At 38.9% G+C, this 72,089-nt stretch overlaps 1 long non-coding RNA gene across 2 annotated transcripts; it reads left to right on the forward strand.

The window, feature by feature from the left end:
• The first annotated feature begins 42,350 nt into the window (after positions 1 to 42,350).
• LOC132773589 (uncharacterized) lies at positions 42,351 to 56,260 on the forward strand. Of its 2 annotated transcripts, none has more exons than XR_009631321.2 (3): positions 42,351 to 42,660; positions 46,218 to 46,313; positions 47,809 to 56,260. It is a non-coding gene; the product is annotated as an uncharacterized lncRNA (long non-coding RNA). The 2 variants fall into 2 exon arrangements; XR_010909897.1 differs by lacking the exon at positions 42,351 to 42,660 and adding an exon at positions 45,610 to 45,626.
• Positions 56,261 to 72,089: the final 15,829 nt, after the last annotated feature.

Here is a 72,089-nt window from a genome sequence, read left to right on the forward strand (position 1 = left end):
GTCCAGGAAAATGGACTGAGTTTGTATGATGCCCTCTGTTTTACCAGTAGAACTCAAAATGAACAGGTATGATAAAATATATTTGAAGGAAAGTTCCCATAAGAAAACTGACTTTTTTAAAAGATGCTCTGGAACTTCCTGTTACCCCAAAAAGCATGTCTGTGTGTTTTGTGTGTTTCTCTGTGCCCTGAATTTGCTTGTTTTGTAGTGACCTCGTGAATTTCATAGGTTTTTCTAGGACAAGGAATATCCAGAGGGGTTGCCAATTTCTTCCTTTGAAATATAGCCTACAACATCTGGTGTTTGTTGGTGGTTTCCTATCTAAGTACTAGCCATTGCTTACCCTGCTTAGCTTCTGAGATCAAATAGGATCTAGTGCTCTCAGGATAGCAGGCTCTCAAAGTGTACTCTATGGAGCCCATGGGGCTCCAACAAAGCATACTGAGGGACTCTATCGTTCCCTCCTCCTCCTCTTCCCCCTCCAAGCCCTCCCTCCTCTTTGCTGCTCCTTCCCCTCACCCCACCTCCTTTGTTGCCAAAAGCATTTTTCCTTGATTCCCTGCCCTTAAAAGCCTTTTCCCCCTGCTTCCCTCACCCCGAAAGCCTTTTTCCTTGCCTCCCTTGCCGCCAAAAGCTTTCTACCCACTTCCCTTGCCACGAAAAGTCCTTTTTCCTCACCTTTCTCACCATCTAGATCCTTTCCTCCTTGCCTTGTTTGCTTCCAAAACACATTTCCCTCCCAATTCTTAGGAGGTGCTTTGATTGTACTTCAGTGACCTTCCACTGAAATATAATTAAGTTTATGTTGGTCAAAAAGTTTTCCAATGCCTGAAATATATACATTATATACAATATAATATATAAACATTTTGGGGGCTCCTAGAAAACTTTTGCTTCAAAAAGGCTCTGTGGCTGAAAAAGAACCTATGCTTTAGAAAATTCAGGCACTTAAATGTAGTATACAAATAATTTAATTTTGCCTCTTTCTATCTTAGAAAATTACCCAATTGGAGGGGATATAATTTTTTTATCACTTGTCATGTGGGGGTTGCAAGAACCTGCCAAAAATTAAAAATAAACATTTACATTATAGTTGGTCATCTATAGTGGGTTGTAACAGTAAGCTTGTAGATCTGAATTATGTACTTAAAATTATTCAGTGCTGCTATTGAGGATGATGAATATTTTGGTTCACTTTGTAAACAGCTGCCAAAAGAAACTTCATTCACTCCAGGGCAGAAGGAAACATCCAAGGATTTAATTTTAAAGTAAGTTATTTGGAAATGGAGATCATCTATTATTGAAGGTGAAGTGCCAGGAGGAAAGATGGTGACAGAGATTTTAATTCTTTGCAAATCCTTCAATTTCATTACTTTACTCCTTGAATATTTATGTAGCAATGCAGCATTAGCTGCTGCATCCCCAGACCTCCTGACTATTATTGCTAAATAACTTACACATCAGTTGACAAAATGGTGAAGTCAGGGCATTTGGAAACTGAGCCACTTTAATCTTACAGGAATTCTCATTGAACTGGTTTCTAAAGCTGATATTTATTTACTATTTACTATATTTGTATTCCGCTCTTCTCAGCCCTCAGGGCGACTCAGAGCGATTAACAAAGCAAATACAATATTTAAACATGATAAAAACAGTTAAAAACAAGTTAAAAGAATAACATTATAACAATCAATAAACATCATAATATCTCATCTCGTCTCACAGATAAAATCAAGATCCAGTCTCATCATCCAAATGTACCATCATTCTACATTAGTTACAGTGCATATTCAAATGCCTGCTCAAACAACCAGGTCTTCACTTTCCTCCAAAATGTGAACAGGGAGGGGGCTGATCTAATTTCCTGAGAAGGCCCTGTCTCTCATCCCCGCCAACCGTACTTGTGATGCAGGCGGGACCAAGAGCAGGGCCTCCCCAGATGACCTTAACGTCCTAGCTGGTTCATAGGAGGAGATATTTAGTAGTTTTTGTGGAAAACTGATTCCTAAAATAATTATGGCAGGGTGGCACCTTTTAATCACATTAGCTGATATATTATTATATGAAGGTGGAGAGATATTCTGCATTTCATTTTATTTCATGAATTAGTTTTGTTCAATGTCCCATTCTTGTTATCAGTTTACTATTTGATGGGAAATGTCTACAATGAATGTCATCACAGAAGCATTCATGGTCTGCTTGGAACCTAACAGCATGGGAGGTAGGTATCTGACAATCCAAAATCATGTTTGTGGATTTGCGTCCTCCTTGTCTGTCCATTTAATACCCAGTTAGCACATTTTGCAGCTGTTTTGAATCTGATGCTGATTGCATTTTTCACTATTTTTATATCTGTATAGATTTTAAAATATAACAACAACAACAGCAACCACAACTTTATTTTTATACCCCGCCACCATCGCCCCAAAGGGACTCGGGGCGGCTTACAAGGGACAAGCCCAAAAATACAGATTAAAAACACACACAATAAAATAAGTCAACAACCAGCATCAGAAAAACATTATTTCTCATAAATTTCTCATAAAGTGATACTGGGAGTTTGAATATTTACATACACACACACACACACACACACAGAGAGAGAGAGAGAGAGAGAGAATACATAAATGCATGTGGTTTTTTTTCCATTTCTATGTATATGTGGGAGTGTTTCTCTGCTCCTTTTCCCCCTTTTTTTCTGTCTTCTGGTTATTCATGCTTACAAGCCAGAATCATTAGCACATTTTTTCCTAAATATGTAATAGATATGCACACATTCACATCAATCAATAACACAGCAGCAGATGGGGATGTACATTTCCACATGGGTCAAAACAGCATATATTAGGCTTCCTAGTGTAGCAAAACATGTCCTTGCTTCTTGCATTCATTTATGGATATGTAAAGGGGAGGTGAAAATGTGCAGGCTACCTTCAGTCTCTTAGTAATTGTAGGGGTGTAAATCTTCACATTGTTCATTGTGGGTTTTCATAGGCAGGGATTGTTCAGAGTTGGCTTTGTCTCTTCCTTTCTTGAAATATAGCTTATAGCACTTGGTGTTTGTTGGCAGTTTCCCATCCAAGTATTAACCCAAGCTGACCTTGCCAGGTTTTGAATATTTAGGTGTCCTCCCAATATTCATGCATTGAGAACACTTTCAAGGAATTATTCCACACATAAAGATATTAGGTACTGCTCTGCTCATATTTTGTGCAGGAAACAGTATTTTTGTGCAAATTACACTGTCTCCTGTAGAATAAAACTTTTTCAGGCACCAAATTTTGCACAAAAACATTTTTGTGCACAAAAAAACCCACACATTTTTCCATAGATAAATATCCTGGGCTACATCTCAACATTTGAAGATACTTCACCACTGTACACATTTGCTTGCATGGGATTCTCAACTATAAGGGGAACCCATTGCCCTGCATGAAATAAATAGTACTATCTAATATTCTTTCCACCTCTGATCTTAATATTCTTTGTCTGGGTCTGATCAGATGCAATCTAATGAGTGTGAATGAAAAAAGAAAAGAAAAATAGTTTAAATATCATGTTTCTCAAGTTTCAGAAAACCCTGATGAGAAAAATCCTGGTCTGACTATCATTTTGACTATTTGCATAGAAATATTATTTTCTATGCACTAAATGCTGGTGCCTATGCTGAAAATATTGTCTCAGTCTGCTAAATTTGCACAGAATAAGTCCAAAGAGTCTTTAAATATTTTGCAGATTTTGTGAACATTTTCATAGCAGAGAGAAAATTGCTCAAATCACTAATTGCTTTCTTTGAGAACAAAATTAGAAAAGAATTATATCCCTAGTGTACTACAGGTATGAATGCAGCAAACTTCCAGGGCTCCAAATTATGTGTTTTTATACCACAATGGATTGTCATCCTTTGGCCTTTGGTTCTGTAAAAACTAGGCCAAAGCAAGAGTGATTGTATCAACAGTCAAATTCTGGATTGTAAACATGATGGAGACCCTGTTTGTAAGTGCTGAGAGATGCTAGGTTAGTCTTCTAGAGGTGTTACCAAGATATAAAACTATGTTTTAGTTTATACTTTGACACTGCATTCACATTGATACCAATAATGGCTCTGTGAGAAAATACTTTGCATGCAACTTTGCTTTATACATGTGTTCAAGTAAGCTCTTCCAGTAAAGTAGTGTACAACAATGCATATTTCACTTACTGCCTAAATGCAAAGTTCTCTTCCTTTCCCTCTGTGATGAATCTCTGAACCACCCCCATAACCAAACACATGTTGTAACCATTGAACCTTATTTCAATTTTGTAACCATCTTATTTTGCTTTCTGTCATTCATATGCACTAGTAGCAATGACAATGACAATGACGACAGCGCTATGGAAAATGGACTATGGACAAGTTTCTGATCGAGTCACTGGTCACAGAATTTGGTTTAGATAAAGCCAACCAGCCAGTAATATTTTAAAACAGATTTTAATTTGAATTGGTTTAATGTTTTACCTGTATGTAATTACTGTATTTTATTTTGTTGTATGTGGGGGCATCAAATTATTGCTGGCTGTAAGCCACCCTGAGTCCTCTTCTGGGGGTTGAGAAGGGCGGGTACAAATAGTTGAAATAATGAAATAATAATAATAGCAATAAGGTGCAATTTCTTCAATGTGAAAAGGTACACAGGTACGTTCATGTAGCAGTAGTGGAATTCATGGAGTCAACAGAAAACTTGAAGACACATACACGTATAAGCAACATGGGGGATATGATTATAGGGGAAAAAATATGAAACACAACTAATCCGGAGATGTTAATGAGAGTGGGGAGAAGTTACCCAAGGGGGAGAATACCACTTAATGACAATTTGCCAGGGGGAAGGTATGTGTATGATGTTATCACTCTGACTCGTTATTACTTACTGTACTGTGGTTTTTCTTCCTGGGTTGAAAAGGAGGAAACAGAGGACTGTCTGTTGAGTTCATTGGATAGTATGGAGATAAGACTTCAAAAACTTTCCTACTGGTAATAATAAAAGAAATTTAAATTTCACTGCCTAGATTTTACAGTGCTGTGACACGAGTGTGCTAGTTTGCAGGATTTTCCCCATGATGAAAATAATCTTCTTTCAACATTTCAGAAATGGAGACAAAACAAATATTAGAGTTTCTCTGCAAACAGGACAAAGAAATTGCTATATATAAAGTTCTACAGAGGGAAAAGAGGAAAGCATTTTATTGTAACTGTCCCAGTGCAATACTGGGACACCAAGTATGCTTGTCATAACCATCGTAATCCTCCCTAAGATCTCTTATTTTAACTGACATGAAAACATATAATAGAATTCTGGGATATGTACTTTAAAGAGAAAGATTCCATAGAATACATCCATGTTAGTTAAAGTGGAAGTACTGTAGTTGTACTACACCAGGAAATTCCTTGTAACTACATAAAACCACTGCCTACTCAGTAATGATGCCTAGGAAAAAAGCATAGGAAAGCTTGCAAGCCATTTTGGTCCCTTTAGTGCAGTGATTCTCAACCTCTGGGTCCCCTGATGTTTTTGCCTTCAACTCCCAGAAATCCTAACAGCTGGTAAACTGGCTGGGAATTCAGGAAGTTGTAGGCCAAAACACCTGGGGACCCACAGGTTGAGAACCACTGCTTTAGTGGGTATGTAAGTATCTTGTTCTTCATAATTATTTTTACTAGTTTAAATGGTTTCTTACAATGTCACATCTGACAATCTCATCAAATGGGGTAAAAATAGTCAGCATATGCCAGTTGCTCTTCAGTTTTGCAATGGAGGCTGCCGACTCCCATCCCACAACATACATCTAATTTTGGCAGGGCTCCATTGCAAAAGGGAAGAGGAACCAGCATATGCTGCCACTGTGGCACCCCAGAAGGTTTCCCTTGTTGCACTGGGATGAACGAAGGGAAGCCGGGCAGTGGACACTTCTCCCTGTGGGATTGGGCCATGGGTAAGTTGGATGATGTGGTGTGGGGGACATCAGGTTCCCCTCACCCCCCTCCAGGCACCACCAGATTTGACATAATCCATGGCGATTCTGGCAACACATATGATGAGGTCCTGAGACAGAACACAGACCCTGCCTTCAAAACTCTTTAAATGTCATGAGGGACTCTAGTTCCCAAATTATGCTTGTTATATTCATGGAGTAGCATGGAGTTGTGTTGTAAGAATACTACATTAGACATATTGTTAAATTCTGTACTATTGAGGCGGTGTCGTATTATTCATCAGAAATAAGTGGTAAGATGAGATGGCAGCTGCTCCAACTGTTCCAGTCTTGGAGAAATTGGTTTTTTTGTTTTTGTTTTTTTTTTTGGACTCTACAATGGTGGTTGAGAGTTTGGGGAGCTGTTGTCTAGCAAAGTAACTTTCCAGACTTTATGCTGATAATGAAATGTTCTGAACCATGAATGTGAAACATACAAAAGAGTAGAGCATTTGTAGGTTATATAAGGGGAAATACTTGCCATAAGAAGCCAGTTTCTCTGACTTGTATTTACTTAATATCTAGTAATATCTACAGTTGATTCTGTAGGGAGTTGCCCTCTGACAAAGCTTCCTTTCATTCAGTGCCATGCATATTTATGTTAAATTGCTCATTTTTGTTTAATTACAGCCTGTAATATAGCTCTAAATGCCATCAAATTTTAACAAAGTCCTTAGGAGCAAAATAGTTCTTTGATTAAAAATAAATTAGACACTTTTAAAATTAATTAAACAGGGCACATTTATAGTAACTGCAGACAATCTGGGAGAAAAGAGATTAAAGCCTCTTTTTAAAATCTTTCCTCTAGTTCAGTTTTATCATTCAGATGGGTATCCTTGCATGATTTTACAAGTTGTTATTGTTGAACTTATTAACACTCTCAGCAATATTCTTCTTAGACAGGTTTGGGAGGCAAGGATTAAACCAGAAGTCTCAGGCAAATTACTTATTGAAATTAACTGCCTTATGGGAGAGGGAAAAAAACATTCAGTCCTCTAGTGATATGTTATGACTTTCACAGAAGGTAGTCACTTGCATGCTGCTTAATTTTTATAACCCAAAAGAGAGCGCAGTTGCTGGGAGGTTGCATGACAAGATGAAACTGAAATTTAGGAGTGCTACAACAACATTTTACTGGCTGGTTTGATTTTTATCATTGCAGCTCTTGTGGGGTTTCTTCTTTTTTGCCCTAACAATCAGATATTGTTTTAGCTTTCTGTTTCACTGGGACAAATCCAAATACATTGGGTATTTTATATCTTTGCTGTCAAAGAGGGAAGCCTACCTAGTACCATAGTTATGGAAATGTTATTATACTGTCAGTATTACTGTGAAAGAAAACCTGAACAATCATTTTCACTGCTGAAGATTCACAGGTTTTAAATCCAAAAGGAATACGTCTGATCACTCACTTCAACATCATCCATACCACAGAGAAATTTGCTATCAACAAACCACTGAGAGCTCAGAATTGCATAGTTGAATTTCAATCAGTCTGTACATATTTGTGTACTTGTCCCATTTGCACAGTCCCACAGTATGACCCAGATTGCAAACTATCCTGTAAACGATTACTATAGAACATCTGAAAATATGCAAAGGGCTCTTGTAACACCCATGGGACTTAGCTCAGTGGTTCCCAACCTGTGGTCTGTGGACCACCAGTGGTCCACAAGAACTAAAATATGGTTCATGGTCTCACTGTTACTACACCATTGCAATAAGAGCGACTGGTCTCGTGAAACCCTCTTATAGTGCCGAGGCTCATGAAATATGGTTTTCTGTGAGTGAGAAGATGGCGACTACTGGGTGGCATATGTTCTGTATCAGAAATTAGAGCTAATGTAGTCTATTCAATGCAATTTTCTGAATCAGCACCCCAAATAACCAAATCAAATCTAAAGTTGACCAAAAACCAATCTGTAACTTTTTTGGTACTAATGTTGTAGAGTGATCCCTGGTCAAAAAAAGGTTGGGAACCACTGACTTGGAGTACAATGCTAGTAGCACAAGGTTTCATAGACAAGTCTATTTCATTAGATACATATGATGAAATAAACTTTGGTTTTATATCAGTCCCACTGCTTTCTGATAGCCTCCAAGCTTAATTCCATGTGGTGGTGCTCAAATGGCTTTAGAACAGGATATCTCAATCAAACCAACATCTAAAATAAGTTGGCTTAAAAAAACTTGCGCTGGATGTCTCTCTACACCCAATTGTTTATTGAAGCTCTGTTTGATATTATAATGTTTAAATTTAAGAGTTTCAGAGAGTTCTAATTACCCTCCATTTGTGCTTCCTTTAAAGCAGCTGTGTGTCCGCTTCATAGCCCAATCAGGCGATTAGCTGTTTTGGGCTTTTAAAAAGTGGACATGTGTTGGAGCAATAACCACAGGGGGGAGGGATGGAAACTATGTGTTCTCCTTGAGTGCAGGGATATACAGTGATGCGAATATGCACATTTTCCAGCCAGAATCCTGATTTAAAGGGAGCTTTTCAACTCATGTTTTTTGTCAGTTGCAGTGAATCACTGCAATTTTACTGCTAGTGTCTTGTAACCACACCCCCCACACCCCCCTTTAACTCAGTAACTTTTTTAGGAGCTGTGTAGATGGACCCTCTTTGAATGTAAATAATTTTTAAAAATTAAGAAAAGAAGTAACATTTTATATTAAAATAATAAACAAAACCAAATGTTTCCTTTCTCAGATACTGGTAAAGTGAACAGACATGCCGGCTTTCCCTTCCCATCCAGTGAATTAGACCTGTATCTACTGTCCTCAAATATTTACATAGAAATGGTAACTCTGAATTTAGACTACACATCTCTATAGTAGGATGCAGTCTAAGTTCCCCAGAAGTAAAATAGATGAATGAGTTTGCATGTTGGATTTTACATGTTTACACATTTGGGTGTGTGAGCACCATGTGAATGGCTAAGGTCAGTGCATGCAGGGACTGAGAAAAAAATACCTTTTGGTTTGACCCTGACATAATAACATGCAAAAGCATTTAAGGCCTGCAAGGTGTTTAAAACATGCAAAAAAACCCATAAGTTTCATCATGTTCTTTGTACTAGCTAACATTTTATAGCATCAGAAATAAAGCCCAAAACCAACTAACTCATACCTTTCCTTTAAATCTAATTACTGTATAATGACAACTTCAGCTTTTCCTGGTAGAAAGATGAATGAACAGTACTAAACTAACTCGAGAAATCTTCAAGCTACAATAATCCATTATGCTACCCAAAGTGCTGCTAAGTGACACATAAAGTTTAATGCTTCGTCAACTCTTAATGACAAAGGGGTTTAGGAAGCTAGGCCTAGTCCCAGACTACCAATGTGCAATTTGTTTCACTGTTAGGTAAGGTTTCTCTGCCCTACCATGAAAAGGATGCTTGTGCAACACACACACACAGCAATATCCTCCTCACAGTGTTTGATTTGCTTTTGCTTAGATAATGTTAATGCAACTTTTCAGAGCATGCTTTCAGGTTATATTTCTCTTCAATCAGATCTCTTAGAAATTACTGGGTGAGAAATCAAATCTCTGCTTCCTTTTATTCATTTGGCTTTCTTTAAATTCCTCTCCACTGTTTGCTCTGTCTAGGCAAGTCCTTCATGTCTGGAATGCACCTTTAGACAAAATTATCAGGGGAAGTGATCATTAGACAGCAGGTGGTACAGCATTTTTGTCTTTTTCATTTCTCCTACCTTTGGCATTCCTTCCACCCTACCTGACATAGGCTGTTCCTTTGCAAAAACAGGCAACAACACTATTATACAAATAAATGTCACATAATGTGCTCTGCATCAAGAATCTTGGAAACAACTTTGCAACCTTAGAAACAAATATGAAAACAAGATCAACAAGAGCCAAGAGTATTTGGCATTGCATGTCAACCAAGGTGGCCTTACTATTAAGGTGTTGATGCAAGAATTAAATTTGCACAGATTACAAAATATTCTAGCTCAGCCCTGTTACTCATAGTTATAACTTTTTGTTCACTCTTCATATCCTGAATCCCCTTTCTCTTCCTCCTTTGGAACCACTCAATTTTCCACATTCTTTCTGGGAAACGTTCTATCTTATTCTGCCTATAGCTTGTGTCCTCTCTTATTGCTCCTCGCTTATGAGTAATTACTCGCTGTGTAATTTCCCTTCTTCTGACCTGTCTATTGAACTGATTCAGATGTCAATTCTTAGGTCTGGAGAGAGTCATACAGCCCCGCCACACAAAACAACTATGGCAATCGAAGAAACTGACATCCCTGAGTATGAAACTTTCACTCTAGTCACTGAGCAAATCCATAATGAAATAGCTTCAGAAATGGCTTCAATTTGGTTATCCCTAGAAGAATCTCTATTTGTTAATATTTTGGAAACAAAGGCAGTTTAATACAGCAAACTATACATAATTCAAAAATATCTTCATCTACCATTTCCATAATTGAAAGCCAGCATAGTATATTGATTTTAATGTTGAACTTGGACTCCAGGAAACCAGAGGCTGAATCCCCTCTCAGTCATGGAAACCTACTGGGTGATCTTGAGTAAGGGCAGTTCCAGACAGTACTTTAAGCCAAGCGCAATTGAGTTCTTAAATGTGATTGTACCTGAGCTGAAGTCTAGGCACCCCCCCCCCCAACATGTGCGTATTCCTGGCACAAAAGAAAACCTCCCAGAAAAGCCCTTTAAAAAGAAAATAACTTACCCGGCTGCCATTAGGCCTTGAAGCACACTTCCTGGAATGTACCAATTATGTGTGAGACAACCAGGGGAGGCAAGAGCTACCCCCCCCCCATGTGCATAATTGTCACATTCCAGGAAGTGTGTTTTGAGGCCTAATGGCAGCTGGGTAAGTTATTTTCTTTTTTAAAGGCTTTTGGGGGTTTTGAGGAGGGATGGGGGCCATCTTGCATCTCTGGTCTCCAGAAGATGCAAGATGGGTGTATGGACAGGCCCCAAGGAAGTCTCAGGAATCCCCATAGGCGTGTCCATACAGGGCCATAGCCCATCAGACCTGGACCTTTCACAAAGACATGTGTCTAATGGGTTATCTAATTAATTCAGGATAAAGCAGGGTTTTTCTGCTTTGTCTCAAATTAGTCCTCTTTTACTGGAGGGGGTCATTTGGTGATCCTGCATTTTAAACTAGGATCTCCTGGGATAAAGGAAATGTCTGGATGGGCTTTAAGTCACACTCCCTCAGCCTTAAAGGAAAGCAATGGTATTGACTACCCTTCCCTAATAGAACATCATGATAGATTTACCTCAGGGTCATCACAAGGTAGAAATTACTTGAAGGTACACAAGAAGAAGAAGAGGAAGAAGAAGAAGAAGAAGAAGTTGAAAAACTTGGAGTACATAGACTGTGTGTGGGGTTTTTTTTTTTTACCAGCACTATAGTAGACTGCAAAATATAGCACAAGGACCTGTGATTTAGATTCCAAACAGTTTGCCTGTATTCTAAGGTTAATTCATTATTTATTTAACACATTTATACCACACCCTTCTCACCCCAAAGGGGACTCCGGGAGACTTACAGGTTGGCAACAATTTAAATAAACAATATGAAATAAACAATCAATAAAAAGACAATTATATTAAAAGCAAAAGAATTAAATAAATATATCTTAGCAGCAACCCTTAAAAACCACACAGTCCAAAATCGTATTCCAGAGCCATTCCAATTGTTGTATTGCACAAATTCCATATCCATTTCTAGTACTGATCAAAGGCCTGGTCCCAAAGTCATGTATTCCCTTTTTTCTGAAGGCCAAGAGGGGGGTCACTTATCTGAATTTCCGGGAGGGGGGTCCATGGCCCCACTGAGAAGGCCCTGTCTCTCGTCCCTACCAACCTCACCTGCAAAGGAGGAAGGACCAAGAGCAGGGCCTTTGGAAGATCTCAACCTCCATGATGATTCATAGGGGAGATGCATTCCAACAGGTAAGCTGGGCCAGAACCATTTAGGAGTTTATAGGCTAAAGCCAGCACTTTGAATTGTGCTCGGTAGCAGACTGGCAGCTAGTGGAGCTGATGCAATGGGGCTTTGTAATGAATGTGTTGATGAATTGGTTACTCCATTAATATATGTGGCATCTATGTTTGTGGTGTATATGATTGCTAGTGCCCCAGAGCTCAAACGACAAGCCCCTCACTCAATCACTACAAGCTTTCCCTGCTTGCACCATGGACCATCAGTGGATATCATAATGAAACAGAAATATTCAGTTACATTGAAATGATCCTGAAACCAAAAATATATATTCAGCAAAACACAGTGAGGAATGATTTTGTCCTCAAGTAGAATATCATAGACAAAATTGTTTCATTGCAAACTAAAACAGGGCCAATATATTTTATTCCTTTGTTGGAAATATAATTTAATTTTATCAATGTATATAAAATTGCAATACAACAGAATAACAAAAACAAAGTTGGGCAAAAAAGCATTTAACAAATGTCCATGCATCATAGTCCAAAACACTTATAAAGTAGGTTGCAACATACTTCTTACTGTCTTAATTCAGATTTGGGCATCTTCTGAAATAAAAAATATATAAGTTCTATAAAAATATATTTTTTGTTACAGAGTTCTGTTGTCAGTTGATTATTCTAGAATATTTTTACAAAGCCCTGGTCTCCATCTCAGGTTACCATATGGTGAGACCTGCAAAATGGATATGTGAAATATGTCCAGAAATGGGGAGAAAAGCAATTCTGTCCTAGAAGATCTTCTCAGCTAAAAAGTAACTGTGCAAAGGATTTAGTTTTCTCAACACAAAAGCAGCAGATATGGACCCCCATAGAATTATGTGCACTGAAATATGTCTAGTGTTTAATTAAAGGAGAGTTCTCCCCCTTAAATCTTCCCCATGGGATTTCAGGGGTAGAAACAAAACTGAATCCTTATCTGAAAATGTTTAAGCAGTTCCTGAACCAAAGCCTTGAAGAGCAAAGGAGCAGCTTTCATCAGTTAAAGACCAAAGATGTGAAAGGTTTCTTATGGAAGAATCCTTTAGCTGTGAGTAGGAAGGTCAAATGAATGTCAGCAGAAGTACTGCAGTTAAGAGGCTTCAGAGCTTAATGCCAATTTGAATACTCCGATGTGAGTTTTATCTCATATTTTTATTTAGGTTGGATAACAGTTTATGCAGTAGGAAACACAAAGACCAACACATGAATTCTGTTTACAAAAGCTTTTCAAAGGAATTAGTAAAATAAGGCTATCCTAAGAGCAAAAACTATCTGCTTCAGATTTTATTCTGGATAGAAAAAGGAACCACAGACAGATGATTGATTGATAGATAGATAGATAGATAGATAGATAGACAAACAATAGATATAGATAGATAGTTGAATAATTAAAAATTAGAGATACATTTCAAGATGTGTCCAAGTGCCTTTACAGACAGGGAGGAAGTCTGTGCTGACCCGGGATTAAAAAACTGGGGTCAAGGCAGTCTTCTGTCCCCATAGTGCCCCAAAAATCTGCACTTTTGGCACTGGATATTGAGATGCACTCCCGGAACCTTCTAGAACACCCAAACACCCTAACCCCTTCCCCAAAACCCCTTATAATCCATTTTAAAAAGAAAATAACTTATGAGGCCAGCATTTCCCTGCTGCTGGCCCTCTCCTGGCACTTAGGAATGATGTGCCATAAGAAAGGGGCAGGGGGCAGGAGCGAATTATTATTATTATTATTATTATTATTATTATTATTATTATTATTATTTCCTATATTTAAACCCCGCCCTTCTCACCCCCAAGGGGGGACTCAGGGCAGCCTCACAAAAGCACCATACGGTGTCATCATCATAAACAATCAACAGTACATTAAAAATATTAAAAATATTTAAAACAGTAGTTAAAACAATTGATTAACACACACCTATTAAAAATTGGAATCCAAAATCCAGTCCGGGATTCCTCCTTTCCCTTTCTCCTGGCATGTCATTCCTAAGCTCTAGGAGAGGGCTGGTGATAGGGAATTCCCAATCATGTATGTTATTTTTTAAGGGCTATGGGGGGGGGGGGCTGGGGGGGTAATGCCCTCACCGTTTTCCAGACTGATTTCATGCACAAAAAACATGAGACTGCTGCCTGGACTGTCCAGTCCAGACAGTGGCCATAGTGGATTAAACCCAAGCTTTGCAACAAAAGTATTCGTAATTTTATGTGGTGTCATTTGGACAGCCCCCCCCCCCCCATGAATATCCAGGAGGGTGCACATTTTGCTCCCTGTCTGGATGAGTCACTAATTTTATATATTTATTTCATTTTATTTTTATTTACTTCATTTTTATCTTGCCTTTATAGGGGCATACTTATGTATTAAAATGATCTAAGAGTTCCTGATCCAGAAATTCTTTGAAACTTTGATTCTGAAACTCAAGGTGATTTACTAAATTAAAACAGTACAGAGGCATAGGTTCATGTACTGAAACATAGCAAAATATAAAACCTTATTAAAATCACAGGGCGCTTCCACACAGCCCATTATCCCAGGAGCATTCACATTTTAGAAACATGAATGTTCTTGGGCCCCTATCTGCACACAGCCCAGAAAACACATGATTTCTGGAGTGAGTATCCAGATGTTCTCCCAGAACTTTCTGGGAGAACACCTGGAAACTCTGACTCCCTCCCCCAAAGACCCCAAAAGAAGTGTAAAATGCAAAAAACAAAAAAACTAGCCTTCATTAAAGGGCTGCCAGAGCTCTCCTACCATGTACAAATGATGTGGCAATAGAAAGGGGGAGCAGGAGAGATTTCCCCCCCCCCCCTTTTCTTTTGGTGCATCATTTTTACACACCAGGAGAGCTCTGGCAGCCCTCTAATGGAGGCTGGGTAAGTTCCTTTCTTTTTTAACACTGCTTTTGGGTTTTCTTGGGAAGGGGTTGGTAGTCTGGAAACCTGTGGGAATACAGTCTGCACTACAGTACAGATACCGGAAGTAGTGGTTTTATCCCGTGCCTTCCAAGGTGCGGAATAAACCCACTAACAAATTAATTCGCCACAAACCAGGATTTGTCTAGATGCACCCTCAGTAGAACTTACAGCCTCATCAAAGTAGAGTATGGATCCGCTTTAAATCCAGTTTCTGCCTCCTGCAAAATTCTGAGGTTTCTGGTTTAATGAAGTCCAGGACCTGTCGGCCTTGGCTGTTTAAAGGCCCCTCCCTAAACTACAAGCCCCAGAATTCTGCAGGAGATCCATGCTCTAGTGTGATGAGGTCCTTAATGGAGACATCTGTTGTCTTTCTGTTGGCAAACACTCTTTGTCTAGAAAGCTCATTGGAATCGAAATTATAGTGAAGAAGATGGTTGTTTAATTTGTATTTAATAGTTTTAAAAGACACAACAATGGTAAAGCATTTTAGTTTTCCACAGTCATATACATCCCCAAAAAACTCGGTGGCATGCCCCAATTTAGAACCAGTCACCCACCGAGCCGGTCAGCTCCCATCAGATGATGCTGCTGCAGCTCCATGGGTGCCAGAGGATAGAGCCTGCACATGACACCAGAAGGGCAACACAGGAGGGCTCCCATGTTGTCAGTGGAAAACATGGAGGAAGCAGCGTGCACCACACGCGCTCATGCTTCCCCCATCTGATTATCTTTGGCTGGAACCAGGTGATGCAGGGTGTGGGGCACTGGGTTCTCCACACCCCTCTATGAAGAAGAGCACCTCTGGCAGCTGACTAATGAGGTCATTAGGCCCCTTCTACACTGCCATATAAAATCCAGATTATCTGATGGAACTGGATTATATGGCAGTGTAGACTCATATAATCCACTTCAAAGCAAATAATGTGGATTATCTGCTTTGATAATCTGGATTATATAGCAGTGTAGAAAGGGCCTTAGTCATAGTTATACAGAACCTAACAGCCTTTAGCTATCTGTGATATTGTCATTTCCAAACTATGGCAAACCTAATACAAACTTATTATCTGAGTGTGAGAGGATGTGACTTGTCTCATGTGATCTTTGGGTTTAAAAATTCAAACCCTGGTCTGTAGAGCTGTAGTACAATGCTCTAACTGCTATATCATGCAAGAAATAGAGAGGCTAAACTATATTAATGGTCAAAAGTTTTTTAAAGGAGTGATATAAACATTTGTGACATGGTCCTTCTTCCCACACCAACACCACAGTCTGTCATCCCAGATATATAATTCTAACAGCAAGACAATTTTTGCTATAATTGGCTCTCTTTGTTCCAGTATTTATAAAGTACAGGTGTCCCAGTTGCTTTTTTCAGCTGTCATCTTAGCAACAATGTCTTCCACCTTAACCTAACTGGTGCTATATGTGTGACCTTTAAGATATGGATCATTATGGTTACTACAGAAAATGTGTAACCTTTCAACATCTTATGCCAGTTTGGGTCAAAGTGCTGGGGCAGAGGGAGGAGTACATGGAACTGAGCAGAGAACTCAAGAAGACAGCATGCAATTTCCCAAGATTGGATCAACTTTCCAAAATGGCAGTTTTCATCTTAGTTGTACACCTCGCCTGAAAAAGTGCTGCTGAAGGGTCCAGACATCTGAAAAACAGACAGTAATGAGTTCATGAAAGAAGATAATGCATGCTGGAGTGTGGAGCTCAGGTTACTCTGCTTGTCAAGTCTCCTTATTATTAGAAATCCATTGCTCAGGCTCCACTGAATAGGTGAGCTAGCAAAGGATTCCAAGACTCCCCAGTGCGCGGGCAGATTGTATCTTGCCTGAGGCCAGACTAGCTTAACATTGGAATGCATGGTAAATCCAATAAGTGCAGGCATTAGTTTTGTAAGTAATTTAAGGAGATACTACTCTTTCCCTTTCTCCTTGCGCTACCTGTCAGATTCAGATAGAAAAGAACAAAAGAGCTGCCCTCAGTGAACTACTCTCCTTCATAGGGAGAACACAAAATGAAATGTCTGGGAAGTGATCTGAATCCAAGTGTGCATTTTATCAGGTTGCCTAGCTCAGCTTCTGTCTGGATTCCACTGTAGTCAATACTGACTGCAAATGTTCTCCATGGTGATTTGGGCCCTTGGCTTGGATTCAAATGTTATCTGAGGCATTGGAAAATCTCTACTATCTGTGTAAGGTGTGTTTCATAGTAGAAAAGAATGTATGAGCAAAGTGAACTGTAATCCAGAGATGATCTTGCATTTGTGCATGTCTGTTTAGCATATTGTCTCCAGATTCAGTATTTTAACATGGCCTAGTGATGGGGTGTAAGAGGTTTGTTATTTCCATGTCCTTTCCAATGGATGGAGCATGTACATGAGCCACCCATAGCAGCTAATTGCAAGTATGAATCCTTCATATTCCCAAGCACAAAGCCCTGCTCTCTAATGGGAAACTGCTTGTTCTCCGCCAGTTAAGAGTACACTGGAAACAGCATACCTCATGGATTGCTGTATAGTTCCATATCCTCAATTGAACCTCTCTCCTTTCACTTTTTCCGTTTCTTTTTTTAACAAAATCTAGTTTCTCTTACCTCTTCCCATTTCTGACATTTTTCAGCTTATTATTGCTCCTAATTAGTTCAAAGTGCAGAAGATGGTTGCCCTCAGTTGACTCAGAAAGGTAAAGAGAAGAGGGACCTGTAGAATTGCCCTTCCCAACAGGTTAAGACAAAGGTAAACTGCCACAATCTCTCCAAGTTTGCAAGTTCTTCCTCATTAATTTGTAATTTTTGTTGTTGTTTTATATCTTGATGGAACTTTCATCTTATGGTGACCCTAAGATGAAACTATCATAGGGGTTTCTTAGAAATATTTTTTCAAAGGGGGATTGCTTTTGCTTCCCTTTGCAAAGTTGGAGCAAAGTTGGAGTATAGCTAAAAATAATGACAGGATCCTCACTGGAAGCCTCTGTCTGGCATGAAGATTACAAGCAGTAAGTAGAGATTTTGGGTTAAGGTAGACAAGCCCTTACTTGAAAATGAAACTACAGAAGTTTGGAGAGGGGAAGAGGGAATTCCCCCTCCAAAGCTCTTTAGTTTAATTTTCTATCCCCAAGAAGGTAAGGAGTCTCCTGGCTACTACAGAAACTTTTCTGTTGTTTTTAGAGGATAAATGGGGGCAGGGAGGGGAGTCTGTCATTGCAATCACTCTTCCTCAGGCTGCCTGGGACTCGGAGAAAGGATGGCTGTGGGAACTCCCTGCTTGGATTCTGAATGAAGTTCCCAGGAGACAATCCCCACTGCCTCCATACCTGGAAAGGTCTGGAATTTCAATAAGATCCAGACCTTTGAGGGTATTTTTAAAACCTGGAATAAACCTGCATAATCAGGTTTGTTCCAGCTTTGATTAACCTGAAACATCATCTGGACACCTCAGCTAATCTGTTTCCTATCCCACATTATGTGGCTGTGTAGATGGGGACCAAAGTCTTGCCTTTTGCCACTCTACACAGAGTATGGAGTGATTCCTTTTTCAGGTACAATACTCACATTCAGCTGTGGATAGGTTTTTTTGACTAGCATTTTTAGACTTAAACATAGCATATGGGGCGCAGGCAAGATGCAGTGCACTAAGTACTTCCCTGGGGGTGAGCTCAGACCCCCCCCCCCCCAGCCTCCTGCCATCTCCCTGGTAATGACACAAGGCTGTGATGGGGCAGGGCTTTCCACTTGGCTCTTGCACCTTCTCAGCTTTACACTATTCCCATGGGAACAGCACAAAGGCAGGGAAGGTGCAAGGCTTCCCCTTTGGCAGGATGAGGGAGGAGATGTTGCTCACCAATATATATATTTTTTGGGGGGGGGGTATATTGGCCCTTTACGAGGGCCTGGTATATAGTGTATTTAAGATCAGTGTAATGTGGTTCACTGCTATCATGTGCAAATCTAGATAGTTGTCAAGCACACTTGAAGGGAAATCAACATCAATTGTGTTTTAATTATCTAAACCTATGAAAAATTGTGAAAGGTAGGCAGATTGTGTCCTGCACTGAATGTTGTGTTCTCTATACCCTACTTATGTGTGTAATACAAGCTTTGGTTGAAAATCAACCATGACTAAGTATTCTACTTTATTGCCTTCATATTTTAATGACAAAACTTCTCCATATTTATTGACTATACCTCCATGTCCACAGTAGCCTTAAGCAAGTTTATGCAGACAAGATATAAAAACCATTCTAATAACAATAGGCTATTCGTTTTAAATAGCCCATCCATTATTAAGTACAGTTTAAAAGCATGAATGGTGTAACTATTCAGCCGCAGGGCTAGCTCTGTCTCTCTAGAAACCAACCAACTACACTGTAAACATACATAAATATGGACACATACACACATATACTGGAGGAGCAGGAGAGGTTTGCTCAGAATTTTGGAGATGAGATGAAAGATAAATGATAACACTCCCTTTTCTTCTTTTCATTCCTCCTTGTTCACACAAAATGTATTGGACAACAGCAGTAAACATCAGCAGCCAGATCTCAACAGTACTGTTGGCATTGCCCTAACAATTTCCTGCAGAGGTACATACAGTACTTGCCACAAACTACTGCTACCTATTATTTCGCAATGAAATGCTCTTCCACCTTCTTTCAGTTTCTTTGCTCCTTGGCAGGTGATATAGCCTTTGCACAGTAGATTACAAGGAGGTTCTAATACCCCTTTAAAGGGACTATATGCACATGATTTAATTCAATTGAAATTTTGCTAGAATAGTTTAGTAGTTTTAAACCACAGAAGATTTAATGTAATTTTCAAAAAGATGCAACATTTAATACCCCCTCCACATAACCCTCACCATCTAATGATGAAATGGATGGACCTTCTAATGGGAAATGTTCTTGTTTCTAGTCTCCAGCCCTTCTGGCAGGTTTCCATTCCAAGATCTTACCAAGATGTTTCAGTCGTTATCCTAGGGCACTTCCACAGAGCTAAAACCATAGTGCTAACAGATTAAAATAACCCACTTCTGCGCGGATTCTAGTCTCCACTCCCAACCCAAACCCTGGATTTTCCTTTGTCATGATGAGTCAAATTGGAATGGCATGAAGTCACAATGAAGCCCCTGATCTGGCCTCTAAAACTTAATCAAAAAAAGCTAACAACCATGGAGAGTCCTCCTGAGTTAAAAAAATGTCACCTTGGGAGATTAGAGGAGTGAGGAGGAAAATCCCCCTTCCCCCACTCCTGATACACCATTTCCTCAACTCAGAAGAACTCTCTGGAGAGGCTCCATGACTGCCAAGCCTTCTTTGGAAAATTTTGGGGCCCAAATGGGGGGCTACATGGGAGAGGGACACTCTCTTGCAAGTTTAGACTCCAGGAGCCCAAAAGTCCAAGATGGCTGTGTAAGATTGACCCCTGAGATCATGTGACACAGTCCTGAGAGTCAGTCCACATAGGGTCAGCAGCTGGTAAAATTTGGACCTTATCTTAAGGTCCGAATCTTACCAGATGTTTAATTAATGCAGAATAAACAGGTAAAACCCAGTTAACTCCATATTGATTTGCTTTTACTGGAGGCATTGTTTGGATGCCTCTGGTAAAAGCAAGACAGGTCTGCCATTAAAGGTATGTCTGGAAGGGCTCCTATGCTCTCACCACATCACAACATAGCCTAATCCAAGAACAAACTTTTAAAAACTCATTCAGGAAGTGAAATGAAATGAATGCAAGTGTTTCATGGATCTTATCAACACATCATCTGTGCAAGAGCAGGGCCTTTCATTAAATAGAGTATGGTCGGGGGACACAAGGGATTTTTAATTTGAATCAGGAAGACTGAAGCATTATTGGAGACAGCCACTGGCTAGAAGTGATACACAAGTAAAGGGTAATGAAGCATTCATTTGAATATGAAGCTTAGTCCCCTTTCCCCAGCCACTCACTCTTCTGGACAAAAAAAGCTGCTTTTCCCAGGCACACATTTCAGAAGTGCAAACTACAGAAAACATAAAACACTTGCTTCCATTGTCCTTATAAAAGGTTATACAGTTCTATTGTTGAGGGGATCCTGATGGCTTGCAGTTCTAGAAAATGTACTATGCTTTCATACATCAAGGCAAACGTTTAGATTGTGTTTTGGTATTGTGCTAGTATAAAAACTACGGAGCAAGCATATCTGCTTTCTCTGATGTTGCATACATGTGGTTCACAATGCAACAAACATTTTGCAAGCAAATACATGGCTTTCCCTTTCACATTTGCCCTGAGTAAGTGGGAAGTGAATCAACTATCACAGAATGAGTTACCTACAGGTTATGATGTGTGTTGCACAACCTTGTGAAAAGTATTGTAACTATATTGACATTTATTTATGCTAAACTAAAAACATATAGCAGAGGTCTTCAGCCTATAGCCCATGGTCTGGATACAACTTGCCCAGATCATTTACCTGGCCGCCGCCACTGCCATTTAAGCGTCGTCACTGTCATTTGAGCCCCGCCACTACTGCCACTCTCTTCTTGCTCCTTAACTTTTCTTTCTTCTCTTTATCTCCCTCCAAAATGGCAGGATCCTCCCCACCCCTTCTTGCTTCATAAATCTTCTTTCTTTTCCTCTTTTCTCTCTATTTTCCACCCCATTCTTGTTCCCTCCAAAACTGAGGGCAAGAGGAAGGGAGAGAAAAAAGAAAAAGAAAGTAAGAAAGAAAAAGAAGTAGGAAAAAGACACTTTCATACCCAGAAAAATCCCATAAGAGGGTCACCATGAGTTGGAAATGATTTGAAGACACACAACAACAGATGTGTTCGATACGTTTCTATGGGTCTGACTTCAAGGATGATTTATGGAATTCTCTACAACTTCTATTGAAGTAGTCTCCAAATTACTTTATCTCATTAAGCCATAAAGGAGGTTCTTGTCTTACCTCTTTCAACATAGGGGGTTCATATAAGGCATAGCCTTCTCAGTGGTTGTTTTTAGACTCTGTAATTATCTGCAGGAGAGCCTAGGTTTGTCTCAATCTCCGTTGTCTTTCTGCTGTCAGGCAAATATATTTTATATGGACAATACTTTGGCATATAGCATGCTCTGCTACTGAAGGGCATGCAACCTTTCAGTGCCTACTGTTCTTCTCTGTATATGCGTGCATGCTTATTCATGTGCATGGTGGGGGCTTCTTTTTCCCCAGATCATAGATATGGGAGAAGGCACTTTGAAGCCTTATAAAAATTGTTTGCTTTCCCTTAGAATCTTTAACCCTAGAAGGCAATTCTGAATTTTGCTGTATGGAAGCTTGCCTTCCAGTACTAATAGATACCTCAGTGGATTTTCTCCAGAAAGAGACCAGAGCAACACCTTGATTGTTCTTCAGGTGTCATGGTGAAATATGATATATGGTTTGAATGGAACTGAATGAAAGGTGAATGAATGAGACCTAATCATTTTGAAGACACCATTCAAAAATATTAAGGCCTGCAGTAGCTAACTACCTGCTTGCTAAACTGTAATTAAAAGTTGAACTGTTGGCATTCATAAGAACTGTGACAAATGCTTAACTTGATGAACTTTTGGGGGAAAACAACATGTTTACATTAATCAGAGACAATGGCTCTTTTAAGTTAAGGAAATGTTTACAAGGGCCTTAAGTTAAGAAGGAAGTCAATGCAAGCCTTGTGTTTATCAACCCCAATTAAGAAGAATCAACAACTCTCTAGGAACTGAGGGAATTAAAATGTTTCAGGCTGGCCAAACAACCTGTCAGTAATTTACAACTTTGGGACAACATCAGTGAAATATTGCTTTATAAGAGACCTTCTGACATTTCAAAAATTGTGGCAGACCAGAAGAGGCTGACTCACATGCTAAGCTTTGCTTCATTGGGAAGGAGAGAGATAGCGTACCATGGGAGTGGCAGATTTGCAAAAACAAAAAACAAAAAAAAAACCAGTCTGGTCACTTGCCTCCTTTGTCTCAAAGGAACAGGAAGGAGTGTGTTTTGGAGTCATGTTCTTAGGGAAAGGATGCGCTTTGGCATTTTGATGTTTTAGAAGCATATTGGAAGTTTTGGAACTATGTGTTGACAGGCTATAAGGAAAGCAGGGCCTGGCTCAAGCAGGTGCTTCTCCAAGGAAGGAGAAAAGGATATGGTAATATTTATATGCATGAGGATGACTGAATGGGTGTGTGAATGCTGAGTAAAAATGTAATTCCCCATTGTTTGTTTGTTAGCCAATGTAACTGTAGGCTTCTGAATGTATTTTAGTTACATAGAATCTGTATGTCTGTATGTCTAAATGTTGTTCTGTAAAAATTTCTGATACCCTTTCACTTACTGGAAAATTGCAATAAAAAGAACCTATGCTATAAAGTCATTGAAAAGTTATTCGTAACACAGGTGATATCCAGTTTTTCCGTAGTTAAAATCTGACTGAAAACATTACTTCCTTGCAGCAAAGGGGGAAAGAGACTGTGATAACAAAAGGGGAAAGTGGCATGCAGTTATAGCCTAGGCTATGACCCAGCTCAACCTCACCTCCCCAAGCCATCCATTTCTTTGGTCCTACTCCCTGAAAGGCCATAAAAACAAACACAATTCCATACCCTTTCTTACATCAAGGCTCAGAAGTGAAATAAAAAGGGAGATTCTTATACTTTCCAGCAACTTGAAGCAAACAAAAGGATTTTGCTGGCACTACTTTCTTGTCTCAATATGTAGTGAATTTATTTGGCAATTGAAGATGATGAGGACGTGGGAGGAAAAAAAGCTGGAAGGAAGCAACCAAACAACATATTCTAAATATATATTTCTGTATAAGTCAGGGATGGTTATATTTTCATTTGACCTTCTTGCAAATCTCACTGTGACATCTCTGCACTACAGCTTCTTTGCAATGCATACTCACTTTGTTCGGTAACTCAAAGAAATATTTATAACACACACAGCATTTGGATCAAGGCTGCTACAGGAGGCTTTAGATCTGCTGTAGGAGGGAATGCAAGCTTTGCAAATCCTGTGACCCCATCAAGGCAGTGCAAGTCCAGACACAGGAGGGTTTGCGTGAGATGGTGAAATGAAATACAACTTTGAGACTATGAGTGATGTCAACTACCTCAGGCTCTACTTGATGCCTTCTCTACAGCAAAGCATGCCATTTCTTGTTTGCTACTTAAACAAAGAAGGGAATTTAAATCCAGAGGTGATTTTCTTTCCCTTTTTTTTCCTTTGTGGAGGTTTAGGGATGGGCTGATGTTGCTCCAGAGCATGAATACTTTTAAGCTGTGTAGTTTCAGAACACTTTTTGTTGAGAAAGAAACCAAGCTGAATGAGAAACCCAACTTTGAAGAGAGAATTAGCACATGGATTTCCATCCATTAAGATAGATATGAGAAATGTGTCTTCTTCCCTAATCCAGATTTATTCCATGAATGTTTACTCTGAAGTTAATCTTACAGAATGCTAAGGGGCTTACTCAAAAGTAAGTTCACATAAGATTTGACCCTAGAACTTTTGCCTAGAAATTTGAACCAACTAGCTAATAATTATATTTCTTTTTTTATATCACTCTCCCTAAAAATCATTCAAACATTAATTACTTTTCAGGGACATGAAAGACATGATAATTCTATCATAAACATAGTCCCTGATTCTGCATCATTAATCAAGCATCAGTAAGGGGGATTTCCAAACAAGAACATTAGGTTGGAAAGTGGAATGGATTTGTCAACAGATAGAATGTAAAATAAGATTGCATACAGCAGCAAACTGTGCAATGTGTCATTTTTTAAAGACATGGAATGCACTTCCAGTCATCTTTTCTCATTAAATTTTCTAAAAATGTCATCCATGGATTGTGGGCAGCAAACAACAGATGCACTGTTATGTTTAGCTCAAAAAATAATTTTTATTTGCCACTGTTTTGTTCCCTGTTGCAAAAAAACTATATCTTCCATTTCCTATCTTTCTAACATAGTTCAGATGTCTCCTAATTACAAAGAAATTTGTTTTGAATCATGTTACAGTAGCTTAGAAAGGAGCGCTATGCTGGGCTAAACTAGTCTAACCATGTCAGTATAGTGACTGACATTGGCTTCCCAGGATTAGAAGGATATTCTCCATCCCTAGTGCTCAAACTAGCAAGATCAGGTCACATGATGTTTACTCGTTTTAATGTTTATATGTTTTATGTTTTATATGCTTAACTTTCACATAGTTTTATATTGATTATGACATTCTTGAGTTATAGTCCATCTTATATATTTTGACTTCTTTTATTTTTGGTGAGTTAAATTGTTTGGCTTGTTATATGTTTTATTATTATTTATGTTATTGTTTTAAGCCCCTCTGAGTCCTTTGGGAGATGAGGAAGCTTCATTTCATTCATTTATATCTGGGGATACTGGTATCTGAAATTGTGGGGGGGGGGGGTTCCTGTAAAAGCTGTACTCTGTTACTGAGTTGTGACCCTTCATTTTTCTTTCTTTTGTGTATGCTATAATCATAAGCATGCCTATTCAGAGCTCCAGCAAAAGTTCCAGAGTTCAAAAAAGTTCATTCCATGTTAAATGTTTTGCACTCTCCAACTGAACCAATTTAGCAAAAGCAGTCCCAATTCATACTTTTTGCCTCACTTTGTTCTTTTTTAAATGTCCCATTTCCCCTCTCAGCCTCTCATTTTTTGACTTTGTCTTCAGCTTATTTCAATTGCTTTAAAATGAATTCAACGTGCAAAAGTAATTTGCAATTAATTCACTCAGCAGGGAGGAGACAAGAGGAGATAGAGAAGTGGTTCTCAACCTTCCTAATGCCCCGACCCCTTAATACAGTTCCTCATGTTGTGGTGAACCATAACCATAAAATTATTTTTGTTGCTACTTCATAACTGTAATTCTGCTATTGTTATGAATCATAATGTAAATATCTGATATGCAGGATGTATTTTCATTCACTAGACCAAATTAGGCATAAATACCTGACACAACCAAATTTAAATACTGGTGGGGTTGAGGGTTTTGATTTTGTCATTTGGGAGTTGTAGTTGCTGGGATTTATAGTTAACCTACAATCAGAGAGTATTCTGAACTCCACCAACGATGGAATTGAACCAGACTTGACACACAGAGCTCCCGTGACCAATGGAAATGCTGGAAAGGTTTGGTGGGCATTGACCTTGAGTATTGGAGTTGTAGTTCACCTACATCCAGAGAGCACTGAGAAACAATAATTGATCTGGACCAAACTTGGCACAAATACTCAATATGCCCAAATGTGAACACTGGTGGAGTTTGGGGAGAATAGACCTTATCATTTTGGAGTTGTAGTTGCTGAGATTTATAGTTCACCTACAATCAAAGAGTATTCTGAACTCCTCCAATGATAGAATTCGGCCAAACTTCCCACACAAAACCCCCATGACCAATAAAAATACTGTGTTTTCTGATGGTCTTTGACAGCCCTTCTGACACCTCCCTTGTGAACCCCCAAGGGTCCCGACCCCCAGGTTGAGAAACACTGAGATAGAGGGAACCTTATCCTTCTCAGTAAGCTTAGAGAAAAGTAAACTGCTGGCTCTCTTTTATTAATAATATTTGCCATTTTGATCACACTACAGTGTTGCTAGGCCATCTATGTTCTCGTTTTCATCAGTGAAATCTTGGAGGATATGTCACTTTTGTCTTGGGAGGAGCATTATTGGTAATCCATGCAAGCCTGGGACAAACACACACAAACAATAATATGCTGCTGGTCTCAAGCAACCCTCCCTTTCCAGATCTAGAAGACAGGTGAATAAGGACTTTGTGGCATATTATACTCTTTGCATACTAACATCACACTCACTGGTGTGACCAAACAGAGCTGAAAAACCTCTTGTCTGGATCCCTGATGCTGACACTCAGTGCTGATAGCAAATGGACCAAATTGTGTAATACACTTTTAACTTCCTTTGTTATCTATGAAAATTACAGATCTTCACTTGAAAGGAATGCTACCACTTTAGATTCATAGTTTTAGAACTATCAGTAAGGAATTCTGAGTGTGAGTACATTTTTAAAGATTATATTATGGTTGATATAAAATCAAAGGGGCTGAAATTCTAATTATTGTGAATGATTTGAATGCTGGAGCATCAACTAGTGGATACATGTTAAAAAATGAAATTACTAGTAGAAACAGAAGAAGTTGAATATACTAGTAGAAACAGAAGAATGCATGGATAGTGTGTATATGTTTTAGCAAATAAAAAAAATCTGAGTTATATTTTGCCACAAAATAAGACACTGTAAAAAAAAAAACCCTTCTACTTATTGCCCCAGAGGTGGTAATGGAAGTGCAGCATCAGCCATTGCAAAGAATTTAGAAACCACGAGAAGATGAATGTTTTGCTAAAATGTGTGACATTAAAGAGAGGGAAAAAACATCAAAATAAAGATAGTGTTTATATTGGCATAACACAATGAGATGTCTACGTTGTTACGCTCCAGTAATTCTTCTGTAAGATGAATGATGTGGGCGTCTTCTCATATGATTCACACACAACTCATCACAAAAGTGTGAATTTTAGAAATGACATGGGCAGAACTAAGTGAAAAAATTGGAAGGCTTATAAAACATTGAAGCTCAAACTACAACAATATTCATATAGCATGTGAAGTGTAATGTAACATGCTTCCTTATAAAATTCAGTCTTTAGTAAATGTAATCCAAATTGCAAGCATAATGATAATACAGTTATCTGCAGTTGCAGCTATCCAAATTCTGTGTTAGGACTATGCCCATTATTCTGCATCAACCACTTTATTGCACCTATATATATAGGTAAAGTTAAAACTGTACCTATATATATATATATATATATATATATATATATATATATATATGAGTACAGTTTTAACTGAATATAGGGAAGGATATATATATATATATATATCTCCTTTCCTATATTCAGCCATTTTCTGAATGGCTAGGCAGGAAAATGACAGTGGTGGTGGCCAGGAGTGGTTAGCATTCAAAGAGCATCCATGGCAGTTTCCAATCTTAATGGAATTACCTTTGACTACTCCATGGGTCATAACAAAATAATTTTGACCCAAAACCTGTTGTCAACTTATTTATGAGGACAAGTTATACATAAGTCTGTGTAGTGTGCCTAGGAAACTGTTGAGTCCAAGAGAAGAGCTTTCCCTGAATATTTTAGGAACTGGGCACTCTATATAAGAAGACCATCAAGGTCATTTAAAATATAATTATACTTACAACAATTACTAGTTTGTGAATACATCTAAGTAATTGCATATTACTGGAAAGTGGAAATAGGGGATTAGTGGAGTGAGAGCAAGTTCACACTGCACAGGCAGAGCTCAGTTAATGAAACCTAAGAATGCAACTTCTTTGTAGAAAGTCTTTGGAGCACATAGGGTGATTGACCAGACTAGAGACTTAACATTTTAGGTTGCTTATAACAGTCTTACAGGAACTAAAAGAGAATCACATTGACAGCACAGAACAGATAAACTTTTCCAGTGGAAAAAGTGAGTGAGACAATAATAAAGCAGGAAGTGGCTGTAAGGAATTTCCAACATAATTTCTTTCAATACAAGCCTCAGACATCAGGCCAGGTAAATTTTGCATAACTTGAGATGCTATATGTTAAAAGGGGGGGGGGAGGAGAGAAGAAAGATAACAAAACAGATATTATCATAGTTTTAAATGAAACATTTGATGAAACATAGAATCTTTAGAGCTGGAAGAGCCCACAAGAGCCTCCCTCTTCTTTTGTTAACTGAAATATAACCCTAGTTTGTATGAGTTGTTTTTTGTACATTCATCTGAATCATGTTGCTGTTTCCAACAGGAAAAATACATGCAAATTCATTTTCCTTTATCTGAGGACACTAGCCCAATCAGGTTCACCTATATGTTCAAAGATTTGTAGAAATGAATGTATGTTTTCTATAGAATAAATCCAAGTATTTACTTTTTGCTCAGAAATATGTTATTGCTCATGAGGGCTCCAACAAACAAGTTGGAACAATCTATCACTGACTGAAGATCAAGGACAGAGCATTCCCAAAGGAGTGTCTTCAGCTGGCACTGGAACCTTGCTTGGAAAAACCAGCATGTGTCTTCATGCCCTCAGAAAAGAAAGGGTTTGGTATATTCACAGTTGCATTCCAAATTACAGGGAGACAGTAAAAGGTAAAGCTGCAGCAAAGTTGTGGCACAGTGTGCTAAAACACATAGGATGGGGGAATTTCCAGAAGAAGCGGGCACTTTTAGAAGTCTGGGAAATGGACCAAAACAGTGTTGGTCTTTGTCCAGGTATCATTCAGATTAGGAGCATATTCCATGTTATAACCCTCCCCAGGAGTGGGGAGGGTTATAACAGAAAACATCACTTAGAATCCTAGTGAAAAAGAGGTAATTCTGCTTCCTTATATTCCCCACTTTTAGTCAAAATAGTGCTATGATTAGCATTATTAACTTGAGATAAGATACTCTGATTTACATTTCTGCATGATTAATCTAAGCTAAGCAAGTTTCTATTGTAGTTGTATAAGTCAATCTACTTCTTTACATTCCTGGAATACCATGTATCCAAATTAAATATCAAAGACCAGGACATTTTTGATTCTGTTTTTTCTTTTTCATATGCTGTGAAAGCTCATTTCACTAAGCTTACTCTCTAGGTAGGCTAAAATCTGTTTTATCATATGAATGTGAAGGAATGCTAGGGAGAGCCAAATTAGGATGTTCATTTGCTATGGGGCAAACTCTTGTGGTTTATAGTGCATGCAAACTTTGCAATTTCTTGAGTGCCTGAGGTATTGTGGAGGTGTCTTCTCTTGCTTTATGATTCAGTTACTAGGTGTGTTAGGATACACGTTGAGATGGGTTCTACATTCTGATTCTGCTGGCAGCAAATCAAAGGCACTGAAAGGCAAACCAAACAGATCTGGGCAATGTGATCCGGTGAAACCAACTCTTTCAAAATTAGTTGTTATCTGTGATTTCTCATGTGTGAAAGCAAGTGTTTAACAATCTACCTGATGTGATTAGGCTTAGCAGACTAATATCTTTGCCACCATGAAATGCCACACAAGAGCTATTGATGTTTTTTAATACTTTGAAAAAAATGCAAAAGTTTTTGGGGGTTTGGGATGAGAGATGGCACTATTGCTGAGCAAAACACGCCAATATTGCCCCACCCTCATCAAGTTTCATGAGATATGAAGTAGCGTGGAAAAGGATCAACTTTCAAATCCAAATAGCACTTTTCATACAGAAAGTCCTTCCATTGCTCCCGTCTGGTCAGGAGTGAAATTGCCATGCAGAGCTGACCAAGATTTAACAACTTGTGCAATGAAATTAACAAGGGGACTGGTCCCTGATGTTTTCCTACCTTTGATGCAATACAGGATAGCTTAGCCTTTCTGTTTCACATACAGAAGCTGGCTGGAATGGTAGATTAATCTTAGCAGTCATATTGGTTTAGTAAAAAGAACTCGGGACAGGTTATGTAACAGAAACAGTTGGAGAGCTCATGAATGAGTACAGTGGCCAACCCCACTGTTTTTATCTCTGTTTGCTGAAAGTTACAACCAGCCCTGAAGTTACCATCAAGAGTCAGCAAATTAGAAACATTTCTTCAGTTACCAGACCAGTTAGGACATTTTTTACTTCTCCTTTTCAGAGTGGTGAGACTTTAAAAAGGTAAAGATTTCCCCTGACAATAAGTCTAGTCATGTCTGACTCTGGGGGGCGGTGCTCAACTCCATTTCTAAGCTGAAGAACCAGCATTGTCCATAGATATCTCCAAGGACATTTGGCCAGCATGATTGCATGGAGCGCCGTTACCTTCCCACAGAAGCAGTACCTATTGATCTACTCACATTTGCATGTTTTCAAACTGTTAGGATGGCAGAAGCTGGGCCAAACAGCTCATCCCATTCCTGGGATCTGAACTACCAACCAGTTTAAAAGTGTTTCTAAGAAAAACTAATCTATTGTCCTCTTCTAGGCTATCTTTATTTGTTAATATCTCATACTTGCAAAATGATCTTCTCATATGATATCACAATACAGATTACTGAGCCATGAGACTTTATATGCCCACAATTAAAATATATATTAAGCTGCATACTAGTTCTTATTACTTCCTGGAGATTGGTTCCAGGACTTTCTGTGGATATTCAAATCCGTGCAAATCCCATTATATACAGCGGTGTTCTAAAATGGTGCCCCTATCAAAGATTTGCATTTTGGAACCAAGATTTGCATTTTGGATTTTTTTTAAAAAAAGAATATTTTCAAGCTAGGAATGGTTGAATCTATGGACATGGAGGACTGACTGTATGTTCAAGTATTTGACATCATACTTTCATTGTTCTAATTCCTATTTAATGGCAATAGAAAAAAATTGCAGCAAACAAGTGACAAAATGTAAAAATAAGTAGGGAGAGGTTTCACAAACCATGCCCATTTCGCAGGAATGGCAACATCTACATAGTAGTTGAAGTTCACAGAAATTCTACATAGCATTTGTTAATGCGGTTAAATGCTGATAACATTTAATTATTCCTACAATGTGTTTCTTTCTCTCCTAATCATGATTTCATCACTCATGACAGATGGATTCCCATGAACTGTGGCAATGCTGTGAATAAGGGAACTACATATGTCATAGGAGTGTCTGTTGCTTTGATTTGCAATACTGTGCCTGTATTTGATAGTTTTAAAAATTCTCTTTCTGCATACTGTAATGAAAAGCTAACAGAAAAAACACCGAATGTTAAAAAATAGTTTATTTTGCTCTCACTAAACTATCTATGTTCTCATTAAAGGTACTCCTTGCTACTTCCTACACCCTTGAGATACTGTCATCTAGCACATGTTTTTGCAGAAGGTGCAAAATCCTTCACATCCAGCAGTACAGTGGGAAATACATAACTTTTGGAAAATGTTAGTTGTTCAGCAGTGGAGAAAATAAAATCCTGTACATTTTGTCATGGGAATCAATCAGTCTCAAGAAAGCACTAGATGCAATTCAGTTAAATTTTGCTTTAAATCACCTAGTATCATCATTAGAAATCACCGCATTCATCACCATGCCAGAAGGGCAGGGCAAGGCCTACAAATGGGAGTATAATACACACACACATACATGCAGAAGAGCTATGCTAGACAACACCAAAAATCTATCTAGTTTAGCATCCTACTTCCCACAGTTACCAAGCTATAATGTGACATTGTTGCATCAACCAGTTTCCTGTCCTTTCCCACATTAAAACATTATTATGAGGATAGTAGCAAGAATATGAACAGCACATAATGACCTAGATTTGGAAGGGAGTAAAAGGGCCATTTAATTCTACCCCTTCCATTCAGAAATATACAGAGCACTCCCAAAAGATGACCATATAACCTCTGTTCAAAGTCCTCCAAAAAGATGGCCTACCATCCAAGGCTATCTATTCCATTCCAAACAGCTCTTATCATGAGGATGTTTCTCCCAACATTTAGGTAGAATATCTTTTCACGTTATTTTAATCCACTGGTTTAAGTCCTGCTCTGTGGACCAATGGAGGTCATTACATCTTCTACATGGCATCCCTTATACATGATCTTGCATCCACTAAAAGGAGCCCCCAGTGTCACAATGGGTTAAACCCTTCTGCCAGCAGGAGTGAAGACCTACAAGTTGGAGGTTCGAATCTGGAGAGAGCACAGAGGAGCTCCCTCTGTCAGCTCCAGCTCCCCATATGGGGACATGAGAGAAGCCTCCCACAAGGATGGTAAAACATCAACCATCTGGGTGTCCCTTGGGCAATGTCCTTGCAGACAGCTAATTTTCTCACACAAGAAGCGACTTGCAGTTTCTCAAGTTGCTCCTGACACAAAAAACCCCACTAAAATATCACATAGCATTATTAGTATAAGAAACTGAGAGGGGAGTAAATGTGATCTAAGAAAAGACTATTTGTTGTGACTGGACTGTACTTCCCATAGCATGTTTTCTCTGAAATGCTTAAAACTGAAAATCTATTCTTTAAAAAGGCTTTATTATTTCTATTATTCTTTTTTGTTAAAAAAAAAACCATTGTTTTAAAGCATTTTACAAGTTACATGGCAAGAGTGGTGTTGCCACGTTCCTTGATTGTCTAGATCACTGCCTCTTAAACTGTGGGTCCTGACCCCAAATGGGGTTCCCTGAGCTTAATGTGGGGTCACAAAAATCGGCAATGGTAAAGGTTTTCTGAATGTCACCTAGCAGCGGTTTAAGAAATTTACACAAATTTTGAGCAGGATTTACAGTGGACTAAGCAGAAAATGTTTCAGCTATAAAAAGAAAAATCGGCCTGTTTGGAAAGCCTTTCAAATGCTCATTTTTTACCAGTAAATGTTTAATTTTGATACCTATTTTATCTATAGACCTGGAGTCACATAAAGATTTCTCAGGAGGAAAGGGTTCACAAGTGATTTTTAAAAAGCCTTAGTCTAAGCTTCTAGTGGAATTTTATTGGTTCTACTCAACCTTATGGTAAGTTCTGGAAAAGTCATTCACTTCAATAGGATTCACTATTATTTTTTGCTTTCTGGTTCCACAATAAGTTAGGGAATCTGTCCTCTGTGGATATGAAACTTTCTAGATAACTTCTACTGTGCAAACTCTTCAGTAGATAAATATCAGGATTGTGGGAAGTTCTGGAAGTTTAAAATAACAGTTAAAAGTTAAGTTTAGAATTTTATAAAATGATAAAATTAATTCCACGTAGTGAAATATCCACATGACTCATGTGTTGCTGTGCTGGAAAATTTATGGTTTGTGGATGGTAGGTTGCCATGAAATCAAGTGTTGTTCTTTAAAAACTTTGACGCATGAAACAAAACATTAGCCAATCTTATTTGGTGATCATTAAACAGGATAGAACAAGAGTTTGTTGGCAATTTGAAACTGCAACTTTTGAAATATGTCTTAGTACCAATTGTATTTGTATCATGTTATTTGAATTGCCATGGGAGCTGTCACAGAAACATGGCTCATAGTTGTTCTTAAGCATTAACATTAAAAATAACCCTATGTAACACAATTTTTGTTCCTGGGTTATAAACGTCATTTTCTAATGGTTCTATCAAAACAAAGTGGAAAAGGGACATCCTATAGCATATTTCGCTATAGTTTTTCAATGAATATCTCATGCAACCAATTCAACATAGTTTGTGGCAGCTAGAAAAATGAAGTTTCTGGATATAACTATTTTCAATGCACATGCCGCACATTAAACAGAAAGTAACACTTTCAAATCAGGAACAAAATTTTTCTCAAATTTAGTTACATAGTGTAAAAGCAGAGGTAAACAATCAATAAATAGAATTTTATGAGTCAGATGCAGACTTAAGTGACAACCTTGAAGAGACAGCTAAATCAAAATCCAATCCCAGTGGACTGTCGAATAAATTTGTGTTTTATCAACTCTGGCAGGAGGAGTATCTCCTGGAGAGGAAAGTTGTAAAGGTGATGTACTATCACTGAATAGGACGTATTATAGTTAAATCTCAGTTGAGGAAACAGGACACAGTGACCTATAATAGTCAGTACCCTGACTTCAAGTCATTTTTAATAACTTAAACATAGAATTGTGCCAGTAATGGTATCACTGTTCACAAACTAGCCAGATCTTTCTTTAGGCCTTCATTACAGCACCCTAAACAAAAAACTACCAATGCACGGATAACTGTAACCAGGCTATCTCAAATCTTTGCTCTTTGCCTGGGATTACAATATTCATTCACCATTTTCATTAAATTGAAAAAGACATATCTTAGTATCTCTCATTCTTGACACTTCATTCTGCTTCTGTAGAACTATTAATGTGTATGTCAGAAAAAGAAATATGTGCCTTAAACATCAGAATAGCTTTATTTGTCATTGTGCTATCTCACAACTAAATTACATGCCTCCCCCCCCACACACACACCACAAAACAACACACACATCCCTTCACATCACCACCACCATCGCATAGCCCCCAATGCCACATCAATGTGAAACCACAGAGTTCAACATAGCCACAGCTCTAGGATAAAAGCTATCTTTCAGCCTGTTTGCCCTTGTCTTTGACACCTCTTACTATCTGTCAGATTTTTTTTTGTCATGTCAGGAGCGACCTGAGAAACTGCAAGTCACTTCTGGTGTGAGAGAATTGGCCATCTGCAAGGACGTTGCCCAGGGGACGCCCGGGTGATTTCATGTTTTATCATCCTTGTGGGAGGCTTCTCTCATGTCCCCGCATGAGGAATTGGAGCTGATAGAGGGAGCTCATCTACCTCTCCCCGGATTCGAACCTGTGACCTGTCAGTCTTCAGTCCTGCCGGCAGAGGGGTTTAACCCACTGCACCACTGGGGGCTCCATCTGCCAGGTGGCAATAATTTAACAAAAAGTCAGGTGAGATGGATCCCCAAGAATGCTCTGAGCTTTGCTAAGGAAGCTGGAATTATAAAGTTCTTCCAAAGAGGGGAGAAGGTAACGAATGATTCACTGTAAAGAAGTGGTGACCCTTTGGAGCTCCTTCCTATCTGCCACTGCAGCTACCAAACCATGCACAGATGCAGAAGGTTTGGACACTCTATAGCACAGTGGTAGAAAGTCACCAACAGTTTTTCATTCAGTTGGTGGTTCCTTAGGAGTCTCAGGTAATACAGTTTCTGCTGGGCCCTCTTAACCAATGCTGCTGTATGGGTGCCCCAGGTCAGATCCTCCTTAACAGTGATACCCAGGAACTTAAAACTGACCACCTGCTCTTCTTGGTCTCTATTTATGACTAAGGGCTGAATTTCTTGTCTTTTCTTCCTATAGTCCACTATGAGCTCCTTGGTCTTATTGATGTTAAAAATCAGATTATTGTCCCTGCACCAAAAGAGCAGCTGATCCACCTCAACTTGATAGACAGACACGCACCCCCTCAGAGATAAGCCCCACCACAGCTGTATCATCTGTAAATTTGGTGATGATATTGCTATGGTGAATGAGGGTACAATCAAATGTGTACAAAGTGAAAAGCAGATGACTCAACACAAAGCCCTGTGGCATCCCAGTGTTGAGAGTGAGAGCTGAAGAGGTAATGTAACCCTCTTGGAATGTCCAGACAAGAAGTCTATAATCCAGAAACATATTAAATATGACTATCCAAGATCCATAAGTTTAGACACCAGTCTATGTAGAAGGATTGTGTTGAATGCAGAACTAAATTCTGCAAAAAGCATCCTCACAAAGTTCCCCCATCATTCCAAGTGGTTCAGAGCAGTGTGGACCATGATGGCTATAGATCACTGTTGATCTGTTGACTCTACTTGCAAAGTGATGTTTATCCAGTGCACGTGGAAGGCAAGAAATTATATGCTTGCAGACCAGTTTTTCAAGGCATTTCAAACAATATGGAGTAATAGACTAAGATAAACACTGGTTAAAGATCACAGTAAAAACACCAACTGGTCACTTAAAGACTATCCCCCCCCCCCCTCGTTTACTCTACTAAACATGTCTTAAACAAAGTGCTTAATATAAAATGAGAGCTGATGATCTGCTTTGAAATCCTCTGCTTGGGGCTGATTGTGGTTTTGTGTTATTAAATGAAATGTATTCTGCACATTTTAAATGTTTATTAGACCCTGAACTCATTTGTCTCCCTCCCTTAGGAAAACAGAGAGTCCTAGATCTGTGTGACTCAGTGATGACTGGTAACAATTCTCCAGAGCAGGACTCTTTTCTAGCCTCATCTGCAGATGACTGAGAATGAACCATCTACATGCTAAGTTGGTGATCTGTTGCTGGACTATATCACTTTTTCCTACATCTTTCTCACAAGGCAGGGGCAGACGATGGCTCCCATATCAGTAGGGCAATGAATCCATCCCAGGTTTTAATCCAACCTTTAAAGAATGCATTAAAAGTGCTAAATCCTATTCCTAAAGGATAGTGTTCTTAAGGACTACTGCCTTAAAAGGATTTGGGCTACAGTTCAATAACATTTGAAGACCACACTTGCCCATTTCTGCTCCAAAGTAAGGGGAGAAGGCTGCAAAAGCAGGTACTGAGATCTGAGATGTCTGAGCTCAACAAAGGTCAAATATTGACAAGTAAAAATAATATTTAAATAGGTCCTGTATGTTGCACACTGACAGTGAAAACAGTCCTAAGGAAGAGACCCCAGGCAAGTTCAGACTCAACACTCAGACAATTCTAACAATACAGGCCTATAATTTATGGTTAGAAATAAGACAATCTCAGAAATATCAGTATAGGATTTCAGTCTTGTGCAGTCCTCTGCCTTCCTTTCACTCACTATACTTTTAAAAACAGTGAAGAGGTCCTAACAATAAATTGCCCATTTAATATTTTGCATTCCATTATTTTCATCTTATTCTAGTACATTTACACTTTAAAAGGAAGTGTACACATGATACATACATGTGTATGTAATTATGTATACATATGTGTACATATACAAAGTCTGAATGAGAATGAATGAGCTTTTAACTTATACAAAAACTATGATCTTCCTTTGTGTATGAGGAACAGAAATGTGGGGAAATAATCTTTAAATAATTAAATGTGACAATTCTGCCTTATCTTTAATTAATGACAAAGTAAAATCCAAGCACCTTGAGAGCCCGAGGATATTGTTCTACAATTATATTACAACCCATCCTTAATTGTTTCACTTGGATATTATTTATCTTCCTTTCCTCTGAGAATTCCTTCTGAGACCCTTAACACAGTTGCTACAACTCTTATTTCTATAGGCTTTATTACCCTGGAGGTTTGGCGGATTGCTTAGCACATTGACTTTAACAATTAAAGAAAGACTAGTTGTTTTCTTGAATAGAATTTATATTCGTCTTTGGCTGCTTTTGTTTTGCTTTGTTTGTTTTTTCAATAACATTACGAACTAGGAAAGTGAGCTAGTAGTTTGTTCTCCGTATATAAAAACTAAAGGAATATGCTGCTACTCCATGAGTTTGGTAACCAGAGAAAACTGGAATTGTTCTCTCTGGTTAAAACAACCAATCTTAAACCAAGAAGCTCACATTAGATGATTCAAAGAATGTGTTTGCAACCCAAAACAACCATCCTTGACAATCATACAAAAGAACAGACTAACCACCTCATCACACTGAGGTTTTTGGGGACTTTGCTCTTTTTCGGGGATGGGGCCTGCCAAGTGCCATCACATGCCTCTGGCCATGCCCCCACCCCATTGATTGCCAAAGTGGTGAGAAAGTGTTGCAAGACACTTCATCACAAAAGATGGGAGGTAAGGCATTTTTTGGGTAGCTCTGACAGTTACCCACATATTTGACCCTTTCACCCACCTCATGGGGACAGGGCAATGCAGCAATGTGCGTTTCCACCCTTTCCCCCATCTAATAGGAGCTGGGGCAAGGACAGTGCCAATGCACCTTGCCTGATGTCCTCATGTGATGGGGAAGGGGGGAGGGTGCATGGCTCTCTATGAGGCACCACGCGGGCATTCTGTTTCACCAGCAAAATGGAACTAAATAAGAGGGGGCATCTATCTGCTGATGTCCTAAATTTCAAATTTTCAACCTTCAACCAAATTAGGATCTGTGCTTTTTGGGGTCCCTCGGGCTAGCTGGTGGGTTCACCCAAGATTTTATCTCTATGGAAATACTAGTAATACATGATGTGTCACCAGTAGCATCTTCATATAGATTGAGCAGCATAGAATTCTGCCCTACCTCATTGAGAGGCCATTGTGAAAACAACACAAAACAAAAAATATAAAATCCTATTGCTATTCTCCTTGGGCTTGTCTACCCAGCTAAAATACTTGTACTCACCTCATAGCCACAGTAATCTGGACAAGAGACAGTCTTTGATATTTGGAATGTAGTTCTTTAAGCTTTCATCTGGTTCATTTTCTCCAGAAATTTACCAGGAAAGCTGAATTTTTAGCATGCAGCTGGCTCTCCGAGGTGGTATCACATTGCTATGGAGTTGAGAGCAGTTAGTGATTGCTGGAACAGGTTGATGAAAGCTTCTTTCTGACTCACCTACACAAATACATTTGGTGGAAATACATGAAAAGGCCCTCTCAATGGTTGTTCCCAGGCTTGGGAACTTCTTTCCCAGAGAAAATAGACCTTCCTTGCTATCCTTCTACTGGCAGATGAAGACCTTTTTGTTTCAGCACATTTATGAGATCTGTATTGTTCACATTTGTTGCTTTTATTCTTATGTGTTATACTTTTAACTAATTCTAATTCTATTGATAGTTTAATTATGTTTTGTATGCTAGTGTTCTGCCAAAAAAAATTAAAAACAGATATAAGAGACCATTGAGATTTATGACATGCATGGTTGACAATCAGGAAGCAACTATTGAAAACAGACACTGGGGAAAAACTGCATCTCTACAAATATACAACAGTTAAAATATAATTAAATTAAGAGGATTAAAATCAATTTAAAAGCATATCCATTAAAATAGCACATACAGACAGTACAGCACATTATTAAAAGCTCCTCCCCATAAGCAATCACTTCCCAAAGACTTGTCAAAACAACATCTGAAAGAACTTAACAGCTTATGGCAACTAGTAGACCTTTTTGACTTATGGCAACTCTAAGGGGTTTCTCTGCAAGATTTGTTCAAAAAGGGTTTGCCTTTGGCTTCCTCTGAGGCTGAGAGGAAGGCAAAGGCAGACCCCCATTGAACAAATCTGAACATATAAAAATGATCCACATGAGTAGACAGTCTTTTTCTCATGCCTAGAATCTGTGATATGTTCTTTGCAGATACAAGCTTTGGTGAATGAATCCAAAGCAAAATCAAAGCTTATTATTCATCCCAAGTGAACATGGGGAAAAAATTAAAAAAATATTTCCAAAAGAGAAATGAATTTTCTCTACCCAGGTAGCCTGCTTAAAATCAGAATTCATAGCTGAATGGTAAGGCCACCAATGTTAAAGGGTGTTGAAAGTGCTGAGTTCAAAGGTAGATTTTTTTGGTAGATGAGTAGGTAGGTATGTTAAGATGAAAACATAGAATTTTTAATTAAAAAAATAGAAGCTATTTTTAATATCATGATTCCCAGTGCCTCTCCATACTCACAGAGCTAGTAGGAAAAAAACATTTTTTAAAGTTGGCAATAAGTATGATATTTCTTGACACAGGAAATCACAGTATAGCTGCAGGAAACTGTTTATCAAATTGTAAGTTTGGGGAAATATTACTATCAACCTCATAAATGTTGGGAGACAATATTAGCCATAGATTTAATGCCAACATGGGAACTCTCCCATATTGTCCTGCTGGTGGCATGTGCCAACTCCACCCTTCTTCAGCCACGGAGCTGGCTAGCTACCATCACGTGGTGCCATGCCAGTTCTGTGGGTGAAGGAAGACAGAGCCAGTGCTGTCAATATGTCCCATGTTGCCATTATGTCTATGGGGGGAAGCTGTGCACATCATGCATGCTCATGCTTCCCCCCGCCCCCACGTGATTGCCTTCCCATGAGTCCGAGCAATGTGGGACACTGTATTCCCCACATCCCTCTCTGAAGCGGAGCATCAAAAATATGTCCCATACTTTTTGCCTCCCAGTTGAGTGTGTGGTATAAAAAGAAATGACACAGGTTGTTTTTTTTTTTGGGGGGGGGGAGGTTGCAAGAATACTGTAACATCATAAATGGGTTGTACATATGTCACTGGCAACAGCATATCCTCCAACATTTGACAGATGAAATCTGGGATGTGTGCCAAGCAATGTCAAAGTATGGTCAAGGTTGAAGAACACATAAGCCAAAAGGATTGCAAGAGTCTGCTTTTGTCTGAGTCTACCAGAAAAGGAAGATTCTACCTCCTTTCCTCCCTGCTGAGTGCAAACTATTTTTCACTTTGAACTCTATTTCTACCAATTGAATTAAGCTGAGGACAAAGGGGAGAGGTGAGGGGATACAAGAGAAAATATGACATTTAAAAGAAACTCAAAATGTAGGAAGACAGAGCAATAATGAAAACCATCCCTTCCAAAAAGGACAGTTGAGAGTATGCCATCAGTGTGTGTGTACAGATTAAGAAAGAAATAAAAAAGGAGGGAGGGAGGGAAGGAAGGAAGACTTAATTAACATCTGTCTAGATAGAAGTCATAGCAAAAGAATATAAATACATCACCAAATGCAGTATGTTTCCCACGCCATTATAATATAACTGAAAATGGCATGCCTAAATGTGAATACCACAGCTTGTTCTTTTTGGCTTGCTAAGGGTTGCTTTCATTTTATGAAACGTGCTCTGGTCTTTGCTGCAGGGAAGTAAGAAAAAAAAACTGTGATTATGTTGTAACATTTGTGTGGCAAAAAACTCCTAGAGAAACTATCTTGAGTGCCATGCATATATATATATATATATATATATATATATATATATATTCGTTTTGCTAGAAGAAATGTGCTACAATTGCAATGTAATGGAACCAGATACCTCCTTGTCCCTGAATAGGCAGCTACTTTAGAGAACAGCTTTTCAGCCACCATAAATAAATTTGAGGGAGAAAGGATGAAAAGCCTTCAAGAGATTATTCTCCAGCTATTTGGTGTTTGGATTTACAGCAGGCAATTTCAAGAGTTGTTGTGGCCTTGAGTCTTCCTATAGTGCATTTGACAGTACTCCAAGCCTGCAGACAAAGTAAATAACTTGATTTCATTTATGGGACAAATTTAGAGATCAAAACAGATGGAGTTTCAAGACTGCTGGGCATTTTTTTTGCCCCCAAGGTGAACTGTACTATGTGTTTGGAGGAATTGGCTGGATATGTTTTCCCCCCCTTCTGATATCCAGACAATAATTGTTAACAAGGGAATGCAATAGAGCAAATATAAGAATTCTAGGCGTCAATGATTTTCAGTGTTTCAGTTATTAAAATCTAGGAATTTCAGGACAGGGGAAAATGTATTTTAGGGAGCAAAGTTCCTGTTTGGGGGGGGGGCAATGCCCTCATTTTGCCATTCTTAACTACACCCCTACAGAAGGCTTCACCTATATATCACAAATGACAGAATACAAGTTGTTACAGATTCCACCATTAAAATGAGAATTGCCTGTTTTCTGATTCCGTAAACTGAGCACAAACCCTCAACTTCTGGAAGCAGAACAGTTTGCTTTTTGAGGTTATCAGAAGAATACTCTTCAAGAGTTGCTCATCTCTGGGCTTCACTTTACTGAAGAAAGGGTAGAGTGTAGAGAAAAGGTGAGCTGTGCTAACAGATATGCAGAGCTGCACTTATCCCTAGAGGGTGAGGTTCTGGGTGGGTGGGACCAGGTAAAGAGTTTTTGTTCCCTATTGGTTGAGTAGTTTGGGTAACTGGAATCCTCCTGAGACATAAGACAAATAAAGACTCAAACTGATGGACACCACCTTAAATGGGCAGAGATTTAGTTCTTTACCTGTGCTGCTTGTTGTAGTTTTTTTAAAAAAAATCCTTGTAAAATTAGCTGTTCATTTCTTTTCTCTTTATTTTCTGTCACTCTGAACACTTTTTCTTCCATTTCCTACAACCAAATCAAGGGCTGTTTACTTTCTTCTCTTTTTAAATATCTTTTTTTAAAGTGAGAGATTGTGATTTCTCTTTTATTTCCTCTTTTTTTTTCTTTTGAAAGAAAGTGCTTTGATATTATCTGGAACTATGCATAACCGAACAAAAGACAGGTAAGTAAATAGTTCTGCTACCTCTTTTATCAAATCATATGATATCAAGGTTTGCTGATGCTTCATGGAAGGCAGGCATTGGAAAGCATGGTATGGTTCAGAATATGCTGGAAAGGATATACTAAAGTTGAATGCCTAGGAATAATTTAATTACTTACACTTAGGAATAAACCTAGTTAAGTAAGAAGAAACATATTTCAAAGTCAATATGCAGGGATTTTTAAATACTGAAAGGAAAAATGTGCCACTGAGGAGAGAAAGATACATAGAAAGGAGAATGACAGAACAGATGCTATTTGCCATTTAAAATGTTTGTAGTTCTCTTTTTAATTAGCAAAAAGAACACGCTGATGTATTTTTTCCTATTTGTATAATATATGCACTAGTTTATGATGCTTATCTAGATGTACATTTCTGCAACTAAAATGAACTGTACTTATTGATAATGTTATGTGTATATATGTTTTTCTCCACACAAACACATGCAGACACAGAGACACATTCATTTTTATACATTCACAAAACTGTCACTCTAAAGAAATTTGATCACCCAAGATTTCATCTTTGAAAAGGATTGTTAATACATTCTCACTCTAGTTTACATGCTGGGACTCAACTTTGCTTTTTCTCAAAAAAAAGAAAGAAAGAAAGAAAGAAAGAAAGAAAAAGGAATGATCAAATATAAGACTGACTTTGAGAAACTAAAATTAATATGTTAAAAGTTGGTATATTTATTCACCACTTTTGTTACTTTCTAACACTGTTTTCATAGAGTAGATTTCATACTTTGAATCTACTCTATATCAGTTTAGTTTAACTGAAAAGGTTAACTTCTCAGATTATAAAGCGTGGAGGATTCAGTGTTTTTGTTTTGCATATGAATGGGTCAGTAACCACAACCCTGGGCCCTTCTACACAGCCATGTAACTCAGGGCCCTTCTACATGGCCCTATATCTCAGAATATCAAGGCAGAAAATACCACATTATCTGATTGTGGACTCAGATAACCCAGTTCAAAGCAGATATTGTGGGATTTTCTGTTTTGATATTCTGGGATATAGGGCTGGGTGGAAGGGTCCCCAGAATATCAAAGCAGAAAATCCCACAATATCTGTTTTGAACTGGGTTATCTGATTCCACCGTGCCATATATTCCAGTTCAAAACAAAGATGTGGGGTTTTATTCAGCTGTGTGGAAGGGGCCTATCTCTCTTTCATTATTTTATTTCTACTCATAAGATCAAGGCTTGGGTTAGGGGAGATTTCAGAAGAAACCTCTTATAAAGACAACTGAATCTTACTGTAGCATGCTACTCTAGCACAAGTTGCAAATTTATCCCATTTTTCTAAACTGCAGTGCAACATCTGATAAATAACTGGCATGCCTTTTAGATCAACTACACTGCAGAATTATAGCAGTTTGACACTACTTTTACTGCCATGGTTCCATCCTATGGAATCCTGGGATTTGTCATTTGTTCTGGTATCACAGCTATAGAAGGGCAAATATCACATAAAACTGCAAATACTAGAATCCCATAGCATTGAGCAATAGCAGCAAATATGGTGTCAAACCACTATAATTCTGTAGTGTGGATACCATATTCCACCACAGCAGGTTCAGTAGAATATGACATGCTCAATTAGCTACATGAATATTTGATTTGAGACTGAAATTTGCACATGAAAAAAATGGACTTAGATTAGCTTACACTGATCACTGGGAATTTTACACTGTCCATAGGTTTGTGCATAGTAATATTTCAGCAATTATCGCAAGTTTTTTTTCTTTGAACTTGTGGAGAGCTGTGTCTCTGAGGGTCCTTCCACACAGCCCTATATCCCAGAATATAAAGGCAGAAAATCCCACATTATCCAAGTGTGGATTCAGATAATCCAGTTCAAAACAGATACTGTGGGATTTTCTAAAAGCCTTGATATTCTGAGCTTACTGCAGCTGCTTTGGTGTGCACAGAAAAATTAATTTATATTCCAAGAAACCATGGAATATAGATTGATTTGTTTTTACACAAGGAGAAAATTTTGTTAGGCAACAAGACCTTCCATCTGGAGATAGCTGTTAAGTTCACTCAAATTCCTCCAAAATAACTTGATTTATCATTTGAACAAAGACTTGGGAAACATTAGTTCTTTTCAAAGTTCTCTTCCATACAGTCATATAACCCAGAATATCAAGGCAGAAAATCCCACAATATCTGCTTTGAGCTGGGTTTTTTGAGTCCACAGTGCCATATATTCCAGTTCAAAGCAGATAATGTGGGATTTATTTGGCTGTGTGGAAAGAGGCCAAAGGGCATTCTAGACAGGCCCTATATCACAGGATCTGATCCCAGGTTTTCTGTTTATCCCAAATTATCTGGCAGTGAAGACTCATATAATCCGGTTGAAAGCAGAAATCTGGGATCAGACCCTGGGATATAGGGCCTGTCTGGAAAGGCCCTAAGATGTTAGAAACTGAGGCTGGGTTGCCATATAAAAGCCTATCAACATAATACAGTTCGGTATACATTTTAAATGGTCCTTCATAACGAAAAAATAATAGTCCTTTAGATGCAGACTTTGTGCGCAGTGAATTCCTTGCTTCCATAAAATTGTTCAAGTCATAAGTTTGTTAACCTGAAACTGGTTTATCAGGCATGCATTGATAGGTGTTTTTGCAATCAACTCCTTAGTGCAGTCATGGCAAACTTTGGCCCTCCAGGTGTTTTGAACTTCAACTCCCACAATTGCTGAAATCCAAATCACCAGGAAGGCCAAAGTTTGTCCATGCCATAGGGTTTCTGTATAGGGTTTAAGCTCTCAGGGGACCTGGCCTTGGAAAGGGTTAACACTCTGGAGATTTAGCTGAGAGGCAGGAGGCTGATCTCACTCCCAAGACTGGTAGGAACATGCCTAATGAAAAGGCATTTCAAAGAATTCAGGCTTGCAGTGAGGAATTTCAGCAGGTAGGTTCCTGCTCAGACCTTTTGTTTGCAAGAAGTTCTCAAAAGCTTTCAGACAAGTCTTGACATACCCAAGGGAGAGGCCTGCAACTGCAGGTTTGTACTTTAAAAGAAAAGCCTTCAAGCATTTTGAAGTCCTGTATCAGCACCTGCATGGTTTAGTAACTCAGAATTTAGAATCTGTGCTTTCTGACATAAGATATATCATTATTAGGGTGGGGGTGGAACAGTGTACTTTAAGGTTGCCCTGTATTCCCAAGTCAATTTACTAAATCTTATTGCAACCATCCATCTGTATCCATCTTTCAAAAAACATTCTAAATAACATGACAAGGATTTCTCCCCAATCACTGCACTGGAAAAGATAACTTTCTTTGGAAACATTAAGAACTTTCAATTAATTATGTGCTTGTATACATGGAAGCAACTGTCATTACGTTCATTTGCCTTACTCTCAAGTATGTGTGCATAGGATCCGAATGGAAAAAGTTGCTGTAACTCACTTGAAATTTAGAGAAAAACAACCCCATCTCTGTGCTTTATTGCAAATGCTATGATATATTGGCAAAGCAATTTAATTTCTCTGTGCTTCAGGTTAACAGTGCACCTTACAATGGAAGGAAGAATGGGAACTCTCATCCCTCTCCAGACAAAGTGCAGGGGTAAATCGGACTGTGAGCATATGATCATGTAAGTTTGAAGTACAACCCATTAAATTCATTGAAACTTGCTTCTAAGTAAGCATACCTAGGACTGGAATATTAATCAATAACTGGGAATTGTGAAAAAATATACTTAAGGTTTTCGTAACTGTTGTATTCTCTTGTCCTCCTCTGGTAAATGGAAGTAATTATTTCTTTCTGACAGTGATTTTTGTAAGATGCATTTGAACTCATTTTCCATACACTTTTTGTCCATTTCTTTTATTCATTGCTTTGTAGCAAACCAATTTAATGATTACAAATCAATATAAATTACACCCTTAGACGGAAGCATCTATTCAATATCTGAGAATGATTGTTAAATAAAATTTTCTACAATTAAGTCAACATGCTGTGAAATAAAACCAAATCATGTTACCACAAAGGTTAGAAAGGATGATTTGCTCTCTCTGAAATAGAGATCATTTGATCTCATTGAATAGCACTTACATCCACAATGAATGACATTCCCCTTTCTATGATATCTTTTTGAATATCTCTTGTTCATACTTTTTTCTTTTATTAAGATCACTGAGTTGATAGACCCATTTTCTTCTGTATTTCCATAGGAACATTCAACGGTAATTCTATCTGTCGTGTTCTTTGGGCACATCCACTTCTCCCACCCTGTGTCCCAGATATAAAAAGCTATCTGCCAAACAGTGACAGTAGTTTAACCATATAGCAGAAACGATGGAGAAATTACCTGCCATTGGCTTATTTTGTTCCATTTATACCCCATACCTGTGACCAGGAGATTTTAGTACTTTTGTCCAATATTGTGCTATTTAACAAGAGTGTCCAGCTATCCTCACTGTTCTGTGGTGACTCACATAGGCATTGTGCATATGAACCTACATGTAGTATTTTGCCAGCTTATTAAAAGGCAGTGGCATCAGCAGGGATCTCACTTTGGACCCGTTAGGCATCTGACATCCCCATAGATTTATGACTGAAAATAACATTTTAGTGTGGAAACATCAACTATTTGAATTTACCCTGAGAAACGATCTGAGATAGGATTAGAAAGCAAGCCTTTACGTTTTCCTTGGGGCTTGTTTATAGCAAGTGTTATCTAATTCCTTGCCTACAGATGTTCATCCATTCCAATATATTGGTGATCTCTAGCTGTGAGAATAGATGAGCTTCCAGAGACAAATGTTTCAAGGTTGCCCAGGAGTTGCCTAATGCCTTTCACTGTCAGAATGGCATGTGGACTTTACTTGCTTTAGAATTTCTTCACCGCTGTTAAGAGTTCACACTAAAGGGATAAATCTGCACAGAGTAACTAAAAAACCAGTGGTGAAATAGCTTGCAATATATGTAAAAAAAATCTAACCCAAGTAGTTTACAGAACAAAGAGCTTCTCAAAAGGCTGTACAAAGATCATTTTAAAAATTATTTCCCTCCAGCTGTAATTTGAAATACAGTTTTTACCTTTGTATACTGTCTTTTGGTCTCATGACATGTTTTGTTTTTCACAGTGCTCCAAGCAAATAAAGAATATTCCATGAGTTCTATTGTCCTTCATTCCACCGGAGTCTGTCTCATAACTAATCAGATTTCAGTGGAATGAAGCACAAGAGACATGGAGTTGAATCCACTAAGACTTCAGTTTGACTCCAGAAAGCAATATGCTGTACTAAAGCAGTCAGAAGCAGTCTCTCCCAACATATTCTGTGTTGGGAAATGGTAATGTAGAAAAAATGAGTAACAAGCATTTTAGTGGCATATGTGTACTTTGATATGTTTGGAAGAAAACTTTTGAAAATCTATTTATGACTTATTTCCAGTGTTTTTCTTTTCTCTCTCTCTCTCTTTCATGTTTTAAAAAGGAATGATTTCTTGAGAATGTAGAAGTCAATTGTGGAGCTTCTTTCCAAATCCATCTGAACAAGTTTTATAGGAATTGAAAAAAAACATGCTGAGGAAATGCATTCTCTTATGATAAAATGCAATTTTCCAAGTCCTGTACCAAAGTGATTTGCTACATCGTGATAACTTTGTTCTGTACATAATATTCTATTCCTGGCCAACAATGTGCTACCATCTATAATTCTTTTTTTTCTTTTTTTGGATTTTTTACCTTTTGGAAACAAACCACACAATCAAATTCTTACATGTATTGTATTAGAAGTGTGATCTGATCAGGCCTGCTATAGTCCTGTTTGCTTTCCATGCTCATGTTTTTCCAAGGATTATGTGTAATTAATTGGAGGCAGGCAAGCTTTGCCTTTATTTCTGTTGCCTTGTCTCAGGAGATCTCACATTTCTGGCATGTTGATGTTATCATCATCATCACCATTATCATCGTCACCATCATTATTATGTCACTTTTCCCCCCAATTTAGGACTCAAAGCAGCTTACAACAATGAAAAAGGTATATTTAAAAATCCACAACAAACAAAGGTGAAAACACGATTAATTAATTAAAAAACCTTGGCTTAAACATGCATAATTAAAACACACACCAGAATGATAGTTGCCCGTTTCCATGATATTGTTTAAGATGGGCCTTATCAAATGCCTGTTGGAATAGCAAAGTCTTTACTTGTCTGAGAAAAAAGTAGGAATCATGTCAGTCTAACTTCTCTGGGAAGGGAATTCCAGGACCATGAGGCAGCCACTGAGAAGGCCCTCTCCTACATTCCCACCTGATCTACTTGTATGGGTGGTAGGTCAGAAGAAAGGCCCTTTCCAGTAGACCTCAAACCATTGACCGGTTTGTAAGGAAAAATGGGGTCTTTCAAATAATCTAAGCCATGCAGGATTTTAAATAACCAGCCGTTTGCATTCTGCTCGGAAATTGACATAGGTAGCCAAGTGGATCTGTTGCAACAAGAGAGCAATGTCTTCCATTCATATGTGATGACCATTTGCAATAACGGAAACATAAATCATTTCTGCACTGAAAGCTCTTAGGATTTTAAAGCCAGGACCCATAATATAGCTTTTACATCACATGCCTATATTGTCTGCTTAGAAGCACTATTGAGTTCAATGGGGTTTAATTCTTATACGTGAGTGTATAGAATTGCAAGCATTAAAGTGTCACTGCAAAATCTGCAAAGGTTAATGCAGTTAAAAATATCTGACAGGTAAAACTGTTTCATCTCACTAATTGTTCAACAGATGTTATGGCCTTTTCATAGATTTAACCTCCCTGAGAGCCACAAGCAAAAAAGACAAGGACTGGCAGACTTTTAAAAGTTCCAAATCATTGCTTTTCACCATAGCTATGAATTATCTCCTTGGATAGATTTAGTACTGTGTTCCAAAAATTATACAGTATTTTTATCTCACTTCCTGCCTATTTTTTTTATTTTACAGTGATTCTGGGGGGGGGGGGGGAATCCAAAGCCTAAGATATGTGACCTTCCTTCCAAACTTAAAGCTCAGCAACACTCTGTGTTAAATAAGACAATGTGGTATTTTCTTTAATCAAAGCAATTTGTGTGTTTCAACAAATCCAGTTTTGTTTCTGTTGTGACTGACAACCTATAAGAACTGGATTCCAACCCTGGGTATCTTTAAAGGTATCATTCTAAAACCACAAGATTTCTCAATACAACAAAACTGTTAATTATGTATCACTTCCGTATACATTTTGCCTCCCCCTCCCCCCCAAGAACACAAAGTAGCAAACATGGTGTCCCAACTTAATCCTCTCAATGACCCTATGGACTATTTCAAGCAGAGATGTACTGGGCAAAAGGCACACGCCCTTATTCAGTAGCAATTTGAACATGGTTCTGTCAAATTCAGATGCAACATTTTCCAAAGCATGGAAAGTCACTTTTAAGAAGAATTAACATAATAGTATATTAAAGCCATGCATGTCTGACCAGTGGTTTGAAGGCAATCTCGATCCCATGCTCTTCTCTGAATTACTGCACCACACTGGGGCCCCTTCTACACTGTCAATGGTTCTTTAATGCATATATGATTCTACGATAAGACGGAGCGGATTATTTTAGTGTAATTATATTATTGTGTATTAGAGATATGTTGATTTTTCGTCTTGCTTTATTGTAAATTGTCTTTTATATGTTGTACACCGCCGTGAGTCGCCCTAGGGCTGAGAACGGCGGTCAACAAATGCAGCAAATAAATAAATAATAATAAATATATAGTGGGACTGTGAAAAGACACAAAAATATAATAAAATAAGGAGATGGAAGAACGAATAGGGCAAAAAGTGGAACTGAATAAAAGGGATTTTTTTATTGAGAAAATTGATGGCAAGGGCAGCACTAACAAATGGGCAGGTATCATGAAACATGTGATATGGCAGCTCAACCTACCATAGCTGTGGGCTGGAAAGAGCAGGAAAATGAGATTTTAAAAAATGGTTTGAATATTTAGCATACCGTATGCTCCAGGATTATGTTTTTTGAAAGGAGGATGAAATACACAACAGGGTGCTGTAAGATGAACTGCAACTCGAAATGGAGAACTTCATTTCGAGGTATGTACGAATTATAACATTGCCAGATAATTTTATTTTCTTTAAATAAAGTTTAAAATGCAGAAATGTATAAGAAGTGCACATAACTTAGTAATAAGCTCAGTAAAGACATAAACAACCTAAGTATCATTCACATTTTCATAGTGTATTTAGACATAAAATATGAATCCCAGGATTCCATAGAATAGGGCTATTATCCTTATAGTGGTTATGATTATGTGTAACACTTAATCCAGTCCATAAAGCATCTTTGCTTGGCCGTTAGCCTTATCAGATGTTCATGAATGGATGTTCCTTTAACTACTTAAAGTATCATTTGAAAAAAAATGAATTGATCTATATGTGTCGTTTTTGTAAACATAAGTGCACACTATATGGACATTATTTAAAAATCTAGAGAAGAGTAAACACTAATGTGCATCTGGTTTTCTAGAAAACCAGGTGCATATTAGTGTTCACCCTTCTCTAAATTTTTAAATAATGTCCATATATCTTCAAGTTCCCTTTCTTACAATTAATGGCCAAAACCAGCTTTATCATTAGGCCAGCTGAGGCAACTGGATCAGGGAATGACCACCAGCAGCAGCTTCCATTTGTTCCCCATTAACTCTTCAAAGCTCTGTCTCCTTCAGCTGGATAAAAGAGCTGTTTTTGCTATACAATCTATTCTGGGCTCCTTAAATTACCCAAATGCCTGAGGCATGGTAGACAGTACTATTCCACTGATGTGCTAAAGACAGATTCAACTGCCAGTCTAGTCAGTTTTTCTATACTTGTTCTTCACCTCAGGCAGCAAACAGTTTTAACTTGTCTCTGCTGATGGCCTAATACCCAAGTGTTTTATAATTTTGAAGCTCTTATTGCTAGGTCTTGTCCCTCCTCAGACTACCAAGGGAGTTGGGATAATGTCTAGAAAAGTGACTGATCAAAATTCAAGGTGCTGAATTCAGTCAAGATCAAATGAATGAGCCTATGTACATCTGACAATATCAGGAATTTAAACATATGGATTTAACCTTTTTGAAAACACATATTTTGCTGAAATTCTCCCTATAACATCAACAATATCAAATATATCCACTGAGATTCTGCCTCCTTCCCTTCTGCCAATACACATCTTTCTGTCCAGCTGTCAGTGCCCTTATGTAAGCTGAAACTTGGCGTAATGATCAGGTTGCTGCTTGTTCCCTAATCACCGTATACTGGCCTTTATTCTCAGCTTGCTTCACAAAGGACTTTACATCAAATTCAGCACATTCTACGTTTTCACCCATGAAATATTGGAGGGTAGCATCAGTGTTCTCAAGAAAGCTCCAAAATAAAATGTCAAAATCCACAACTCCTATACAGAACTGCCACTACAAAATTTGCATATTCATTTGTGATATGCCACATTTATTTGGAATGCAGACCCAGCAAATGTTTGAATTGCAAATTACACAACTGTTTTTATTTTGTGTTATTTTAGACGATTCTATTGATAAGCAGAAACTGTCCCAATTTCAATAATCTTTGGTTGCCCCACGTTTTCAGCTGCTTTTCAACTGTATGTGTCTTTCTCCTCTTCCCAATTTGCCCTTTGTTCTCAGCTTGCTTCAGAAAGGTTTACACCGAACTCAGCACATTCTACATGACCTGGTTTTCACCCATGAAATGTTGGAGGGTGTAGCATCAATATTCTCAAGAAAGTTTCAAAACAAAATTTCAAAATCCACCACTCTTATACAGAATTGCCACTACAAAACTTGCATATTTATTTGTGATATGCCACATTTATTTGGAATGCAGACCCAGCAAACCTTTGAATTGCAAATTACACAACTCTTTTGTTTTGTGTTATTTTAGACAATTCTATTGATAAGCAGAATTTATGCCTAGAGCCTAAGGGGAGTTAATACATAGAAGTGGCTGAGTTCACTGGTCTCTTTCTAAAGCATGATGACTACTGACATTTTCAGATCTAATTTTACAAATCCAATAACCATGACACCAGAATGAAAAGCAACTTTTGAAATGATTCAAGCCTTCTACAGAAGGTCACTCAGTAGGGATTAGGCATAAATTGTGCCTTTGTCCACTGATCTATTTTAAGTCCCTTAGAATTACCCAAATACAGAATCATTAGAGTGCCCTTACCTTCTGTGATCAAGATTACAACTGTGGCACTGTTGTTTATAAATGCATATTATAGATCCATAGGGTAAGCAAGTAATGCAGTAAATTTTAAGGAAGAGACCTAGTCAGTGCATTCAGATGGGGGGGGGGGTATTTGGTCATGTGCTGCATGATCCTGCTTTCTGTGCCTCCCCAGTATCTCAAGCTCCAGGAACACATCCATCACAGAACACTTATTCTAAAATATGACTGCCTGAATGAGTGGGCCCCAAAATATCTGAGAACAACCCATGTTTAGAATGACAAAAATTAAACCCTGATCCACTTCACATAGGAAGACCTTGGTACAAATGCTGAAATAATAATAATAGCAGCAACAACAACAGCAACAATAATACACTTTATTCTTATTCCACTTTATCTCCCCAGAGGGACACAGAGCAGATTACAGTATACACAGCCCTGACAACTCAGCAGCCCGCTGTGAAGCATTTGCTTGGTTCTTTGCAGACAAAGTCACTTTGATCTGTTCTGGTCTGGACACCATGTTAACGGCAATCTCTGAGGATGTAACACGAGCATCTGCTTGTCCGGTTTTGATGGATTCATTTCAATTGGTGAAACCCAAGGATGTGGACAAGATACTTGGAGGAATGAGATCGACAACATGCATCCTAGACCCCTGCCCATCCTGGCTTCTAAAGGAAGATAGAGGGGGATTGGCCGAGTGGGTAAAAGTGGTGTTTAATGCCTCCCTTCAGGAAGGCAATATTCCAGCGAGCTTAAAACAAGCTTTAATTCTCCCATGTTGTTCAACATATACATGCATGAAGCTGCTGGGGGAGATCATCCGGAGTTTCGGGGTGCGGTGTCATCTGTACGCAGATGATGTCCAACTCTGTCACTTCTTCCCACCCACTACTAAGGAGGCTGTCCAGGTCCTGAACTGCTTGGCCGCTGCGACGATCTGGATGAGGGCGAACAAATTGAAATTGAATCCAGACAAGACAGAGGTACTCCTGGTCAGTCGCAAGGCCAAACAGGGCATAGGGTTACAGCCTGTGTTGGATGGGGTTACACTCCCCCTGAAGACGCAGGTTCGCAGCTTGGGTGTAATTCTGGATTCATCGCTAGCCTGGAACCTCAGGTTTCAGCAGTGACCAGGGAGCATTTGCATAGTTAAAACTTGTGTGCCAGCTGCTCTCGTACCTTGGGAAATCTGACTTGGCCATGGTAGTTCACACTCTGGTTACATCCCGTATAGACTACTGCAATGCTCGCTATGTGGGGTTGCCTTTGAAGATGGTCTGGAAGCTTCAACTAGTCCAACGAACAGCAGCCAGGTTGCTAACAGGAATGGCACTCAGGGAGCATACAACCCCCTTGTTGCACCAGCTCCATTGGCTGCCTGTTTGCTACCGGGCCCAATTCAAAGTGCTGGCTTTGGCCTATAAAGCCCTAAAGGGTTCTAGCCCAACTTACCTGTCTGAATGTGTCTCCCCTTACAAAGCATCAAGGACTCTAAGATCATCTGGGGAGGCCCTGCTCTCAGTCCTGCCTTCGTCTCAAATACGTTTGGCAGGGACAAGAGACAGGGCTTTCTCAGTGGTGGCCCCTCGGCTATAGAACACCCTCCCTAGGGAGATTAGATCTGCTCCCTCCCTCTTAATGTTTTGGAGGCAAGTTAAAACATGGCTGTTCGAGCAAACGTTTAAAAATGAAGAGTAGCTGATATAGGAAATTGAACGATTTGACAATAGAACTGGACAATGCTTGATAATAATGAGACGTTAATGATGTTGTTTTTATTGCTTTTGTGGTGTTTTATATTGTTTAATGTTTTAATCTGTATTATGTTTTTATATGTATTGATTTGTTAGAAACCGCCTTGAGTCGCCGATTGGCTGAGAAAGGCGGTATACAAATACAGCAAATAAATAAATAAATACACATAAATGGCAAATATTCAATGCTTTTTAAACAGTGAACAATGACATACAATACACAGACAAAGGTAAAGGCCTTCCCTTTTTTCATCTCTGGCATTTGCAGGCGATACTCACCTCCGGCCACGGGAAGGTGCTCATTTCATTTTTCCATGCCAAATAACCTGTTGTCCATAGACATCTCTGACATGTCTGCATATCTGCACGGGACACCCTTTTAGCTTCCCGCCAAGGTGGTACCTATTTATCTACTCCCATTTCAATTACAAGGCTGGGAATTCCAACTTCAGTTTCAAGAGAATCACTGTCAATTCATGAAGGAAAAAGGCTTTACAGTGGTAAACTGGTGCCCCATAACAGAACAGTTATTTTGTCCCAAATATCTGAAGTATAATCTGAAAATGTAAGGAATGAACATCATTTCTTCACCATAAATAATAAGACCCTGGTACATGGACAGATCAGTGGAGACAGGCTATTCTGGTGGATTCAGAGACCAGCTTAATGCCTAAAAGCAATTTCAAATATTTGGCTTTGATTGTAGTTTTTCAGCTTTTCACTAAAACCCCTTCTTCTCTTGCTTATCTAAATTGCCAGAGGGCCAAATATTTTATTTTTTAAAGATATTAAAATATCCCTATTCTGCCCTACCTCCAAAGATCGGCAGACAGCAGAGCAGTAAAGCGATATAGAGAAGTTAAATACCTGAAGGAATCTCTTTCTCCTCCTTTCTCATTCCCTCCAGGATCTAAAGGGAAGGTTCTTCCCAAGACCCTTAATTGTTGTATGGTAACTTTAAGAGTAACCTCTTTTGTTACAATAATCCCTTTTAGAAAAGCTTCCTGTGACGTTACAGCTGACATTGGCTTTGCACCCATCTTGACACCAGGCAGGGATGCAGCTATGCGGGGTAGGGATCAAGGCACTGCCTCCCAAATAAAAATTCTACTCCCTGTAGCATTTTATTTCAGTTTTAAATTTCTAGCATTGCAGTAATTTAATACTTCACTTGAGCATTTTTAGAAATGCAGTTTAGACATTCAGGTAAATTTACTAAGGAAATCTGAACACAACAAACTCCCAGTCCCTCGCTAGGAATTTGGGAACTGGAGGAAAAATTCAGATGAATCTTTATTTCTGTTTATTTCTGTTTATGTTAGATGAATCTTTATTTCTGAGGGAAAGCCTCCCCCTCTACAGTACTCCTGGCATAAGTTCAAAACATTTGTGTTTCCCCATTCATTTTACATTGTTCAGTTTGTTTTATAGGGTTTCAGAAACTGTCTTTTATTGCCTATACCTGTATTTTATTGTTTTATTACATATGTATTGATCACTGCTCTGAAATCTTGTGGTGTTGATTGCTTTATAAATGTCTAATGAAATAAAATGCACTTTTGAATGACGCCTTGTTGATACAGATCAACTAAGCATTTTTGAGGAGTTTTTCACTGAAACAGCGAGACAAATGATTGTACTGGGATGGAGTGGATACCATAGCATAATTAAAGGAAAAAAGTGGTGATTCTTATAAAAGGGCACAGGCATGACAATCCCAAAGGCACAGCATCACACTTGAATACCAGGAGAGAGTTCTCCTTCTTCTCATTTATAATTTTTTTAATGAGATCAGATCTGTACTGTGTTAGCCTCATAAATGCTCAGATCACTTTCTTTTGCCCACGATGAACTGATTAGAGCTCCTTTGATTTAAACCTTAAATAAAATGTTACATTATGCTTGGCATTTTACTTTATGCAGCACTGTGAAGTAGCCTAGGATGAAAGGCCCTTTAGAAATGGGGATTTGATTGACAGACTGATTGAATTAATTGCAGACATTCTCTTAATTGTACACTTAATTACTGACACTATGTGTCAAAAGATTATGTGGCAGCACCTGCAGGAGACCCTTCACAGCTCCAGTCAAAGCCAGCTGCATGAAATTTTGAGGAAGCATAGTGCATTGCCTGCAGCTTGTAAAAGGGGGAAATCATATTATTTTAATAATATACAATTAGGCTCCACCGTTGCCATCCCCTAAATACACACAATCCCCACTCTTTTTGCAACGATATGGTCTTACAGATCAAGAAGGGGAAGACACAAAAGCAGGCTAATTATAGCTCCATGTGATGTGAGGTCTTTCTCTGGTTTGTTCCTAAGTAATTTAGACCAGGGGAAAAGGGGGGGGGGGGGTTACAAGTGAGATTGATTGAAGATACTACAAAGTAGCTACTGCAGACATGACTGCACTTTTACATCTATGAGTCAATTCATAGGGTCAACCTCTGTTAGATGCCTAGAGGTAGGTGTGTGTGTGTGTAGTCCATGGATTGTATTTTTCCTTTTGCTCATTTCATCTATGAAAGTGATTAGAGTGGAAGACCCCATTAGAGGAAGAAACCAAAGAGGCTCTGTTCAACACTGTATCTCATTCTATCCTTGAGAAACACATTCCTTCAGAAAAAGTCTGAAAAGATGTGAAAATGTCACATCTTTCACCTGCCCCTCCAGAATTCTCCTACTATGGCACATGTAGGTACAGGCCAACATGTTGTACATATCAATTTACTCCCTAAATCTGGAATGCTTGCGGTATAATTCAAAGTAATGGGTTGTACTTAGTATTAGTTAATAGGCACGTGCAATTCATAAAAGTTTCAAGAGTCATTACAAAACTGAGGGGTAGGGCAGCACTGGCATTTCGTTTATAAAGTGTTTCTAAAATATAATTAGTGAAAAATTCACTATTTATTTTTTTATTTATGTCATGTCAACAACAAACAAAACATACAAAGTTTGCAAGCTTGGTAGTTGATTAAATGTCCTTTGACCAGTAGCTGGCCACTTGGAGTGCCTCTGGTGTTGCTGCAAGAAGGTCCTCCATTGTGCATGTGGCAGGGCTCAGGTTGCATTGCAGCAGGTGGTCTGTAGTTTGCTCTTCTCCACACTCGCATTTTCCACTTTGTAGCCACATTTCTTAAGGTGGGCTCTGCATCTGGTGGTGCCAGAGCGCAGTCTCACATTTGGTATCAGCCATTGATTGAGTTTCAGGGTTTAAGCCTGCCACTTTTGGACTCTCACTTGCTGAAGTGTTCCAGCGAGTGTCTCTGTAGATCTAAGAAAATTATTTCTTGATTTAAGTCATTGACGTGCTGGCTGATATCCAAACAGGAGATGAACTGGAGATGTCACTGCCTTGGTCCTTTCACTATTGGTTGCTACTTCTCGGGGGATGTCTGGTGGTGCAATACTGGCTAAACAGTGTAATTTCTCCAGTGGGGTAGGACGCAGACACCCCGTGATAATGTGGCATGTTTCATTAAGAGCCATATCTATTGTTTTAGCGTGGTGAGATGTGTTCCACACTGGGCATGCATACTCAGCAGCAGAGTAGCATAGCGCAAGGGCAGATGTCTTCACTGTGTCTGGTTGTGATCCCCAGGTTGTGCCAGTCAGCTTTCATATAGAATCATAGAATTAAAGAGTTGGAAGAGACCTCATGGGCCATCCAGTCCAACCCCCTGCCAAGAAGCAGGAATATTGCATGCAAATCACCCCTGACAAGATGGCCATCCAGCCTCTGTTTAAAAGCTTCCAAAGAAGGAGCCTCCACCACACTCCGGGGAGAGAGTTCCACTGCTGAACGGCTCACAGTCAGGAAGTTCTTCCTCATGTTCAGATGGAATCTCCTCTCTTGTAATCTGAAGCCATTGCTCCACGTCCTAGTCTCCAGGGAAGCAGAAAACAATCTTGCTATGATATATGATATTGTTTCAAGCACCCACTTTTTGCTTGATATTCAGGCAGTGCTTCTTGTAGGTCAGGGCACAGTCCAGAGTGACTCCCAGATATTTGGGTGTGCTGCAATGCTCCAGTGGAATTCCTTCCCAGGTGATCCTCAGAGCTCGGGATGCTTGTCTGTTCTTGAGGTGAAAAGCAGATGGATTAGGGATCAGCTGGTTTTCCCTGTAATAGGCAGTAAGAGCACCCAGAACTTCGGAGCGCTTCTGTTCTACCATCTCAAAGCTCCGTGCTTGAGCGCTAATGGCACGATCATCAGCATAGATGAAACTCTCTGTCCCTTCTGGCAGTGGTTGGTCATTTGTGTAGATGTTGAACATGGATGGAGCAAGCACGCTCCCCTGGGGCAGGCCATTCTTCTGTTTCCCCCATCTGATTCTCTGGCCCTGGAACTCAACAAAAAAACCTCCTGTTTTTTGCAGATTTCCTATGAGGCAGGTGAGGTGGTAGTCCTTTGTGATACTATACATTTTTCTCAGGAGGAGGTGGTGGTTTACAGTATCATAAGCCACTGACAGGTCTATGAAGACAGCTCTTGTGATCTGCTGCCTTTCAAAGCCATTTCTATGTGCTGAGTCAGGTTCAGCTTTTGACTTTCCTGAAGCCAGCTTGCTGTGGAATCAGACATGGGTTTATTTTTTCCATAATTCTATGCAAAATAAGTCTCTCCAGAACTTTGTAAAGGTGGCACAACAGGGAGACTGGTCTATAGCTTTTTGGATCATTACGGCCTTTGCCTGGTTTCAAGATGGTTATGACTCTTGCTTTCCTCCAAATTTTGGGGATCTGACAGGATGCAGTGCAGTTGTTCATCAGTTCCAGCAGCCAGCACCATGCTTTTGGACCAAAGTTCTTGATTTGTTCCATCCGTAGATCATCCAGGCCAGCTGCTTTGCCATTTTTACATTTATTGAGAGCCATGTCCAATTCAGTAGATGTAAAAGGTTCGTGAAGGTTGTTGTTCTCAATATCTGGTTGTCAGGCTATTGGTTTATTTCCTACTTTGGTGTCAAGGTTGGGTTTCCCATTCTTCAAGAGTTGGTGTGCTATCTGATCTGCCTTTATGTTAGCATGGGTTTGTGAGAGGTCATTGCTCAACCATCTTAGCAGCCTCCACGCCTTCTGGCTGCTCCTGCCCATGTCGACTTCTGTTATCAGCTTGATCCACTGTTCTTTCTTGGCTTCAGAGATGGAGGACACAATGCTCTGCGCTGCCTGAAGGGTTTGCTCACTAAATGGGTCTTCATTGTGGAGCCTGTAATAGCTTTCCAATGAGGCAGCTGTTTCAACACTGTTAGACTACCAAATTTCAGAATGTTTCACATACACAAAGATTTTTGAGAAATTTTCAAATTATTATAATCAATGTATTGTCGAAGGCTTTCATGGCTGGAATCACTAGGTTCTTGTGGGGTTTTTCGGGCTATAGAGCCATGTTCTAGAGGCATTTCTCCTGACGTTTCGCCTGCATCTATGGCAAGCATCCTCAGAGGTTGTGCGGTCTGTTGGAAGTAGGAAAAATAGGTTTATATATCTGTGGAATGGCTGGGGTGGGGCAACGAGCTCTTCCCTGCTGCAGTTAGGTGAGAATGTTTAGCTGATCACCTTCATTAGCATTTAAAGGCCTGCCTGAGTCTGGGAAAATCTGTTGCTGGGAGGTGTTAATCTGTGCCTGGTTTTTTCCTCTCTGTTGTTTAGCTGTTATAATTTTAGAGTTTTTTAATACTGGTAGCCAGATTTTGTTCATTTTCATGGTCTCTTCCTTTCTGTTGAAATTGTCCACATGCTTGTGGATTTCAATGGCTTCTCTGTGTAGTCTGACATGGTGGTTGTTGGTGTGGTCCAGCATTTCTGTGTTCTCAAATAATATGCTGTGTCCAGGCTGGTTCATCAGGTGCTCTGCTATGGCTGACTTCTCTGGTTGAAGTAGTCTGCAGTGCCTTTCATGTTCCTTGATGCGTGTCTGGGCGCTGCGTTTGGTGGTCCCTATGTAGACTTGTCCACAGCTGCAAGGTATACGGTAGACTCCTGCAGAGGTGAGAGGATCCCTCTTGTCCTTTGCTGAACGTAGCATTTGTTGGATTTTCTTGGTGGGTTTGTAGATTGTTTGTATGTTGTGTTTCCTCATCAGCTTCCCTATGTGATCAGTGGTTCCCTTGATGTATGGCAGGAACACTTTTCCTCTGGGTGGATCTTCATCTTTACTCTCGTGGCTTGTTCTTGGTCTTGCAGCTCTTCTGATGTCTGAGGTGGAGTATCCATTGGCCTGGAGAGCCCAGTTGAGGTGGTTCAGTTCATCTTGGAGGAGGTGGGGTTCGCAGATTCGTTTTGCACGGTCTGCCAAGGCTTTAATGGTGCTTCTTTTTTTACTTGGGTGATGGTTGGAGTTTTTATGTAGATATCTATCTGTGTGTGTGGGTTTTCTGTAGACGGTGTGACCCAATTGTTGATCTGGTTTGCGGATGACTAGGACATCTAGAAAAGGCAGTCTTCCTTCATTTTCTTTTTCCATGGTGAACTGGATGTTTGGGTGGATGCTGTTAAGATGGTCCAGGAACCTGTTGAGTTCTTCTTCTCCATGGCTCCAAATGGTGAAGATGTCATCCACATATCTGAACCATATCATGGGCTTTTTGGTTGCTGTTTCCAGGGCTTGTTCTTCAAAGTGTTCCATGTAGAAGTTAGCTATGACCGTGCTGAGAGGGCTCCCCATAGCTACTCCATAGCTATTATAATCAACATTTTAGAAACACTTCAAACTCAATTTCCTTGATTTTTTTACACAATGGCACAAGATAGCAGAAGATAATTCCTCCCAACTTTTAGAAATAGTCATACACCTACTCAGTTTAGGGAATTTTAAAAAATGACGAAAAAGTTTTTTTAAAAAGCCACAAAAGCTATCTCATCAAACATCTCTCATATTAATATATAATATTACATGATAGATATGTGATAAAATAATAGAGATGGAAGGGACTCCAAAGGTAATCCATTCCAACCCCCTTCTTTCTGCCATGCAGCAAAAGCACAATCAAAGCACCCCCAACAGATGGCCATCCAGCTTCTGAATAATAATAATAATAATAATAATAATAATAATAATAATAATAAATATGTTCCTAGTTTGAAAGTGTTATTCCTTGTTTAATTGTGTAGTCTTTACTTTGGATGTAGTTGTTGTATTCCAGAAACTTCATTTTTCTGTCAAAACCTATGTTAAATTTGTGGAGACTCTACAAGATACTAGAGCAAAATGTGCTATAGCACAATGTCCCTCCAGCAAAGATAGAGCTTTTGCAGTTCAATACACTTTCCCTGTGTTTTTATGATAGAACCAATTAGTAAATGACATTTATAATCCAAGAACAAAAATCATAGTATAGCAAAACACATCAATATGAGGATATAACTAGTTCTTCTTTTCCAAAGTGTTGGAAAGTTGTATGATCTTTCGCCTCATGATGACATTCAGTGGGCTTAACCAGGGCTTTGCCTGCCAGTGCCTATACCATGTATATGGACCAGTACAGTGCTCAGAAGGCTATCAGGCTGCTCAATAAATATGAAATCCAGAAGGGCCACAAGAGATACTTGTTTGCAGAGGCCCCAACAATTGTGAGCTCTGCATTGATGGCCTGGCCCCATTTGTGAAAGAGGAACAGCTTCTTTTTTGAGTGACTGACTAGCCCTTTGTGGGATGGAGTTATTCACCAGATGTGTGCAAAGAAACTCTAAAGGTCGGCTCCAGTTCTGGTATCATGGAGTCATACCCAGGTGCTCGTCTCCCTTCAATGGGTTTGTCTGGTTCAAGCCAGATGACTGGTCTGGAAAATAATGAAAAGGCCAAGAATTTTGCGGCATTATAGCTACACAGTGCTCTGAGGTTCCTATGGTGTAACCACCAGCAAGTGGCAGAAGAATGATCTTTGTATGTGGGGACAGTTGTGTATCTGTCCGACTCTTTCTCTTTTAAGTTGCTCTGAGATCACACCCATTTGAGTACTGGGTGCCTGGCCTTATGCTTCCCCTATTGAAGGGACTCCAAGGATCATCCCTTTATGGCTGGCCACTCTGCCCAACAAAGGGCCAGTCAGTTACCTAAAGAAGGGAAGGGGAGGATAGGGGAGAAGACCATGGGGTAAGAGGTGGAGTGGTTGGCTGGCCACTCCATCCTACAAAGGGGCAATCGCCCTCCAGAAGAAGAAATGGGTTTGGGAAGGGGAGGAGGAGACCTTCCTGGCCACAAACCCTGAGGATGACTGAGGGTTGGGGACAGACTGCACAAAGGGCCAGTCACCCTCCCAAAGAAGGAAAGGGTTTGTCGGGGGTGCTTTGAATGTGATTTTCATGCTTCTTGGCAGGGGGTTGGACTGGATTGCCCATGAGGTCTCTTCCAACTCAAGGATGCTATGATTCTATGAAGGAAAGGGTCCCCCTTGGCCACGGACTCCCAGGACACCCATGGGATTAGGGCAGAGTGGTTGGCTGGCTGCTCCACCCCACCCCAGAAAGGACCAGTCAGTCTCCCAAAGAACAAAAGGGTTTGTAATTGGGAGGAGGAGACCCCCAGAAGGGCCAAGGTATCATCTGGTCCTTAGGTACCATCTTAGGTATCATCTAGTTTTCATACTTCCCCAATGCTCTTATTAGCTCTTATCACAAAACCTCCCTGTCAGTATATATTCAGAATTATGTAATTTGAGGGAAATATATTTTAAAATATACTCCATCAGCTAGACAGATTTTCAGAAAATGATTTAACCAAACCCATTTGAGAGAATAACTCCTTGTACTCATCTAAACATATTATCAGGATAAAGTGTGCCAAATGACTTATTGTCTAAGAAAACAATGGCAATAGTGCAAGGTTTTCCTAGCCATAGAAGACAAGTTTATTTTTATTTATTTATTTTGGTAAATATAGGTTTGACAAATATCCCAGGTTTAATTAATGTGAAATGTTCCATGAATTTTTATTTATTTAAATTTTATCATAGGCAGTCTCATTGATCTCAGTGGGAATTGCCTGCTCTGATGGTGGGCAACTATGAGACTGTCTCCAGGATGAACTACCTATTTTGATATGTATACATTTTCTATCTACAAAGCATCACACATCTTTGGGTTTCATTGCTGTTACAATATGCCCTCTTGAGAAAAAGAGAGAAAATACAGAATTTGGATTCTCTCCTTACAAAGCAATGATAATTAGTGACAAATATGGAACTCAGCTCTCTGCAACTGAACTTCATGCCCTCAGGTAAGAAAATGGCAGCTCTGTAATAACTTTCTTCTGAATTTGAAATGTGGGTTTAATGGTACATGCTTCACAAGAGAGACCATATTCCCTGATTTTACAAACAAAGGCTGCTGTGTTTTTAAGTTTTACAGCATAAAGTGGGAAAACACTGCTGTCCAAGCCCTCCAGTGGAAAGGAACAATGCATAAAACACCATGATCAAAGAAAAGTCCAATGACAGAAAATGGCATGAAATTGGATGGGGAAACAAGATGAAAAGTGCCATTAACAAAACACAAAACAGAAATGGCAGTGATATGTATGATGTAGCTTCCTGTCTCTTCACACGCACAGAGACTCAGAGCAGCTGTTTGCCTGTCTCATTAAAGACCTTGGGAAAGAAAGGAAAAGCTAAAAGTGCTGTGCCAATAAATGACTGTCCGCCTGTCTTAAAATAGACATCCAACAAAAGCTGCAATATTCTATCAGGGAATGCCTCTCAGTAGCTAGTGCTATTTCAAAGGCTCACATGTATCTTTTAAGATGCCCTTTGCCTTGTGATCTGTTTTTGGGGGGAAAAACAAAGAGGCACAACTATACTGTAGCTTCGCCCTTCATCCCAAAGCACAAAAGTCAGGTAGAGATATAAAAATGTGGAAAGACCTTGCACCAATTCATACATCAATCCACAATTTACTTTGAATGGCAACAGCTCTTCTAAGGGTGGGCCTGCACTGATCAGTAAATCCGCTACCAGTCTGGAGCAAAAATGCTCCAGATTGGTCCTGGACCTTGCTGCGTACACCCTGCTAAACCCACTTTGGTGCCAGGTTAGTGTCCAAATGGTCCAGCTAGGCTAACACCACATCTATTTTGTACGTCTCCACTTCCAACTGGCCACTGATTGCCATACAAGTACGAGGGGTATTTTTAAAGTAAGATCCGTTTTGTTGTAGATACTAGTAGTTCGCGCGCATACTGCAACCAGCGCGTGCGTCGTGTACCAGCATGCCTCTGTGCTTTAAAAATGTTTAAGACTATCAACTCACCTGCCGCATGTGAGATTCGCTCAGTGATACAGTTTTTGTCAGCAAGGAACCTGCCAGCTGCAGAAATTCATCAGCGGGTGAGTTGATAGTCTTAAACATTTTTAAAGCACAGAACAGAACCGTACAGGTTAGCTACAGAGCGGAAACTGAGCACAGTTGTTCCCGAGGCATGCTGGTACATGACGCACGCACTTGTTGTAGTATGCGCGCAAACTACTAGTGTCTACAACAAAACAGACCTTACTTAAAAAATACCCCTCATACTTGGCATTATGGGCACCCTATTTTGACTTCAACAGAAGCTCCTGCATGACCAAGAAAGAGGAGGAGGCCAATTTCCCCACCTTCTTCCTGGGTATGGACATCTCCATTTCTGTGGGAATAGGATTCTTGTGATGTCAAGGAGCCAGGTGGGAGTAGTGATGATAGCAGCAACATGGACATGGTCAATTCATCAGTACAGGGAAAGGCTGATGGTGGTGATGTCCCTTGTGGACAGATAGGACACCACCAAATCAGACCCCACCAAATCACCTGTCCACACTGCTCCAAAGCCACGGGACAATGAAGTGTTTCAAGCTAACTCTGGAATATCCTCAAACTTTCCCTGAAACAGACAAAGCCAGTTTAATCCTGGATAACCCAGGATGTTTGCCAGAAATCCAGGAACATCATGAGATACAGGAACATAATAAGAAGTACGGGAACATCAGGAGTCATTGTGACTCTGGGTTTTTATGCCCATGTAGTCTAAATCTCTTCCACACTTCCTCTTATTGGATTAGAGATTTCTAAGTGTGGAAGAGAGTTTACAGCAGGAAAAGCAAACAGGTGATCAAGATGACCCTCAACAGCAATCTCTCATTTCAAAACCCACATATTTTCCGCTTCTACTTTTTTTCAGATTTCCTTTAAAAATGGGGGGGAAATCCACCTTTGCTCCGGGGATTTTTTTTCTAATGCTGGGGGAGATTAAGAGATATCATCAACTAAGAAAATGTTTCTTTGACCATTTTTAAATGATAAAAATGCACAATGTTATTACAATAAAATCCTAAAGGGACATCATGGGGAACAATATAAAGGTAATAATATAAAGTCCTAAGTGTCCACAGAGATTGTTATATTGGTGGATTTCTTAAGTGATTTTCAATTTCCAAACTGGATAGATTATTTTTTAGGTAAGATCTTTCCAGTATTATTCAAGCTGCAATTCTATATAAACAGACATGGAGAGAAAGTCTAATTTATTTCAATAAGACTTACATCTGAGCAAGCATGCATGGGATGAAGTATATAAACTGCAAAATGCAAGTATGTAAACTGCAGTATTGTCATATTTCCTTACATTGTCATTTTAATTCATGTTTAATTCATTTTAATTAATGTTGCCAGTCAAAAAGATGCATTCCTTTACAGGGGTTACAAACAGACATTGGAATTGACAAAATATCAAAGTACAAAGCTCTCCTATCATAGCATCTCACTGTTCTAGTACCAGACATTCAAAACAGTATACATATAATGAGCAACAAGGAAATGCATGGGCAAAACAAAATTCTTACATGAACAAAAGCATCATCCACCACTACCAATCTAATTCAGTCAAAAACTGTTTGTGATGCTTACAAGGACATTTTAAATCATGTGCACAGAGCCTCTTTTATTATGATTATTCACATGGTTTGTGCTGGCCTTCGATGATGATGAAATTTTCCATTAAAAAGATGTAATATATTTTCAATTGGAAGCATGACATTAGCCAAGCCAACTCAGACACATCCAAAATTAGATTTGAAAGTGCGTCTGTCTCCTTATTCTTTGATATATCTGTAACAATTGTCCTTACAACTTTTGCCAGGTTAACATCTATTTGTGCACATATAACCATACACATAAATGTTAACAGTACCCCCAAAGTACAGCAGCTGGGTACACTGATTAGCCTGTCCAAGGTACCAGGCTTCTTTCCACAAACTTTATGTATAATTTAGGAAGATGCATAATGGATGCAAGAAGGCAAAAGGAGGTCTTTGATAAGTGAACAATAATGCAGAACATATAATTGAAGAGTACAGACACATCTACCAGAACTTGGGAGGTTACATTAAATAATTAAACTAATTGCTTGTAGTTATAAATTTAAAACTCTGTCCCAATTATAATTAATTGCCATTAGAATTACAAGAAGACTTCCATAACAGTGGAACCTATATCTGCACTTTCACTTAGCCTCGCCCAGGAGAAAACGGTATATCTATGAATGTATTTGGTTTTTCAATGATTGCATTGTATGCTTCCCCTGGAAGTACCACAGAGTTTCATTGGAGAGCCTAGCAAATATGTAGGGGGGTGTTGGGTGTGTGTGTATGTATGGAGATATATATATATATATCTCCTCCAGTGTAAATCTATCATATACTGGGACTAATTTGATGTTCTTGTAGTTTCTTAAAAGGAAATATAATGTGTATTTTAAAAGAAATCTGAATACTACAGGACACAGGCCAGTGAAATAAAACACATTCTCCTCCTGTCCACTACTTCATTACTTCAGTAATAATCAAAATCATAATTTATTTATAACCAATTTCTGCTTGCAAATAGCAGCAGGGAACAATGTGGTTGAAACAGCAAGATAAAACAAAACACTATTAAAATACACATAACAATTATACACAAGTAAAATGCAGGTTAAACATTCACAAGTTAAAATTGATTGGATAGGTCTACCAGTACAAGGCAGCAGCATGAAACCCAAACAGAAACCAGTACTTAAACCATGTGATATTCATCTTCCAGCATTTAATAAGGTCACACTGCCCTAATAATAAAAATAACTTAAGTGTTTCAATCTCACCACAAGATGAATGGAGTTTTATCACTTTACAATGATAACATATTTATATGTTAGTTATTATGAAAAGGAATTATCATTAAATAACACTTCCAGGGCTGATTTTTGCAAGCAATTTCCCCAGCAAAATAACTTTTGGTACATTATGTTCCTACATGTATGTTAATTTTGTACACTTTTCTGACTAGAGGATTGCACGGAAAAAAAATTAAAGAATCGGGAATGGCTAAACGATTTATGGCTTTCATGTTAGTGAAAAAACTGTGGATTAGGTAAGCTTATATAAAATGCCATACAAAATAATCCACCTTCCAGACATAAACTGCACAATAGATGCGTAGGCAAGCTGATTTCCACAGAGTGTCATAAACATATGATAAGTTTCCAATCAGAGGACATTGTCAAATATGCATATTGTCATTTTGAAATGCCTAGATTTCAAAGACAATACCTCCTTGGAGGAAAGTAGAAATCTTCATCACTCTCTGTTTCTGGACAGAAATCAAAGTGCCATAAAGCCCTATATGGCTTAGGTCCAAGATATCTGACAGACATTGTATTTCTGTATATATCTGCCTTGACATCTACAGGAAAGATCCTTCTTTCAGCCCCACCACCTTAATGGGAGCAATTGGGAACCTGAGGTAAAGCCTTCTTGTTGGCTCCACCTAAACTTTAGAATTCCTTCCCCGAAGAGGCTGGAATACCCCTTCATGCTGTCCTTTTATCAATGCTGTCCTTCTATCGACAATCAAATATTATGTTTTGTTCAGATAGGATTTTAGAACTGAATTCTTTTTAGGACAGAGATTGCAAAAGTGTTTTTTACACTTTTCAAGTGGTTGGTTGACATCTGGTTAAGTATTTAGTATACTGTTAGCCTCATTTTTTTTTTTTTTTTGCTATTCATATTTATAATCATATCATAATTGCCTCCAAACCCCAACTCAAAAGGCAAGGAATTCTGGAAACCTGGTAAGTTGGATTCTGAAGGACAATTTCCAGCTCCTTGCTGCCAGTAAGTCCCAGTGTGACAAACAGTTATGCCAGGACTCTGCAAAGGTCCCTACATCTATTTGTGACACCATAATCCATTGGAAGGAGGAAGCTCAGCACATCACCCTCCAGCATCCTTCCCACCAGTACTACAGAATGCCTTTGACTACTGTAGTTACCTAGTGAGTTTGAGGGGATTAGGTGAGGAGATGGCGTATAACTAGCTAAATCATTGTAGCTATGTTTAACCCAAGAAAATATAAGCCTATGTTTTAACATTGTTGATGCAGTCTACCTGTCCTTGGGGCAGTTATCTGCAGGTTTAATTTATCATTGCTCAACAAAATATGGACATGGTCCTCCAGCATGACTCTGTGATACTCTTGGACCAGGAGTGTTTCATTCCAATAAGGTTCATTGTTATCCTTGGTTTTGCATTTCCACACAAAGTCTGGGCAGATAACTTCTGCAGATGTAGGAATTCTACTGTTCTTGAAATATATTTTAAAGTTGGTTTTTATATGTTTAATTTATACTGTAGTTATTCTAACTTGAAAACAAACTTGAGCCCCTATCTTGGGGAAAGGCAGGGTGGGTGATGATGATGTTGCTGCTACTATAACCACTTGGCTTTTGTATGGTGCAGAAAAAATCTTCAGTAAAAACTTCTATGCTTCAGTGATAGCAATAGATGATTGCTAAATATCTAGTCAGGGATATTTAGGGCAATTAATACCCCACGATCAGAAATGCAATCAACTCTATATCTATCTGCTACCTTTGTACCAAGTTCAGAAACTCCAGTTGGATCAAAATACAGCAGCCAGATTGGTCACAGGAACATCCAGGAGTGAAACTAAAGTCACTCCACTGACTGCCAATCAGTTTTCAGGCAAAGTGCAAAGTGTTTGTTTTGATCTTTAAAGTCCTACATGGTTTGAGTCCAGTGACCTACAGGATCACCTTCTCCCATAAAATCTGTCTTGTACACTTAGGTAATCTGGGGGATGCTTACTCCAACCAACCAGAACCTGACTGGCAACCATCACCTAGAGGCAGTGCCAGGTTCACAACTGTGCTTAGGTTTGCATAAGCACAGGTCCCTGTTGGCCAGGGACTCCCATTTTCTTGCAAAAAAAAACTTTTTAAAGATCAATTTTGCTTATGTGGTGCAGCCTGTTTCAGAGCAATTCCAGACACAATGATAGAGCTGATAGTCTATTGGAGTGTACCACAAAACAGGCAGTGTAGGCTTGTCAGATCTACCTTCTTCAGGGGCCTCATAACTTAACTAGCACAGGGTCTCATTTGTCCTAAATCCAGCACTACACAGAGGACCATCGCCTGCCCCAAGACTGTGGAATGACCTGCTTGAAGAGATCCAAAAGCTGAATTAATTGTTGGAATTTAAAAACCCATCTGTAAACCTATCTCTTTGGCAGGCCTACCTATTCAGTTTTAAACATGAATTGTAAACTTATATCCTGTGCATTTGTTTTGTATATTTTAATATGTATAAAAACATTTTAATATGTGTATTTTGTAGAAATATGTTTTAATATGTGTATATTATAGAATGTTTACAATGATTGTGTGTTTTAACTATGTTGTAACCCACTGCGAGCCATGAGCAGAGGTGGATAAGAAATAAAATTATTATTATTATTATTATTATTATTATTATTATTATTATTAGAATCACAACAAGATGAGCCCACGGCAAACAAGATCATTCTGCTGGCTGTTGTATTGGATCACACGTCGGACACTTCCCAAGTGTCTAGGACTGTGTGATGTATTGGTGAATAATGCGTGCAGATCCAAGTAAGGTGGCTTTTTGTAGCTGGCAGATGGTAATTTTGTCAGCACAAATTGTATTTAAGTGCAGGCCAAAGTCTTTAGGCACTGCACCCAGTGTGCCGATCACCACTGGGACCACCTTGACTGGCTTGTGCTAGAGTCTTTGCAGTTCAATCTTTAAATCCTTGTATTGTGTCAGCTTTTCAAGTTGCTTCTCTTCAATCCAGCAACATCAATGATCCATATTTTGTTTTCTAACACAAATATGAGGTCAGGAGTATTGTGCTCCAAAACTCTGTCTGTCTGAATCCAGAAGTCCCATTATCATTATTATTATTATTATTATTATCATCATCATCATCATCATCATCATCATCATCATCATCAATCATCATCATCATCATTTATTCATATGCAAGACCATGTAAAGATTTCAGAAAATTCAGAAAGTGGCATGTCTAATTTAATATGGCAATAATTGGTTTTGTGATTTATTCTTAGGATTCTGATTCTAATTGTTTATTCGCGCTTTTACCTGGAAGAGCCAGGCAACTTTGTATGCAATAATTCACTGCTTCATTCATATTCCAAAATCTTCCCTGGCCAGATTTAAAGCATACATTTAAGGATTTTAAGGAAAAGCTAGACATTTTCTCATAGCTCTGACATTATTTCTCAGTGGGGAATCCCAACTTCTTAGGTTGCCACAATCCTTTGTCTAAAGTGAAATTTAGAGATGCAAATCTTCCTAATTTTCTTCTCAAAGTATTTTCAGCTTGAGACTTATTCCATGGAGAAAAAAAACATAAGTTGTTGTTTTGTGCTGAAAACAAAATTTCAGTGCAAAAATAATCTCCATATTCTGTGCAGAATAGAATAGGAAGAGAAGTTTGTTTTCTGGGCAGAGAAGTTTTTGCTCAGAAATATGATTTTTTTGTGCAGAAAATGTGTCCATTTTTTCATATTAAAACTTCAATGATTTTAATCAAGCCAGAGTTTTTCAAACATATGTAAACACCCTTTCTGCCCCTTCCCTTCACTACTGAAACTCAAGGAAAATTCAGTGTTTTTGCTGATAAGGATATTTGAAGAATGCCAAATCCTAACACCAAGATAATGAGTAAAGACTATGACAAAGTGCAAGTTTTTAAAACTGCACACAATCCAAGCAAACAAACCCCCCACTTTCTCCCCTAAAAACCTCTTACCCAAAGTAAGTGTTCTTCCATAGATTATAGCTGCCCTTCTACAATTGGCTTTTCAAAATCAAAGGTCTTCAAGGGATCCCTTAATGCTATTGCTTATGGCACATTTTTGTCACTACTGTGACTGAGATGTCATTTCTAGAAGGACCGAATTTTGCACCCCCGGCCCTGGTGTGTTATTTTCAGCAAGAAGATGAACAGGAAAATTAAACCATGGACAATATGCAGATGAGATGGCATTTGTTTTCCATATAGATGAATGTAACTTGTTCATAACACT

This window comes from Anolis sagrei, chromosome 4, assembly GCF_037176765.1.
Source record: "Anolis sagrei isolate rAnoSag1 chromosome 4, rAnoSag1.mat, whole genome shotgun sequence".
In the NCBI taxonomy this organism is placed as follows: domain Eukaryota; kingdom Metazoa; phylum Chordata; class Lepidosauria; order Squamata; family Dactyloidae; genus Anolis; species Anolis sagrei.